Raw genomic sequence first — 72,089 nt, forward strand, 5'->3', positions numbered from 1 at the left:
CTCCCTATCTGTCTTACTATCACATCATCTTATTTATTTCCTTCAGAGCGCTTAAAATCTATACGTGTTGGCACAGTGATTTACTTAGATTTTTTTTAATAAAGGAAAAATTCACATAACATAAAATTAACCATTTTAAAGTGTTCAATTCGGTGGCATTTAGTACATTCGCAATATTCTGCAACCACCACCTCTGTCTAGTTCCAAAACATTTTCATCACCCCAAAAGGAAAGCCATTAGGCACTCACCCTTTTCCCCACTTCCCCCAGCCCCTGGCAACCACTAATCTGCTTTCTGTCTCTATGGATTTACTTATTTTAAATACTTCATATCCACGGAATCATACAATATGTGGCTTTTTGTGTCTGGCTTCTTTCACTTAGCGTAATGTTTTCAAGGTTCATCCACGTTGTTGCATAATATTCCATTGTATGTATATACCCCATTTTGTTTAGCTATTCATCACCTGATGGACAACTGGGTTGTTTCCACCCTTTTGGCTATTGTAAATAGTGTCGCTATGAACATTCATGTCCAAATTTTTATGTGAATACTTGTTTTCAATTATTTGGGGTACACACCTAGAAGTGGAATTATTTTGTTTGTTGGTTTTTCGTGCCTACTTATCTTTTTTTTTTTTTTGATGTGGACCATTTTTAAAGTCTCTTTTGTATTTGTTACAATATTGCTTCTCTTTTATGTTTTGGTTTTTTGGCCCCGGGCATGTGGGATCTTAGCTCCCTGACCAGGGATCGAACCCGCACCCCCTGCATGGAAGGCAAAGTCTTAACCACTGGACCTGCAGGGAAGTCCCCATGCTTACTTATCTTTAATCCGGCTCTTCTTCTAGACTTTAAGCCCCATGAAATCAGGGCTGTCATGTGCTTCAATTACCATTTCATCCGCAGCCACTAGCACAAGGCTTACTCATAGTGGGCACACAAATATCTGTTCAAAAATGAATGAGCCAGTCAAGTAAGCAAACCGGCACACGACACCACACAGATCTACCACATTCATTCTAAAGCTGCATAACGAGCCCCACTGCGTAGACTCACCATCATTTCTTTCAAAGTGTACCTGATCAAATCTCTCCTCTGCCCCCCAATTCACCCCTAGCTCCCACCTGCCTCAGAGGAGGGGTCAAAATTGTGACAACGTCCGGCAAGGTGTCAGGTGGTCCGGTCCTCCACACCCACTGTGGTGCTTCTCATCTGCACCTCCTGCTATCCGCACCCCAGCCCTACTTTCTCCACTCCGCCCACACTGTCTCTTTACTGGTCTTCGGTCTCTCCAACCCCACCTCAGGGTCTCTTCACTCGCCGTTCCCTCTGCCTGGGGAGCTCATCCACCAAATATCCAGGTGGTTCCCTCCCTGACCTCCTTCAAGCCTTTGCTCATGCCTTACCTTCTCAGAGAGGCCTTCCTTGATCACATGGATTAAAGCTGTACACACAGACACCCACCCAGACACTCGGCACAACCTACCCCTTCCCGCGCCCTCCCATTTCCATAGCACTTAGCCTCAGATAAACACATCAGCCCACTTGAATAGAAGCTTCATGAGGGCAGGGATTTTCATTTGTTTCTATCATTTCTGTAGCCCTCGTCCTGCATGTAGTAGGTCCTCAGTAAGTATCTGTTGTGTGAATGAAGGAACAAGTGAACTAAGATCCTTCTGACAGTCATGTCCCACTGCTGCTCAGCTAACTGACCTGGCATCAGACTTATGGACAGTTTGCTGGTGAATGCCAGGAAAGGCTGTCCACCAGCAGGGAACCCAAAAGACGAGCTTCCCCCACCCCTTGTCTCTGGGATGCTGAATTTAACTTGGGACCTTTTTTTTTTTTTTTTTTTGCGGTACGCTGGCCTCTCACTGCTGTGGCCTCTCCCGTTGCGGAGCACAGGCTCCGGACGCACAGGCTCAGCGGCCATGGCTCACAGGCCCAGCCGCTCCATGGCATGTGGGATCTTCCCGGACCGGGGCATGAACCCGTTTCCCCTGCATCGGCAGGCGGACTCTCAACCACTGCGCCACCAGGGAAGCCCAACTTGGGACCTTTGACAGGGCGCTGGCTTGTCTACACTGGCCTACGTAGCATCAGCCATGGTCAGTAGAGGCAATTTCCAAAACGCTCCTCCTGGGCAGGGTCCCAGGCAGGGCACCCATGGGCCTGCAAGGAAGTCAGGAGCGGCTGCGGCTGGAGTGCTGCACTCACGCACACACATTCATAAATGTAGACAGCAGCATCATAAAATATGTAAGAAATGCCTTTATTACAACATTAACCACGCGGCTTTTTGTTAAGCGTCCTTCAGGCTCTGGAGTCAGAAGTGCATGGTTCAAATCCAGGGTCTACCAGTTTCCCACTGGGTGGCCATAAAAGCATCATTAACTTCACTAAGCCTCACCTCCCACATCTGCAATATGGGGATGATGACAATATCTATCCCATAGGGATGAAATGGGATTAAAATAATTTATGTAACGTATACAGCATTGCATCCAGCTCACAACAGGGGCCCATTCACTGTACTTGTACTAATTGAGCACCAAGCATGTACTAAGCACTGTGCCGCTGTATTTGCTCACTGTTATGGACCGTTCAGACTGTCCCAATCCTCCTGGAGCTCTCCCTTGTCAGAGAAGACACAGCTTAATTTTACAAGTTAGTTGTGTGACCATGAGATGAAAAACTCAAATAAATGCTTTGGAGGAAAACAATAGCGTTCTGATAGGCTGCATATTCCAATCTAGCCCAAGTAGTCAGGAAAGGCTTCCTGGAGGAAGTGACACTTGAGCTGGGAGCTCAAAGAAGAGCAGGAGTTAACTGGAGTGAAGAGAGATGGGAACACAGAAGAAAGAGTTCTCCTTGCGGGTAGGGAGGTCAACGTATCCTGCTTTGTCCAGACTTCCCTGGTTTTAACACTGGAAATCCCACAGCATGGGAAGCCCTTCAGTCCTGGCAAGCTGAGACAGTTGGTCACCCTAAGTGAGGGGAATTGTATGTGCAAAGGCCCTGAGGCAGACGGGAGCATGTCCCATTTTAGGACCAAAAAGAGGGCAAGTGTGGCTAGGACACAGCGATTAGTGTAAGATGACGCAGGAAAGCTGTCTTCAGGAGGCTGTTGTGCCATATTAAAGAATTTATTCTTGGCCCCAAGAGCAATAGGGCGCCATTGAAGAGTTTTAAGCGGGGAGATCATGGAAATAAAGGTGGGTTGTTGTCAAGTTTACCCCATACTAAGTGGAGAATGGATTAGAAGAGACTGGAAGCAAAGAGCAGGTTATCGACTCAATAAATGCTAGTTTTTGTTAATACCATTATTGTTATTTCAAAGTGGGGAGAATCACCAATTACTAACTGACTATTCCAGTTTGGAGTTGGGGTGTTTGGGAGCTCATGGGGGCATATCTTTGGAGTATCTACAGAAGCTGCAGAAGCAGGCTCTGCATTTCTATCACATCAACTTGCAGAGAACAAGGGACCAAAGACTGAATTATGCTTTGACTCAGGTCAGCAATAATAGAGTTCCCCATTGTGAAGGACTGAATTCAGTCAAAAATTTAATTTTTTTTAAATAAATAGAAGAGAAAGGTCAAAATAATGCTAGGAGAAATGGGGATCTGAAATCGGAACTTGCTCAGTGATGCCTTTTACTTCCTCTCTGTTATATTAATGACTTTTCCAAACTCTCTCCCAAAGGAATTTCTCTCAGATATGCTAATGTCACTCCGTTTCTCTAAAACCTCACGTCAAATAGTGCCACTGAAAAGGCCCTAATAGAAGAAACACTTGGAAATCACCTGTGATTAGCAGTTTTATTTAAAGTGAAACTAAAAAGAAACATCCCTACAGGTTCAAGTGGCAAAAACCAACAACGACTGTTTCATGGATTCTCATCACAGCCTCTCCCCTCTGCCTGGACCATTCCCTCCTCCCATCTTTCTCCCCCCATCCCCCTTCTCCTGGCTGAGACCTTAAGAATCCGATTAAACATGAAACTGTCCCCAACTCCCCAGGCTTGATGGGAGATCCCATCTTATACCACCTGGACATTAGTATTTCCCCTTACAGGACACTTAATCACCTCTATTCTTGCTAGTTTAATCCCCCTTCTCCCCCCACCAGACGGTGGGCAGCTCCAGGGCGGGGACTGGATGCACACTTGCATCAATTGTGATTCTAGAGCGTAGAGCAAAGCCTGCCATGTGTGGATTCACAGCAAATACATGTTGCGTCGAAAGACTGTTTATTGGTACTTTGTGTTCAGGGGACTGTATTACCTGCCATGCTCTGTGAACGTCACCGAATTCAATTTGACCCCCTCGACAACTCTATGAAGTGAATATAGCCAGTCGGACCGAGAAACCGACAGTCAGGTGGTTCAATTAATTTGTCAAAGTCATGTTGCCAGTAACTGGCTGGGCTGGGATTCCAATCAAGCATGTGACTCCAAATCCTATGTCTTCGACCATTTCAACAGTGACTTGCAACGCAAGTACAGGAGGATATAAATGCACATGTTTTGATTTAAAGAAAATTTTTATGTTTTTAACCGCAGTGAAGAATTTTAGCCCACAGTGCTTTCCTTCTCCGGGACAGAATGAAAACTGAAGGGAAGAGACATATCAGACTAGGGTATTTTCTATTTATTGTTAATGATTAGAAGTCCAGGTTTAATGGGTAGTCAAAGCCCTTCCTGATGGGCTCTGCAGTGCCATTATGAGGGGAAAGAAAGACACAGGGTCTGGGAGCTGAGGCGAGAGAGGTGCGCAGGGTGCGAATTGAAAGAGGAGCTCCCTCTCGTGCCGTGCAAGCCCCGTGGCAGCTCTGGGAACGAGAGCCTCCTTACGCATGTGCCCTAAGCACCTGGCCACTTGCCTCTAGTCCTGAGAGGCGGGGCTCTTTCATGTGGAGGGATAAAGGGGGTGATGCAAGCAGACAGAGGCCAAAAGAAGATGCCGAGGAAGCCAGAATGCCAGGTCCAAGGGTGGAGCCACCACCCAGGAAATGCTGAAGAAGCTGATGGAGAGAAGCTAAGGGATCTGGCCAGCCACCAGCCCACGAGAGGCGGCTCTCATCACACCGCCAGCGGGGACCAGCTGACTGTCCAATCAGGAGACACTGTGCCCTGGCTGCTGAAAACACTGTAGCCAGAGCACATGTCAAATGAGTGTCAGGACTCCACGGGGCCATGTCCCCCAAATGCCCTCAGGACAACTGTAAGAGCAAATAAATCCCTTGATATCTAGCAGGATGGGGGAATCATACTTGGGGAAGAGGAAGCCATGTTTGAATGGTGCCCTCTCTGGAGCCTGACATGGGGCCACCAACAGACACTGGTCCAGACAACACAAGTCCCTAGGATGCTGAAGAGGTGCAGTGAGGCCAGGGAGGCATCTGTGGTTTAGAATGTTTAAGCAATGCAAAGTTACATCAAATCGAAGCTGTGTTTATTCAGGACACCTCAAATCATTGCAGTTGCTAGTGCATTTTATAAACCTGCAAGGGTAGGTGCAGCACCTATGGTGTCCCTAATTTATGTGGTTACAGAACTCTATCTTTAAGAAGTTTCTGGTCCAGAAATCTCAAGATGGCAGCCTCACAGGTAGGTTTCATTTGTCCCACAAGAGTTTTGAAATTTTTTGAATTAGATACCAACATTTACAAATCAAGGGGTTTCATCAAAAAATAAATCCATATTTTTAATATTTCTCAAAAAAAAAATCAGATGCTCTGACAATAGAAATCTCACCTTCCTACATGGTAGCTGCTCCAATGAGACGGCATGAAGGCCAAGTTTGCCCCAGTCTACAGCACTCCTTAATATCTCTCCATCACTAGCCAAAGTTAAAGGTCCACTTCCATTTATCATGGTGCTTGTTCTGCTGTTTTTATTACAGTGAGAAATATTTCTCTGTGGCCATGCCTCTAGTGGTGGAGCGGGTGGGGGGAGAAAATGATAGAGGCTAAGAGATCCCTGCTTTTCTGGTGTCCAGCCTCTTCCTCCCATCTACATGTCACCTGCCTGGCCTATGCTGCCTTGGTCTTCTCTGTGGGGATCAGTGTCCCACACTTTGGAAGGGATGACATATCACTCAGTGCTGTAATATTGAGGCCACATAATGTGACCCCAACATAAAAATAGTACAGGGTGGTGGTTGGGGTAGTTGGAATCCCAGACTATTACTTACCAGCTGGGTAAATTTGTACAAGTAACTCACACTCTGTGTACCTCAGCTTCCTCATCTGAGAAATGGGCACAGTAATAGTGCCCACTCCATAGGACTATGTGGTAATTAAAACTAATACACACCATGTGCTTAGCACAAGGTCTGATATGCAGCAGGCACATCAGTGTTCTTAACTGCATGACTATTGGGACTTCCCTGGAGGTCCAGTGGTTAAGACTCCACACTTCCAGCGCAGGGCACGCAGGTCCGATCCTTGGTCAGGAACTGAGATCTCGCATGCCACGCAGTACGGCCAGAAAAAAAATTACATGTTCATTATTTCCTTTCCAAGAGGCAAAGTTTAAGTCATTCTTTTCTCCCTTCCTCTCTTCCACCTGTGCCTAGTATTGGGCTCAGCCCAAAGGGGTGAAAGTGTGGGTATAACAAGTATTCACTAAACATGTATGCAGTTATAAAATCACTGAGGGAATGTCAGTTTCTGAAATAGTCTGTTGTATTTCTGGTACAAATATGGGAACTGATATATGGAAAGCCTTCAAATAGTTATTAAATAAACGAAGAAAGAGAAATAGCAAAGAAAAGGTGGAAAGTGGCAAAAGAAGGGGACAGATGAAGTTAAGTTCTCAGAACTCATCTCAGCCACCGAAGTTGATCTCTATTGCTTTCATCTCCTTTTTGGGGTAATCACACCCCATTTTCCTTGGGCAGCCCCCCTCCCTCACTCTCAGTCCATGAAGTTAGGCAGGGCTGACTCCCCCCTATAACTGGGATGAGGGAAACTGTGCCAGCCAACATCATCCCATCCCACTAGCCATAACGATTTGTTCAAGCTGTGGTCATAAGCACAGCTAATCCAACTAAAGTGAATCCCTAAACTTTGTGGGTGCTCCTTAAAGGAAAAGCTCTCTTTCCCTGCAGGGGATGAACCAGTGAAGGTGCAAAAATGGATGCCCCCAAATTGAAATTTGGGGCCACCACAAGAGAGAGGCCTACTAGAATCAAGCTAATAATACTCAATTAGAGCCAAGAGATGGAGAAAGAATCCCATTACTACTATTTAAGAACCTGGATCCAGACATACCTGATGCCATTACCCTATGAACTTTTCAGTTCTTGAGCCAACTTTTTTTTTTAATTAGACCAGTTTGATTTGGGGTTTCTATCATTTGCAGTTGAAATGATCCTGACCAACAGGGCAGAGACTTAAATTACCTTTGGTTCAAGGCAAGGCACAAAACAAAACAAAGTCAAAACCATGGATGCAAAAAAAAAAAAAAAACATGGATGCAAATCCTTAATTACACAAAAGCTACCATTTTGAACACCTACTATGTGACAGCCTCCAGCCAGACACTTGATATACATCGCAATGCCCAAACCATATACACTTCTGGTTCTCCAATAAACCCTATAATTCTTCTTTTTTAAAGAAAGAAAAATAAAACGTCCAAATGCCCAATACCCAACTCTTTCTCTTGGTCTTTTAAAATGAATCTTGTGTCTCGGTTACCATTCTTTGTGTCAGGGGAAAGAAAAACATACAAGAGAACCTCCACATAAATCAATCTTTATTCCATTTCAAAGCCTGCAAGATTTTCCAGATATTCCAAAGGTCTCCTTCCCTGAGTGAAATACTACATTTATTTAATAAAGCAGGTAGGATTTACTATCTGGACACGGGTAAGCACTTTTTACTTTTCACAAGATAGATGACAGCTGCTGGCAGGCTTTTTTCCTCCCTCCTTTTTGCTTTTTTTTAAAAATTCTCTCTCTTTTGCTATGACTGCACAACTTTACCTATCACAATTGAATTACCAAACTGAAGCAAATAAAGATTGTCCCTATGGGGGTATTGTAGAGGTTGCCAACTATGGTTTTAAATGACGCTTATTGCTTTGGGGGAGCCTTAACACTCCCCAACACACACACACACACAGACACACACACACATACACACACACACAGAATAAGAACAACAGACTTTTAAGCTGAATTTGCCGGGAAAGGAGCTGGGAAGTAGGGGAGAGGAAAACAGGAAGTTCTACCCGCAGTCCCAGCCTAAATTGACAGAGAAAGACAAAGGCTATGCCAGACTATTCCTACCCCTTGTCTTCAAATCTGGGAAGGAGTCAGTGCTTTAAATAGAGTCGGCCCGTGGAGGAGAGAAAGCAGCTGAGAGAGGGAGAAAAGAGGTTTGTTTGCATTTGCTGCCAGCAGGACAGAAGGTGAAGGTTTCTCTCTCGACATCTTCACCCATAAGTTGGGCAGCAAGCCAGTTTGTTCTCTGGCTGAAAAACTCCAATTAAAAATGTATGACTTCGGTCTTCTGGAGAAGGGGGGCGAAAAGTCAATGCTGGGTTGTACAAACACTTGAGGCAGCAGCAGTGGACTGACGCATCTCATTACCTCACTTGCCAGCTGAGGTCCAGGAAACAACACCCACGAATCCTGGGCAGAGGACGGAGTACATCCGAAGGCACCTTCCACAGCCCTCACCCATTTGTATGGGTTCATCTTGGGCCCCCAAACTACGGCTTCAGAATAGGCCATTCAGGTGCTTGATCAAGCATTTTCCAGCACAAATAACTCTTCCAGTTACTTATATGCACACAGGTATACACACAGATACACACACACATACACACACACACAGGGACCCTTAATGATATCTTCCCCAGTGATACGCATCTTCCTCTGCTCATGACTTATCAGAGAATCCGGAGACGTTTTCTTCATGTCCTTTAGTCTATTCGTACTTTTGTTAACTCAACGATATTGGTCTTGTCCATCTCTGCACCCCCAGCACTCAGCGGGTTGGTGAATAACATTATATATTTGTTGAATGAAAGGGCAGATGAAAACATAGGAGGCAAAACACTCAATTTCCCCTACTTTCCATCTTATGAACATCCAACATTGCTCAGAAGCTTCCCTCTCATCCTCTTCTTTACATCCCCCATAGGATTCCTTTTCCACAAAGCACTGGTGAATAATTGAGAATTTTCCTGATGATTTTATAAAGCAGAGACATTTGGAATGACTCTTCTCCCCAATCCCCCTTCTCCACAGCAAAGCCCCTCTTCAGGTGGTTCTCCCTGCCAGCAAGCAACTGCACTCACTTCCCTCCACAGTGTGACACTGAGCAATTCCTCTCTGCACCCAAACCTGCATTCTAGCCTTCATCAAAACAAAATAACCTGCAGAAGCAAGGACCCAACGGCAGGTTACAAGCCACTGACTACCCTGAGTTTAACCCCTGGTGCCAATGCCTTATCAAAATATTTCTTCCAAACATCCCGAGTTCCGTCCTTGAGTGAGGTTCTGGTAAATTAAATGACATGTTATCAAAAGGAAACCTTTAAGTTTTAATGTTCAAACTCAGCATCCCCAAAGGGTAAGGATGCCTTTGTTGTTGACCTGGAGTCTCAGAACTGGTTAACCCTCAGGACCACTTTTATTATGTCAGTTACCAACATCCTTGAATTCATCAGAATTCTCTTTTGATGGTTCACCTTGAATGTAGACAGTTTCCTAAAATCTCTCCTTTTATTAGCTTCTTTTCTGCATGAATCAATTATCTTTTTCTTTGTTAATATCCTCCAATAATCCCCACCCACTGGTATTCTCTTGTGTAATCTCATCTGTTAAGGGCAGACTGGATCTACAGATCTTGCTTTTAATGAGCAGAATGTGTCGTTTCAGACTGTAACACACTGTCACTCTCATCTTGCTGGCCTGTCTCTCCACTGCCATCTCAGCCTGCACCTGGATGAAGCAAGCTTCCTTGTTGGCAAGGCCCACATGGCAGAGAACTAAAGCCAACTGCCAGTAATGAACCGAGGCTTTTAGTCCACCAGCCCGCAAGGAAATGAATCCTTCCAACAACCACATGAGTGAGCTTAGAAGCGGGTTCTTCTCTGGTGGAGTCTTCATATGAGACCTCGGACTTAGCTGACATATGATTGCGCCCTTGGGAGACTCCGAGCCAGGTGGGCTGCACTCAGATTCCTGACCTGCAGAAACCGTCAGATAAAAAAACATGTGTTGTTTTAAGCCACTAAATTTTGGGGTAATTTGTTATGTGGCAATAGGTGACTAATACACCTGGAAATTAAGATCCTTCTGAAGTGTTCATCACCCCCATGTCAGTTGATAAGTAGCCTAACGTGAGGTGCTTGACCTCCACTCTGTGGACAGCTCTATCAACCAGCATTAAAAGTCCAAAGGAGGGGGGCTTCCTGGTGGCGCAGTGGTTGACAGTCCGCCTGCCGATGCAGGGGACACGGGTTCGTGCCCCGGTCCGGGAAGATCCCACATGCCGCGGAGCGGCTGGGCCCATGAGCCATGGCCACTGAGGCTGCGCGTCCGGAGCCTGTGCTCTGCAACGGGAGAGACCACAACAGTGAGAGGCGCGCGTACCGCAAAAAAAAAAAAAGTCCAAAGGAGGGACTTCCCTGGCAATCCAGTGGTTAAGACTCCATGCTTCCAATGCAGGGGGCGTGGGTTCAATCCCTGGTTGGGGAACTGAGATCCCAAATGTCACACAGAACGGCCAAAAAAAAAAAAACTTCCAAAGGAAACCCTTTCTCTTCTCATCTCACTGAGCAATTCTGAACAACAGACCCACGGAAGCTGAATCGCACAAAATGAATCACTGGTTACCACTAACTAGGTCTATGCTATCTGACTAAAGTTCTAAGAAACTCCAGAAAACCAAGATCAATAACTCTGAATTATCTTTCTGTGAAGACGTTATATACACCCTTATTTTTCTGGATTTTATTTAAGCCACTAGTCTTCCCTAGCTAAGATGCTACAGCCATAATGACGGCCGCTGCCTCTTCAGCCAGATTAATCCCCCAGAGGCGGAGGCCTCATTCTCCAAGTGGTCTGTCTGCCTGGGTCCCTCCTCTACTCACTACCAATAAATGGAAGCCTTCATCCCCCCCAAAGTCTACACGACTGAGGAGCCATGTCTTGTGGGAAAATCCCACTTTGGAAACTGATTTATCAATCCCTATATTCGTCAGCTGTAAGCAGCCACACAAGGCTACCCACCAGATATTTCGGTTTCTAATCACGGGGGAAGACTCCTGCCTGAACTCTTCCAGTTCTAACGTGGTGGATATAGAAATGCACCATGCAGACCCTCCCTTCAGGAAGTGTTTGCCGTTCAGCTGCAGGGATGTGTCAGCATCGGAGTCCAGCTGCCAATGCCTTCGGGGCCTGCCTGGCCTTGCTGGAGGCCACACCCTTCCTCGCAGCTGGGCAAGGTAGCATGAATGCGTAGAGGGCCTAGCCACTTGGCCCAGTGCTGGGCACTCTGAGGGTAATATTAGCTCCACAGCCCCTCACTGGGGTAACAACCCAAGCTTCAATGGCCCGCATCTCAGTTTCTTTTCCTTCAGCCCATTCCTGCTTCCCCTCCCTTCCTTTCTGTATGTTGATCTCTCATAAATACTTTATACCCCAAACTGTCCCAGCATCCGCTTCCTGAGAACCCAAGCTGGGATGTCACTGTTAGAGAAGCCCTACTTAAAATGTGATTCCTAGGAGAGTGTGTAAAAATGCCTAGAACAGCGTTTACTTCCATTTCTGTTTCCACGTATGCAGTTCTATTTCCAATCTTCCGGCTCTTCTTTGTCTCCTCTGCAAGATGGTGGCCTCCATCAGAGCAGGGACTATCTCCTCTGATTTCTTCTATACTCAAAGTGTGGTCCAAGAATCAGCAACATCTATATCAGTTAGTGGACCATATTAGTGATGTGGAATCTCAGGCCCAACCCTAGACCGAATGGGTAAGAGTCTGAATGTTAACAAGACCACATCAAAGTCGATAATCAGGCTTCTGCTATTTGGTGCCTACCCACAGCCCCTCATACATGCCTGAGCCTATGGGAAGGGTGAAGACCCAGCCCTGCTGACTGAGTTTGCCTGAGATGTCGGATGAAAAAGCTTGAGGAAAATCATTGATTAGAAAATGGGAATCTTTCATTTTGGAGAAAAGGTATGATACTCAAAGACAGAACATTACGGCACTGTCCAGCTGCCCAGAGAGCAGTCCTGGGGCAGTTTCTCATCCAGCCACAACTTTCCTGCCCCACCCCTACTAAAGCAGGCATCCCTACCATCAGACAGGCCTGGTCATGTCCACCTGTCCCCTACAGGTCCTTTAAATGTCTGGCACATAAAAAGTAAATACATTAAAGAACTCTGAGAAGACGAGATTCACAGCCAGAGGGCTGGCCAAATAAGCCCCCAGCGTGAGGTGTGATGGTTTGCCCTCTGAGCTAGGCCTTGTGAAGGATGATTTAGGCATTTATCACTCAGACACAGAGAGAGACACAGACATGTGAGGAGCCTTGTGTCAGCCTTCAAAGAGAGATTTTAATGAACTGGCCGTACTTCATCATTTTGATAATCACAGAAATTAGAGGAGGAAACGAGAGGCTTGGCAGGTCATTCAGTCCATTACCTGTCTTCACTGAGCAGGTCTCTAGTGTATATTTTGTAGGGTTTTATGACATCGCCTAGTTAAAATGACTTTCGTGCCTGGAGAAAATTGGGGGTCAGTTCACACTTGCTCTTTTGCTTCTCTCTCCTACAAAAGTCACAATCCAAATTCTGCTCTTCTCGTCTGCAAACTATTTCTTGCAAAAGCCGAAGTGAAGTGTTAATACGAAGTAAGATGTCATAATCTATTTTGTTCCATCTAAGCAATGTTTCGTCGGGATAGTCTGGGGCATGGAACAGTGACAACAAAACTTAATTTACAAGGTGTTTATTTTGTTCTCTCACTACATGCCCAGGTCAGCAGGGAGACTCTGTTTATCATGACTGAGATCTCAGAATAATGAAGGTATTTCAGTCTGTTCTTCCACGTTCACCAAAGGAAAGAGATGGGAAGAAAGCAGTTTGCACATGGGTTTTGAAAGTGTCTTCATGGAAGTGACACACATCACTTCTGCTCTCAGTTTACTGGCGTGTCATTTAGCCACAGACTTCTCATACGGCCCGCCCATGTGCCTGGAAGGGGGAAGAACCAGAAATATGTTGTGGGCAGCAAGAATGACTGCCACAAGAAAGAAATCTACGGCAAATGCTAAATGGTCAACCTCATGCTCAATGGCCACCTGATGACAGGAGCATGACTGTGGAGGCGGGCAAATGGCTTTCACGTATGTCAATCAATGGATATTTCTTGAGTCCCTAGTTGCAGTGACAAGAGAAAGTCACTCAGTGATGGTAGTTACCTTCAAAAGAGAAAGGCAAGAGAAAATGTAAGTCAGTAGATAAATAAAACATGCGATGAAAAATGTTGTGAAGCATATATATAAGATAGATGTGTGTGTGTGTGTGTGTGTGTGTGTGTGTAATGGGCCAGTGCACTATTGATGCCCAAGCAGGGTGAGGAAGGCATCCATATGGGTGGGTAACCTGCCTTGAGTTGTTGAAGCCCAAGTGGGTGAGGAGAGAGTTCAAATGGGGAAGTGACCCCATGCCAGGTATGGCGTCCAGGTGGGGTGAGGAAGGCTTCCACAGTGGTGTGGGGAGGTGGGGAGGGAAGCACAGCATGAGATGTTGGATCCCCAGTGAGGTAAGGAGGGCATCCACGCAGGGGGAGAGGCAAAATGGTAGAAACCAAAATCAGTTCTGTACAGGGGGACTGATTGGTAAGTAAATTAAGAACGATGTGAGCCTGGTTTTTCACTTTCCGAGAAGTAAGGTACAAATATGGATATGTTGAAAATCAAAGTGAACTTGTGTTGTTGGACTGGAATTAGAGGTTATTGGAATAAACTCATAGATTTTGATAGATAAATGAATGGACAGATGGATAGATTCGTGTGTGTGTTGTACCTACATACATTCCCCAATTTGTCCACTGAGAATGTTTAGGAACAGAAACACCAGCAATGAGCAAACCTAGCTCCCAGATTGTGGCTTCTAAGTACCAATACCCACTAAAAGAAACCAGAGCTTTGGAGAAAGGGCTGTTTCCTGTGCTGGGGAAGAAAAAGTACAAGACGCTGAAACATCTTTTTATGTAAGCATGTGCTCAAAGAGTGACAGAAATATGTTTTTTAAAAAAAATGAAGCCAAACAGAAAGGGCTCCCTCTGACCACACTGAGGACAGTTTGAGCATTTAAGTTAACAATGATAGTGGTGGATTAAAACCCAATGACTAAAGTAGGAAACCAGGAGTCCATACAGGTACAAACAAACAGACAGGCAGACAAACAGTCCAGTGATAAATGGGATATTTACACAGTCTCAAAATTCCTCCCTATAAAACACCTCTCAATTCCAATGGGGAAAAGAGTAACTACAGTGGACAAACCTGGTAGACCCCACCATAATCTAACAATCAGAGGGAACATTATCAGTGATGGGACAAAGTTAAATCATGTGTTAACTGCTAGGATGCAACGCAACTTCACTTCTGGGATATCGCTAGTGAAGATGCTTATCCTGATCCAATCATGACGAGACATCAGACAAAGCCAAAGTGAGGGACATGCTACAAAACAAAACACTGACTGTCGTTCTCAAAAGTGTGCAGGTCACGAGAGTCAGCCACAGACTGAGGCAATGTCCTGAACTAAAGGAGTCTGAAGGAACATGACAACAGAATGCAACATATAACTTTGACCTAGATACGTTCACTATAAGGGACACTGTTGGGGCAACTGGTGAAACTTCAACAGAATCTGAGAATTATTAGCTGATTTCCTGATTTTTATGGTTGTACCACAGCTATGTAGAAGAATTTCCTCTTTTGTAAGAAATATGTACTAAAGTATCTGTGGGTAAGGGGACACACTTACCCTCAAATAGTTCAGGAAAAAAGAATTCAGTCCTGTATGTGCAAATTTTGTAAGTTTTTATTGCCTCAAAATAACAAAAAAATGCAAAGTTACACTAAGAAGAATGGAAATATGTTAATACACTAAGAAAGAGAAAGTTACAGACCAAAAAGATACAGTTTTTAAATTTTTTAAAATGTATTCTTATTGAGTTTCCAACGTGGTTTGTAACATTACATAAGCTTCACATGTACATTATATTTCTACTTCTGTGAGCCCTATAGCAGGCTCACCACCAAAAATTTAGTTTCCATCACCATACAGTCGATCTCCTTTACCCATTTTACACAATCCCTCCCTTTGGTAACCACTACTCTGTTCTCTTTACCTACCCATTTGTTTCTGTTTGGTTTGGTATGTTCCTGTATTTGTTTGTTTGTTTTGTTTTTTTCTATTTCATACACGAGTGAAATCATATAGCATTTAGAAGATATTTGCAAATCACATATCCGATAAGGGTTAATGTCCAAAATACATAAAGAACTCGTACAACTCAACAACAAAAAAAACAAACACCCCAATTAAAAAATGGGCAGAGGAGATGAATAGATTTTCCCGAAGAAGACAATGACCAATTTTGTTTGTAAAAAAAAGGAATGCATTGTAAATCAACTATACTTCAATAAAAAAAAGTAAAATTTAAAAAGTAAAATTTTTAAAATGCACACACAGGGCTCCCCTGGTGGCGCAGTGGTTGAGAGTCTGCCTGCCGATGCAGGGGACACGGGTTCGTGCCCTGGTCCGGGAGGATCCCACGTGCCGCGGAGCGTCTGGGCCCATGAGCCATGGCCGCTGAGTCTGTGTGTCCAGAGCCCGTGCTCCGCAACGGGAGAGGCCACAACAATGAGAGGCCCGCGTACCGCAAAAAAAAATGCACACACACACACACACACACACGTCTACAGTGTTAATGGTGACTATCTCTGGGTGGCAAGATTGGGTCTAGAATTTTTGTTGCTGTTGCTTCTCTGAATCCTCTAAACTTCACTACTAGGAGCGGGCATTCCTTTTGTGATGAGAAAGTGTTGCAAAAAGAGTCGATCGGCTTGGCTGTTCTCAATGCCTTTTTGGGTTCTCCGAGCATCTCGATTCTTCAGCCACAGCTTTGCAGAGCTCAAGGCTTCACACAGGCAGCAAAGTAGGACAGAGTAACCCGCAGGAGAGAGCAGGACTCTGCCTGTCAAGAGGTTTGCCTAATTTTGTCTGTTGCACAGAAGGTATCTCCAGAATCATGACAGGAGAAGCCCCTGTGACACTCACCCTCACAGTCAGCATTGCTGTATCTTGCCAGCATTAACCACTGGCACCCCAGAGCAGCCTTCTTGGCTACCCTCAGAGCAGTTTAAGGCCTGTACGTATTCAACACGAGTTTCCACTGTGTAGGAAGCCGAGAGGTTGGGCGCTCTCTCTCAGGATCTCCATTCAGTCTGTTCTCCGGGGCTGAAGGCTGGGAACTGTTAACAAGATGCCCCTCTTTCCTGTCACTCACACCCAGAGAGGTGCTGGGGAGAAAGGCGTCTGGCTGCTCTCCCGAAGCTGCAGAAGCAAGCAGCCCTCCCGGGTCCCCGCACATCAGGAACTACATCAGCACCAAGAGGCTTCTGTTGACAGCACTGTGACGAGTTTTTAATGAATCCTATCTGGAATTGGGGGCAGATATTTTCATGAATTTTAAATAGAAAGATGGGTTAAAGTCAACTTCTTGTTTGGGACTGAATAATGGCAATATTTGAAAAGTCACTCCAGAGCATCTCTAATATCTAGCTGATTATTCGAGTCACCGGGAGAAACTGAAAAACAGAACAGATGTGTGGGCTCCAATGCCCATCATATGGGCCCCTGTAAGTCAGAGATGCTTGTGGAGTTGGCAGGGAGAATGAGAATGATCCTTCTTTCTTCACCCTACACATGGCAGCATCCTTTGCAATTTTTTTAGGCAAACGTGCGTTGATTTGATAATTCAGAAAACAGAAGGAGGAAAAAATAAACCATCAGGAAAATTATTCCAACAGATTTGACTTTTCACGTGGGGAATTTAAAGAGCAACCTCACACTTTGAGACTCATCTATTTGGCTCAAACTTAGTGGCTGCATGGAAAAGACAACAGACAATGCAAGGATGGTCATTCCTAATCATAGTATCAGGAACAATCTTCTTCACATTAGCGCAGCACTTAATTGTTTGTAAAGCCTCAGGGTGCGTTTTTATTTAAATAATAAATAACAGGCAGTACAGAAACAACCAGCATCAGAATCCCCTGTGATGCTGGTCAACAATGCAGATTTCCTGGGTTCTCCGCAAGGCTTACAGCACCAGAAATCCTGGGGATGGGGGACGATATTATAACATCTTAAACACGTATCCCAGGGGGTTCTTGTGCACAGGGAAGTTCAAGAACAACTGAAGAGCGTGCTGAAACCCCCTTTGTAGGCAAGGCAGATAGGACCACCCACTTGCCCAAGGTCACATGGGGGTGAAGCGGGGGATCCTTCACTCCACCCCACTTTCCGAGAACCTTAAAGCCACAGGGCAGCACAACTGCTCATGAATATGCTGGAAGCAGGTCCTGGAAAGTCTCTCTAGCCCTCCCGGCAGCTTCATCCAAGTGACAGAGACCGAACATCCGCTAGGGAAGACAAAGCTAATTCTCCCCAGCCTAGCACGAGCCAGATTCTTCCAGAAATTAGGTTCCCTTTGGATTATGAGGAAGTCCTTTGGGATGCACCGTAGGAACTGGTTTTGGAAAGGCAGCTTCTCCAAGGTGACTTAACCCCTCATCAGGTCACTTCTGGGAGCCCAGACTCAGCAGAAAGACTAGATGGGCGTGCACATGGCAGGAAGCATGGCCGTGAGTCTCAAAGCTTAGCAATGGGTCAGGAAGTCAGGGACACAGATGCACAGTCACCTGAAACACGGCTGGGACCGCCTGCACCGGCACGCAGCTGCTTGGGTGGTGATGAGCCCGTGAAGCGGGAGACTATTTGGACAAAGTGAAATGTTCCTGCTCAGCCCTTCCCCTCCCCCGCCTTTCAAGCAGGTAGCTTGCTTTGTACTCATTTCCTCGAGAGAAATGTGCGGCAGAAAGCAGATCGCCTGTAAGACTTTCAGCACCTCAGCCATAATCGACGTGAACCCGTGACCGAGGAGGCTATCACCACCTACAAGTCATCAGATCTCAGAACTACTATCCGGATCCGTGGCAGGGGGGCTGGCGAAAAGAAAAACCGAGGAGAAATTTCCTACCAGCCAGTCCAAATGTGTGTGTGTGTGTGTGTGTGTGTGTGTGTGTGTGTGTCAGGGGGGGCGGGGGGGGTCTTAGAGGCAGAAATACAGTTGAGTTACAGAAGATTTTTAAAGAATTGTCTTCCTTGAAAACATAAATGTATAGATTTATGTTCAACCTGTGAAGCTTTTCAGGAAGCCGTATTTACTGGTTCACAAGAAGTGGGCTGACTCTTAGGGAGAAAGTTTCCTTCACCTTCCAGCTCCAGGGTCAGTGGGGACGTTTCACAGACTGAATCGGACCAGACACCTGAGCTCTAAACAGGTGAGTGTTGAAGGGCGCTGAACCATCTAACACAGACCCAGTAGTATGCAGGCCTCATGCCCCATCTTCTCATAACCAAAGATATTCTTTAGAAACAAGACATGATAGGCAGGACTTAGGAACGCAAGCCTCTCTCTTCTCTTCAGGCTACCACTAACCTTTGAGGCACTTTTGTGCAAAGCAGGAAAAGGAATTTTTTACTAAAGATACTTCCATCAGAAGGTTGTCATAATATGCTTGTCAGAATACTGTTTACTGCTTTCTGCTAGAAAATTACAGAAATAAACAAATAATTCTATGATGTCTGACAGACATGGCACACCCCTGGGATAGTGCAGTGTACAACCTTCACAACTGGACGTGGCAGCCCTGTATCATTCATCATTTTAACAAGGCTTGACCTTGAAAGAACATTATGGTGAAGGCAACGAGGAGGTCACTTACAGCAGGCTACCGTTTCAAAACTCCCAGACTGTTGGGCTCAGTAAACACTAACACCACACTCTGCTTTCCAGATTGCAGGATTTCCACCCAGAAAGTGAAGCAGCATTCACAAAGAGGTTTGCAATTTGTAGGAATGGTAAAGTTTACAGAACATGGGGCACGCAGTAGGTGCACAGTGTGTGATGGTTTATTCAGTAAAAAATGGATGTGCCCAAACCCCAAGAGAAGGCTCCTGACTTATTTCCTTCCTAACAAACTTGGCCTCTAACTCTCAGAAAATCATAGATGACTTGGTGATTCTTGCCAACCTCAACCATGGCATTGTGCCAACTTCTGGTAGTAAAGGAGGACTTGGTATTTTTTCTTTAGTTTTTAAACAACCAATTCAATCAGAGAAAAGGCAATCTTGCAAACTAGGACTTTTTAATGGCTCTTATAGATTCCATAGTCCCCTTTATGGATCCTTATAAAATATTGCAAAGACCCAGCTCCCCAGAGACCAGCCCCAGGTGCTTCTGAAGTTGTTCCTAAATCTTGAAGCCTCCAGAGGCCTCCTGTCCTGAGGAGAGAGAGCTGGACGTGGCTTCCTTCCAAGCCTGGAAATGGCTTCCTTCCAGGCCCGGAAACAGCTTCCTTGAATTACTGAAACGTGGGCTGTTCCTCTCCCCCGAGAGAAGTTACCAGACTATTCCAGCAGCATTACTCCTCCAATCAGGCTAGCCAAGAAACGGAAGGGCAGAACCTAGCACACTTTCCGACACTGCTCGTGGTTCAAAAAGTCACACTAATGAAGGGGAGTTGAAATCTTTGCTTATGAAACAGCATCATTTTACCTGCAGAGAACTGGGCTCAACACTGAGAGAGAGAGAGAGAGAGACAGAGAGGGAGACAGAGAGAGAGAGAGAGAGAGAGACAGAGAGAGAGAGAGAGAGACAGAGAGAGAGAGAGAGAGACAGAGAGAGAGAGAGAGAGAGAGAGAAGGAAAAACACAACACTTGAAACAGAAACCAGGATCGATTTTACTCCTTTCCATTTGACTGTCATGTCAGAGAGCAGTGAAATTTTATCATTTGCTTTTTCTCAGGTTTTGGTTGAATTTGTTTTTATCCTTGTACATTACCTCTTTGACCAAATGCTTCTTATGCCTGGAGTTGCTCCGGTTTTTTTTATGTGGGGGGCAAAAAGCATGACACCTTTTCACTGAGTGTTAAAAAAATGTTCACACTCAAAGTGAATGCCAAGCTATTTTAAATGAAGCACTCATGAATGCGTATGTGTTTCCAAATAGCAAAGGAACTGAGAAGAAAACAGCCGTACACAACTGACAAAGGAAGCTGGGTCCATTTGTGTAAAACACGGAACATGATCCAATCCCCCTAACCCCATCCTAAGAGTGGAATCACGCGGATTGCTGTTGGCTAAACAGGATAACTGTCAGTCAAAACAGTGGGCTACAGAGTATAAAATACAGAAAAACTTTTGTTGTAGCACTTGGGGGGCTAGAGGTATTTTCTGACCTGAGTGTTCAGTGGAGACGCATTCCTTAAATTCCTTGGCCAGTGGTAACAGCCCTCTTTCCTGGGTGGTGACGCCCTAACCAGGATGATAAAGCCTTATCCTCACTGGTGGGACAGCCATTTCCACACCCACCAGGACCTGTTTCCAACTTAATGATCTTCAGCCTCACTGAATGCTTGGTCAGTGTACTCCCCCGCCCCCCGGAAATGGGCCCCAGGCCTGCTCTTGCTTGTTTAACTCCCTTCTCTCTGGAAGGCTAGGAAAGAAAACCACTGAATGGACAGGTCATTTTAAACCATGTTTTCCTCCTGTCCTGAAGAAAAAAAAGTAAAAATGTGAAAATAGCGACTCAGCCTGTATTAATTTCCCTGCACCTTCTTCCCTTTATTGACTGTACCTTGACATCCAAGCTGAAACACGCCAACACAACAAACCAAAACAAGCAAACAACAAAAAAACCCCACAACAACAGAAAAAAACCAACAGGAGAGACACAAAGTCCATTTCTCTACCCTTCACTCTCAGCCACAACAGTTATTTGTCAGACAGAGTTCCTCATCCTCCCAGGGAACTAGCAGACTGATGCCCTCTGAGGTTCTGTCAGAATTTCCAGTTCCTGGAAAGTCAGAGGGTCAAAATTTATGTTCTCAAGGTAACTCCATGGGAAATAAAGGCTTCCTTAGTTCAGTACCTATGACAATATATTTTCTCATTATAAATATCACCAATTGGACCTAAAAATTGTTGAGAAAGGCTTCTGCCCTTGAATGAATTTTAAACGTACTTTCTAGTTTACTGGAAATTGCTGGCATCATGGATCCTTCCAAATATATTCTCCCATTCTCATTCCCTCCCTCTCTCTCTCTCTCTCTCTCTCTCTCTCTCTCTCTCTCTCACACACACACACACACACACACACACTTTATTAAGTTGAACAATGTCTTCTGAAGCCAAATGCCAAGTATACTTAGAGACCCTATAATCCCTGGAGAAGGATCACTTCAGTCACAAAGAAAAGCAAGATGTAACTACATCTTTATTTCAGAACAAATGCTGACAAAATAAGGACTGTCACTACGGGTTTTCTTTCTTCACAAGGCGCCGCTTTCTGCGGGTGACCTACCTTCATCTTCACACCAGGTCTCTCACGTCTTTCCTGGAGGTGAGGTCTTCCTGTAGCCCTTCCTCTGCACAAAACGGCAACACTCCTTCCAGCCTTTTCTCATCACAGAGTGAGAGTCTCGTGCTTACCCGCATGAAGGCCTCGTGCTCACTGCCTTGGGCTCCCCCGAGTTTAAAATAGGGAGGATAATGAGAGTACTTGGACTCCGGGGTCACTGCAAAGAAAACGCCCTGCCCCGGGATGTACTGAGGTAGTAAGAATCACCTGGGGGATCCGTTACACCTGTCGGAAGCCTAGCAGGTGATTCTGATGCAGCTGGTCTGTGGGTTTGACTTGAAGACAGAGCTTCGTAAACTGTACCGTGCCTGAGAACCATGGGGACGGGAGGGGCAGAAGATCTTGTTAAAGATACAGATTCTGACTCGGCAGGTCTGGGGTGAGTCTAAACCCCACCTGGGTTTCTAACGAGCCCCCATGATATGGACACTACTGGTCCACAGGCCACACTGTGTGATGGTAGGTCTCTCCACTCAAAGTGTGATACCCAGGCCAGCAACACTGACACCATCTGGGGACTTGTTAAAAATGCACACGGGGCTTCCCTGGTGGCTCAGTGGTTGAGAGTCCGCCTGCCGATGCAGGAGATGCGGGTTCGTGCCCCGGTCCAGGAAGATCCCACATGCCGCGGAGCGGCTGGGCCCATGAGCCATGGCCGCTGAGCCTGCGCGTCCGGAGCCTGTGCTCCGCAACGGGAGAGGCCACAACAGTGATTGGCCCGCGTACCACAAAAAAAAAAAAAAAAAGTGCACACGCTCGGGTCCCATTCCAGACCTACTGCACCAGAATCTACATTTTATCAAGATTCCTCTGGTCATTCTTACACATCTTCTTAGTTTGAGAAGATGACACAGAACTTCAGGATCAAATTCACAGAGAATTTGTTTTCCGAGAAAGGTCAGAGAAGACCAAAAGCCACAAAAAAAGAATTTTTTTTTTTTGATTCTATGCCATTTGAAACCCAGATTAAAGGTAGGCCTGTATTAGAGGGGACGGAATAACCTATTTAGAAACCAACTTCTGAAACCCCACCTCCCTCCCTACCAAAGAAAACCACAAGAATTCAACTTGAGCTCCACAGCTCTGAATGTGAACAGCTATCACATGCTGTCACCTCTCCTTGTTTTCATTACTTCTCTCTGGCCATTAGGTCAACCAGTTGGGGGACCAATGGATTACCATCGTTCTGGAGACAGATGGTCTAGATGGTAAAGGTAGATTGGTAAAGCCCAGTACCCTTAGTCAGAAGGCGAAGTAGAACCATACTTTCCGACCTCTGTTGCTCCTTATGAAGATTCTGGCTGTGTTTGCTGTCTAGGGAGGTCTAAAAAGGGCAGATGTAACCACTTCTGTAAACTCATTACGTAGCAAAGCATGTAACACATTATAAGATAATTTAAGCAATGTTGGTTGAAGCTGTTTATTCTAAGAATCAAAACAGTAACTTGCTAAAAAAGTAAAAACCAAAAGAAGACATTCAGCTATCCAGGTTTCTAGAAACCAAAAAGAATGGGGAAAACAGCCTTAAGTCCAAAAAAAAAAACAAAGAAAAGAAAGAATTAAAACAAAATTTTAACTAGATAATCAGGCTGTTATAACAGAATCCGGGATCACCAGGAACCCCCAAAAGCACTTGGAATCGGGGAGGTCCTATGTTTAAGCTCCTTATTTCCTTCAGTTTCATTTTCTTGGAGCAGAGAGTTTTCCTGTGATGAATGAATGTTTCAACTTGGTGATTAATCACAGCTATACTGGAAGACCTGCCTGCATGTTTCCTCCCACAGAATCCTGCAACAGCTTCCTCGATGCCACAAACTGCAAAAGGGGGGCTCCCAAAATTGTTTTAACTGACAACCAACCAGGAAGTTGAGCATGGAAATCTCCACATGAGACATCTATAATTATAGTTCCTTCTAAAAAGAAATGGGCCATCTTCTGTTTGTCCTTTAATGTTGAGAAAAGGGCAGAACTTTTCCCCAAAGTCTTTAGTTTGAAAATTTTGGTCTTTATACGCATCACCACTCATTCTTTCCCTGAGTCCTTCATGATGCTTTAGGGGAGCTTTTAAAACTTAACTTCCTAACAGTAAGTCCTTCTGAAAGGAGAGTTTCCGAAATTCATTGATCCTCTTTTGCCAAGCTCACTGGATCTGGACAAATTTAAACATAGTAAAGATTTCCTATGCCAATTCAGAGTACATTCTCTAAAAATTCGGAAAGCTTTTCTTAAACTCCAAGACAAAAAAACGAGAGAAAGGTAGGAAGAACAGGAGCGAGGAAGGGTTGGTGAGAGAGAGAGAATAAATCATGTAAAACATATATTTCCAAATCCGAAAGGACAAAACAATTCAACTAACATATATTAACCTTTATTCTGTAACAGAGACATAAATAATTTTATGAATTCATATGACCTATACAAAAGACAAAATAAGATATTGCACTAAGTTTAGCTTGGGCTATTTGGATTTCGTATTAACTAAACAGATAAATCTATACAATTTAAGGAGTTAAGGCAAAACCAGATGATACTTCAAACACAACAGGAGGTTTGAAAAATAGGTATAATTAAAAACAAGGGCATCCCATCTCCAGTTAATAAAGTGGTCATGTCTAAGGGAAAAAAAATCCCTTAGGTTCTTAAAAAGGGGTTATTATCAATCACGTTAATTAAAGTGAGAAATAAAGTGTAAGATTTCCCGTGGAGGAGAGCTGTTTTGCGGAGGTTTGAGGATTGAGCACTTAGAATTCGGGTAAGCAACTTTTTCCTTGTTAGATTTATGATCTACTCTTCCTATTAGAAAATATAATTTGGAAAATATGACTCTTTCACATATAGAATTAAAATACAACTATGAAGTGTTTTTTTTTAAAGGGAAGTCCTGATGCTGGCCTCATAGAGTAAATTTGCAGACAAGCCATTACCCTATTTGTAGAGAAGACACAAAGCCAGCAGTTACCCTAAGAAAACCAAAAAAACTAATTCCAAAGCAATAAAAACAAGTGAAACCAGTATATCAACACAGCACACAATTCTTTGGCAGTATCACACAAATCGTTGATTGAAGTCAGAACTTTTATACAGTTCTCTAATTCTCAGACCCAGTTGCCGGTCTTTGAAAACTAACTAAATAAAATGCCACATCTGCAATGAATTCAGTAATTCCAGGAAATTAAATTCAGAATGAACCTTGCAGACAGCTTTGAACTGTTACGCTTAAGCATAGATGGGTATCAACTGCTGTGAGTCCCGATCCAAGTACACTGAAACACACACGCACAAAAATAACCTGTGGAGCTCAGTACTGCTTCAGACAGGCCTAGCATCCTTACAGGGAATCCATATTCACCCATGAGAAACCAAGGAAAGACATCAATCCAATGACGAGGAAATGATCTTCCAAGAAGTCAGGGGTGGGCCGCCCCTCACCCGGATGAACATCGCGAAGAAATCAAATTCTATAGGGGGAACACCAGAAAGCCAGAGAACGTGGAATACTGCCAGCCTCCAACCAAGTTACCTTTCTCCAGTTTTAGGTAAACCTTATCCTCTTTATCCAGGTAGAGCAGGACCCCATTCGTGGCAGCCTCACGTGTAACGTCTTTATCCCCAGCGAAGGCAGATATTACTGGTTTTCCATTTAACATCAGGTTAACCTACAAGGAAAAAAAAAAAAAAAAAAAAAAAAACCACTAAAAATCTCTCTCTAAAGTCAAAACAAATGAATGAATAAAACAAAACAGAAACAGACTCACAGTTACAGAGAACAAACTAGGGTTACCAGTGAGGGGAGGGCAGTGGGAGAGGAAGATAGGGGTAGGGAATTAAGAAGTAAAAACCACTATGTATCAAATAAATAGGCTACAAGGATATATTACACAGCACAGGGAAATACAGACATTATTTTATAACAGCTTTAAATGGAATATAATCTATAAAAATCTTGACTCACTATGTTGTACACCTGAAACTAATATTGTAGATGAAAGAAAAGAAAAAGAAAGAGAGAAAGAGAGAAAGAAAGAAAGAAAGAAAGAAAGAAAGAAAGAAAGAAAGAAAGAAAAGAAAAGAAAAGAAAAGAAAAGAAAAGAAAAGAAAAGAAAGGAAGGAGAAAAGAAGGAAAGAGAGAAAGAAAAAAAAGAAAGGAAGTCAAAGCATCTATGAGGGGCAGGGGGTAAAAAATAATGTCTAAAATGACCAACTTGGTAAAATAACTGATGTTCAGTAAATATATCCCTTTCCTTTCAAATTAGCAGATAGTGGTGGCTAGGCTTAGTATGATCTTACCAAGCTGATCTTTCTTAATTAAAAAAAATTTTTTTTTATTTCTCCCATAGAAATTTCCTTAAATGCTCACAAAAGAATACCATCCATGGAGAGCAACCTAGCCATGTGAAAACTGGCTTCCCTTCAGCACACAACTTAAGCCTACTATTGAATACTTTATTTACCTCCCGTATTCAGTAGCAAGTTTTTGGCAATGACGCGAGCCTGTGGCTTCCCAGTACATTAGCAAAAAGAGCCCCAGTGCCCTTTGCTCTGAGAAACCCAGGTACCGCAAGGTTCTACTAACGTCCTTGCAGGTTTACTGTACCGCTGAGACATGCAGAGTGCTAAAAATCAGTTGAAATTATGGAATATGTGTGTTGTGATTTCTTCATTTTCCCTGATAAGAAATGTGTATTAAAAATAATAATCACCACTACCACTGAAGATTCTAATGATGGATAATTAGCAAAGAATAAAATCAAATTTATTCCCTTCTCTCCTTACTACAATTTTGATTATACTGTGTTAAACATTACAAAAATTTCTAAATGTTGGGGCTTGGGAAAAGCTTTTCCATGGAAGGAAATTTGTTTACTAGATATTCATTCCTTTTATGTTAAAAATAATATTGAATAAATTAAATGTGAGACCTATCAATTTATCCATTCACTAGGATATGTAAAAGTAGTAGATGAGTGTGTAATCTATCATTCACATGGACATAGTATACAATACAAACATTGAACATATGATAAAAAGTTATCCTAGAATTCCATAGACATGTATTGTTGTTACTGCGTGCTGGCATGTTAGATACTATAGGAACTAGCTTCATCATTGTCCGTGAGTGTAAATTCAAGCCCGTTCCTTAGAAAGCACAACACAAAATATATTAACTGTGAAACTGCAATTGGTAAGAATTCACCAACATCAGAGTAACTGAGGATAAACTACTTAGAGGATAAGCACAGCACATCGTTTCTTTAAAAGTATATTGAATAATTGTTCCTTCATAGATTTATTCTCAGTCATTAACTGTAGCTCATAATTTTAACGATGACAGCAAATTTGTTTTATCTGTTTAGTAGTTACTTGTAAAGTTCTGATAATCTTACTAGTTTTTTTCTTACAAATTCAGGTAATTTTTGCACATGCATTAAAAGCAATCAAGATCTTATAAAGAGATTTGTGTCACCGAATTTTTACTAAGTAATTTTTTTTTTTTTTCGCGGTACGTGGGCCTCTCACTGTCGTGGCCTCTCCCGTTGCGGAGCACAGGCTCCGGACGCGCAGGCTCAGCGGCCATGGCTCACGGGCCCAGCCGCTCCACGGCATGTGGGATCTTCCCACACCGGGGCACGAACCCGTGTCCCCTGCATCGGCAGGCGGACTCTCAACCACTGCGCCACCAGGGAAGCCCACGAAGCAATATTTTTTAAGTGACGTTGTTATTAAGGCCGTAAGTTCAATTGCTTATTCTTCTATATGCTTCTTGTCACATGCCTTAATAGATGTTATTGGAAATTAAGTGTTTTAAAAATAAACTGCTATAAAGATGGTTGTTTATTTTTACAATGAAACACATCTTTGGATAAATACTTAAAAATACATAACCCACTGCTGATAAACACTGTCACCTGAGGGTACAGAGGGAACAGGTCGAAAGACATACCTGGATTGTTTGGCTCTGGTAGACTTTAATTACGTGAAAACTGAAACTGTAAATTCCTTTCCTTGGTGCTACAAAGACAGACTCCAGGGTGAAAAAATTACCCACATTTACTAGGATCTACAAATAAAAAGAATAAACAGCAGTCAATTATTACAATATTCTCTTCTGTAAGTAAAATAAGTTTTCCTCCTTCCTTTTTCTTTTCCTTTCTTTTTTCTTTCTTTCTTAAGAAAGAAAACTAACTTTTAAAAACATAGAAAATAAAACATTGAGTTCTATCCCTTTTTCTTTAGTGACTTGGAAAACGGATTTGTATGTTGGAAGGTTCTTCTGTCTTTTAAATGGTATAAGAAAAAATAAAGTAACAGCTTTGTAGTCATGCCTCAATTCCAGCAAGGCCCAATGGCTCTGGAAACATCTAGAAACACGTGAAGGCTTATAAATATTAGCTTTACCTTGAGAGTCAAATAAAAGGCTTCTGCCACATATTTACGCACCCACCCTCTACGAGCCTTCACAGTGTCCAGAGGTGACGTGTCCAAGCCAGCCAACTGGCACCCGTGGGCTCTCTGCAGTCATTCCCGGACACTCCACACAGAGGTCTGGACACTCCCTCCACCGTGTGACATAATCCATGACACCGAACAGTTGGTACACAGAGTGAACTGAATGCCCAGCCCTCCTCTGAGGCTCCGCCAAACCTCTGCTAAGCCCCACGGCCGTTTGTTCCATTCCTATGCCATCCAGGCCTTAATTATAATATTTTGGCAATGACTCAGCCTTTGCAGGCTGCCAAAGAGTAAAGACTGTGAAGCAGGTGGCCTTCTTGTGCTGCTCCCAGTGTTATCCGTCATCCATTCCCTTATCAATCACCTGCTCTTTATTTAAAGTTCAAGGGACAAAAACGAAGAGTGAAATAAAGCACTGGTTCCCAAGAAAACAACAGTGCACTCTGTATTCCGAAATGTTCGGCCTGATTCTACTGGTTATGAAATTAGCTCTGAATTTCAATAAGTGACCTCATAAGCTAAATGTCACATAGGTATGACCCTTCCTATGAAAAACAGCAGGAGAATGTATGTGTGTGTGTGTATTGCAGGGGCGGAGGGCAGAAGATAACTAGGGTTTCTTCCATTTCTCTCCAAGAAATAAATCTGTAAGTGGCATTCAAAATAATCAGATGTTCGTCTAAAGATACATTTCCCCTATATCAATGGCAATCTGCTACTATCTCTTTTAAACACTACATTCATGCTAATATTAAGCCCTTTGCATAATTCCCTAAAGACATACTATTGCCTGTGAGCAATGCACCAGAATTACAGTGACGGTCAGGTAGATGTATGTTGGTGTACCATTTTATTCTGAGATTACACCTTTTTCCAAGTAAGCATCAGCTTTCTTTCTCTGACCCGATGATCAATGGTCTTTCAACAACAAATCACAAGCTATGCAATAATTCCTAACAGAGATTTTACAAAGATTTGTTTAAGCACATTTAAAATAATTTGAGGTACTTAGCAGGGACTTCCTGAATCAGACACAAGTAGCATAATTCATTAGCAATAATGGAACTGGTTGATTAGTGTTGACTACACATAAGGCTGGAGGTTGACTCTACATTGTAATTAGAGCATCCAAGCGCATCGAGATTTATAACTAAATGTGTCTTGTTGTCTCTAAGATGCATGGGCACCCGGAACAGAAGAACAAACCCTTCTTCTCTTCTAACTGACAGAAAGGTCACTGAAAAGAATGCACTGTACAGACGATAGTGCAATGTCCACAGTATTTAATTAATGCATTGACACACAAACCAGGGGTCATGCTAGACTTCATTTACATCAAGACGGAAAATACTGCACCAAAACCCCCAAGGGGCTGCTTAATTCTTTTAAAATGATGGCTATTCAATAGGAAGCCCCAGAGAGGCATTCTCTGTCTTTGGCCAGCTGGAGAGTCTATTACTTAGGAACAATTAAGTAAGGAATAGAAATGTCACCTCATCCCTTCCCTGGCATGTCCTGCAGCACCACTTAACCTGTGCTCTTACCCATGCGGCACACAACTGTGAATTACACATACGACTCTGGAATTTAAAAGACTCTGGGTGCTGCTGACGTTGAAATGATACCCCTGGAGTCTGATTTCAGTTTTAAGACTCCTTGCTAAGCTGATATCCTGGGGTTTCTCATCAGCCAAACCCCAGAGCTCCAGATCGCTAAAAAAAACAAGCCACAGCTTTCATCAGTTCCTCCCCCACCCCCTATCCTCAGCCCCCAAGTCTGTCTTTCCCCACTAATTTGCGTGTCTCTGGAAGGACCGGAGCAGGGGAAGGGAGAAAGGCTCCCCAGCGCTTCCCTATGGGAGCTCAGTGCAGCTGCCCGATACCTTTTCCTCTCCTTCTCTCAACTTTTCTCCAAGTAGCAGAGAAGGGCTTTCCGCTGCAGCGGTACCTGCAGTGTATATGGGGATCCTGGCGGGGGAAAGGTGGGCGAGATGAGACCGGGGCCACAGCTTCCCACACTCCCCAGCCACCCGCGAGATCTCTGCAGAGATCTCTTTGGGGAGACGCTTCTCCACCTGGGAGAAACAAATCATTTATCCAGCATCAGAGAGAGTACTGTGCCCGAGAATGGCCTCGGCAGCACCCGCAGAGGAGTCTGAGCCAGGGGCCCAAGCTCTGGCCAAGAGATTTCGAGGTCCAGGGACCAGGATCCTGCCAGGTCCTATGGACCTGTTGCTGTTAAACTTGTGCTGAGCTCTCGACGCCTGGCTCTACACCCCCGGCCTCTTTCCCACCACCCCAGCAGGTCTTCCGGAGGCCAAGAGGGAATGGGGGGCGCGGTGGTGGCGGGAGAGACATCAGAAGTTTCAGACCAAAACCTTTGCGGAGGCGAGTGCCGAAACGATCCCCCAAATCGCAATCAGAGCAGCTCAACCCGGGTCTGAGCTGCCTGGACATCGCCCCTCCCACCGACCCCACTCCTGACACCCCGCATCCCTCGGGGTCTGACCTGATCGAAGTAAATGATGCGCGTCTTGTTGCTCATCTCTGACGGCTCGTGGTTGGTGCTCCGCACCGCCGAGAAGGCGACCTTGGAGTTAGCCGCCCGGACCGAGATCCCCAGAGGGGAGGAAGAGGAGCCCTTGGAGTCCGTGGCCGGGTTCGAGTCGCACACCACGAGGCACTTGCCTTCCAGCACGATGGGCTCCGTGTCGTTCTGCGCCCAGACGGGCAGCCCGGGCAGAGTGAGGGCCAGCAGCACAGCCGGCACCACGGACAGCGCCCGGCCCCCAGCGCCCATGGTGAGGCCTCGTGGGCAGCCGGCTGGCGCTTCTGCTAGCCCGCGTCGCCTCCTACCCCGGGACCCCGGAGCTCGGGAAGATGCCCGTGGCTAGATCGACAGCGCTGCGGGAACGGCGGCGGCGGCGCGCACACTTCCAATCCTGTGGTTTGAAGTCAAAGTCTCCCCTCGCGCTCTCTCGCTGGTTCTGCTACCTTTGTCCTTTAAGGAGCTCATGCAGAACCCCCTATACTCCACCCTCCTCCGCCCAAGAATCAGCCCTGCCTGGGGCCCCTGCACCCACCCGTGTTCCTAGACATCTAAAAGTCACCAAACCCTCACATTCACACCTCAAAGAGGAAAATGATAAATTCCCCAAACCCAGTCACCCCCGGGTGAACCACGAAGCAGGAAAAACGAAGGAGACTCAGAGAAGCCTCGGGGACGGTGGATGCCGAGTGGTGCCCGTGTCGGTCCAGTACGTGTCTGGCTCGCGGCAGGGACGAATTACAGAAGCAGAAGGTGTTTCCCGGACTGGGAAGGACGCGAGGCTGTGTTCACGGCCAGGTCTCTAGCGACTCTCAATTTCGCTTAGCCAGAAATTCCCCAAAGCTTGGTGTCTCTCGGAAGTCGGCAGCTACGCATTGGCTAGCCGGGTCCCCAGCACGGAAAGCACGAATTCGCGGGATCAGTTCTCAGGTGCGGGGCGGCTCGGCCGGTGGGGTCCTCTCCTGCCTCGGCCGCACGCCCGGAGTCCCTGCGCACAACTTTCTCTGTCCTCGCGCAGCCGGGAGAGCGCGAGGCGGGCACACGCGCGCTATTTATAGGAGCGCACGTCCGGCTGGGGTTGGCTTCTAGCTCAACCCGCCGGCTCCCGGGAAAGGGGAAGAAGGAGTCCGGTGACCCCCGCTGAGCAGCTCCTGCCTGGCGCTTAACGCACCCCGGGGCAAGCGGGGCGCACAGCACTGCTGGCTGCCAAGGTCTGCGGCCACCCAGCCCCGGGGAGCGCGCAGCAGGGATACTGTACGCAGGGAGAGGCGCCCACCGCCCTGCGCCTGGCCCAGCTCCGCGCCTGCTCGCTCCCTCCTCGGTCTGGGCAGGCGGAGGGGGCTGAGGCTCCCCTCGCCCCTCCCGAGCACCGGACTCCGCCGCCGAGCGCCCTCCGAGCGGAGCGCGGCGCTGCCAGCCCCGGCTGCGGAGCTGGATGGGCGGCAGCGGCCTCGCGCGGCGCGCTGCTTGGCACCTGGGGACCCACGCCACCGTCCCGACCGTGCCTTACCCAGAGACTGCCTCCCCAAGCCCTGGGGCCTGGCGAGCTCCGGGAAACCTTGGGACGGACCAAAGCCGCTGGGGGCCGCTGGGAGAAGGTACCTCAGGCCTTCCGCTCCGCTCCGGGAAGAGGAGCCTCAAAAGCTTCAGGGCGCGCCTTCCCACCCACACCGCGAATCCACCCAGGCAAAGCCAGAAAAAGAGAGAGGGAGTTAACGCAGCAAGAATCAGCCCTCCGGAACCTTCCCCCTAAAAAATGACAACCCCCTCCTGAGAATACCGCACCTTTCTCCCTCTTGATGTACCCCGCCCTCCCCCCCGCCCCGTGCCACCCCATTGCCACCTTGGCCTCTGATTGGCAAGGTTTATCTTCCTCTTCCGCAGCCATCACTGGGAGGAAAAGGCTTGTCTCTCTGATGGGCTGCATTAACTTGGCCAAGTCACTTACCCTTTCCGAGAGGGAGGGACTCCACTAATTAAGGTCCCATCAGCCCACTGGTTCTATGATGCTTTGGAGTCATGTCACTCCCTTCCCAAATTCCTTTTAGTGTCCCAGCTGCCAGAGGACAGGCCCCGCATCTTTAGTCAAAACAGCATCCGCATCAGCCATTCGGAGCTCCTAGAAATGTACTAATTATTCATTGAAGGGGTGTTTACTGAGAATTGTCTCCGGCATAGATGGCTTTCTAGTCCTTCCTGAAAGAAGAACAGCCTCCTTAGCATGGATTCAAGTCCCTCCACAACAGAAGCCAGACCAGCATCTCCAGGCTTGTCCCCTCATAAGGCCCTTCCAAAGGGCTGGGTGTTGAGCCATAAGCATTGCACTGCAGCTCCAATTGTTAAAAGAGTAAATACTACTGGCTGGTATTTCCCTAGCCCTTAGCTCCCTATAATCTTGCAACTAAAGAGTTGGTGCCTGGAGCCAAAGGGGCCTCCAGATTCTCCTCCAGTGGGGCCAGTATCAGTTCTGATTTCCAGGTGCTCCTGCTGTGCTATTTGTAACAATGTTGAATGTCACTAATCTAAGCTACAACCAAAAAGAGTGAACTGGTGCCTTCTGAAAACGGCCACCATTTCCCCCACCCCAAGCCTAGGGTAGCCTTTCATCTGAACCCTTGCTGCACTTTGTAACTCTCTCCCGGCTTCTACCACAGTCTGCCTGGACAGCAGCTGAGATTTCTTCTCGTTTGATGCTGCCGTTGGAGGACAGGGGCTGGGTCTAGTTTGGTTCCCAGTTTGCATAAGTAATTTGCCTTCCTTGTCCAAAACAGCTGTTTTAGTAACTAAGACCTGGGCTATTCAATTTCAGGCTGGAAGGAGTTTGAGAAAAAAGCTCTGTTGACTACAGAATTGTTAAATTGTCAATAAGTTGTCTTCCCTACCAACCCCAATATATTCTCTCTGTGTCCTTTTCTTCTCTAGGCATTTTTCTTCCTGCAAGAACTCAGATTTAAAGAAACTTCTTCCCTCCCTCCTCTTTTCCTCTCCAAAAGTACTCATTTCCTAGCCCCCTAATCCAGCAGAGTGACCATATCAGGGACTCAATAATTGATTGTGAAATGACTGGCTCTCCAGATAGAATGTCAGTATCAGTCATTCACCTTATAGTATAAACTGGTTTAAATAAATCTCTCTCAGTAAAGTTTACATTCAGTCCTCCTGAGTAACTGGAGATGAAGGTCCTGGCTTCTTAACTAAAAGATGTTCCCCTATTCAGGGTGTTCTAAAGATGTGGAACACCACTTTTTCTTTTGACTCCTACCGAGAGAACTTATCTGACATTGTAAAGCACAGGGTCCTGTCTCCCTTTCCCACCATGGGTGATTGAACAAGGATAGCCCCTGTATTCTAGGGCTGTCAATCCACTTGATGCCAGAGATCCGTGACTTATATGTCCTGACTCAGCCAGATAAGGTGGGGCTGCTAGATTTTCTCTCTCTAGGATCTGAATGGGACACTGATATGGCTTCCAGTAAGCACTGGGTCCTGCAGAGGAGAGGTCTATAGTCTCCTGAACTGGCCGTCTAAGGGCCATGTGCAAGTTTAAGCAGAGGAGCATGCCGGAAGAAATAGGAGGACTGACCACACTTGTAGACTGGGGCCGATTCTCTGCACTTCTGAGAAATGGAAGGGGTGAGGGAGTGAATAGTAAATCTCCAGCTTGTTAACTCCTACTCACAAGACATCCAGCAACCCTGAGTTTCTTGAGAGCCTCTTGCATCCTTGTAATAAAACTGATGTCACTTGAGCTAGCTTTAGGGACCTACTACTGTTCCTTGCCACCCAGAATCCTCATTAGAACAATGTCCCAGAAATCATACCACATAAGCCCATGCATCTCCTGCCAAAAGACATTAACAAATCCAATCCCCTGCCTGTGGGAAATGTTTTCCTAACATTTTGGGAACGGAAGCATCACCTGCTCCCCAGCCCTACTCCAGCCCCAGCATCCCCAGGAGGAAAGAAACAGGATCAAGTCCAAGTTTCATACCAGCCACAATACAGATCTCTCTCCCTCCCTCCCTTCCTTCCTTCCTCCTCCTTCCCTCTCTCTTTCTTTCTTTCCTTCTTCCTTTCTTTCTTTCTCTCTCTCTCTTTCTTTCTTTTTGAAGATGTACTATTTTAAAAACCTAGCTGTGATTGTGACCCAAATGTTTCACTTTCCTGAGATTCCCAGATTGCATTTGATGCTAGGAGTTTTGTTGCTAGACCTTTAGCAATTTCATTTCTCTGTGCTTGTGCTCAATGTAAAGTAAATTAGTAGAAGTAAATTAAAATCTGAGCTGGTCTTGCATACGAAAGCCATACTCCTGTGGTCAGTAACATTCCATTGTATTTACATACCTCATCTTTACCCATTCATCCATCCGTTCACGGACATTTAGGCTGCTTCCATGTCTTGGCTATTGTAAACAGTAGCACTATGAACATTGGGGTGCATGTATCTTTTCGAATTAGAGTTTTCATCTTTTCCAGATATATGTCCAGAAGTGAGATTGCTGGATCATATGGTAACTTTATTTTTAGTTTTTTAAGGAACCTCCATACCACTTCCCATAGTGGATGCACCAATTTACATTCCCACCAACAGTGTAGGAGGGTTCCCTTTTCTCCATATCCTCGCCAGCATTTATTATTTGTAGACTTTTTGACGATGGCCTTTCTGACTGGTGTGCAGTGGTACCTCACTGGAGTTTTGATTTGCTTTTCTCTAATGATTAGCAATGTGGAGCATCTATTCATGTGCCCATTGCCCATCTGCTTGTCTTCTTTGTAGAAATATCTATTTAGGTCTTCTGCCCATCTTTTGATTAAGTTGTTTGTTATTTTTGATAGGAGGCGTGAAATGTTTCATCCATGCTTAGGTCCAAGAAAGGGAGGCCAATGAGGCAATGGGGATTTACTGGAAGGACCGTATCTCACAGAGTCCAAGGGCAAAACTGACCCTTGGGAATGTAATGAAGCCTTGTGGATAACTCAAAATGTTGCCTTTCCTCTATCTATCTATCTATCTATCTCCATCTCTCTATCTTTCTCTCTCTTTGGCATATCTGCATTATTCTTTTGCTCACTGCAATCTAGCCTTCTCTGAAGCCTACATGATAGACGGTGGCAACTGACACTCCCAAATTTTACACATAACAGATCCATCCACCCAGAGGATGCCCCCAAATCCCAGGGAAGAGACTCACTGCCCCATCTGGGATCACATGTCCGCCCCTTGCAGTGCACCCACAGTGATTCCCACAACTAGATATGTGGAAAATTGGAGCAGGGTCCAGAGGAGAGTACAATTCCTAAAAAATGCTACAAGTAACGTGTGGTGAAGTGAAAAGGAACAAGATACAGATTAATCTGTAATGTGTGATTCCGTGTTAACAGACTGTAATTGTATAGAGATATGGATATGTTTGAAAAAGCAAAGGAAAACTATGAAAAGCTAGACAGCAAATTGTTAAGAGTAGAGAAACAGAATAAAAGGAAAAGAAACTGTTAATTTTACTTCAGCTGTTTATGATTTGGATGGCCACAGTAATGATATATTACCTTGTGATTCACATTTAATACCGTTTTTTAAAGGAAGAGGGTGCCGGGAAGACCATCCAATAGAAATCTACTACATTGACTTTTTTTTCATAATTTAAACTTAAAGTTTGGAGAGAAAAGGAACTAACATTCCTTCTCACAAGCAGCACTGGTTGAAGAGCAATTTCCTTCCTTTTGTTACGTTGATCCAACTCTAAAAAATCACTCACTCAACGTCTAGGAAGAGGCCCAGACATATAAAGCCTCCCAGGCTACATTTAAGAAAAAAAATTACATTGCAACTGGTTGAGCTCATGAGTCATATCAAAATAGCGGATTACATTTTAGATTCAACTCAGCATGGTATGTGCCTGGCCATGTTAGTTTCAGTTGCACACATAAGGAGGATCTGAATGTAGAGTCCAAACCAATAGCTTCTACTCTTAAGAATCTGCTGGGAGGGCTTCCCTGGTGGCACAGTGGTTGAGAATCCACCTGCCGATGCAGGGGACACGGGTTCGAGCCCTGGTCCGGGAAGATCCCACATGCCTCGGAGCAACTAACCTGTGTACCACAACTACTGAAGCCCGTACGCCTAGAGCCTGTGCTCCGCAACACGAGAAGCCACCGCAATGAGAGGCCCGCGCACCGCAATGAAGAGTAGCCCCTGCTCGCCGCCAACTAGAGAAAGCCCGCACGCAGCAACGAAGACCCAACGCAGCCAAAAATAAAATAAATAAATAAAATAATTTTTTAAAAAATCTGCCGGGAGGCTTATTATCAATGCAGATTCTCTGGCCCTCGTCTGAGAGGACGGCTCTGCCCACGAACTGGGAATCTGTTTCTTAACTAGCACCTGGGTGAATCTGAAGCAGACGGTGCTTTGACTTTGTAGATGCCACTGGTGGGGTGCATCCCCCAAGGGTCCATCTGCGGTCAGGTTCATTATCCCTTTGGCTGAAAATAGGGCATTTAGAATCAGCTTCACCTCCTACTAGCTTTACGACCATGGAAGAAGTTACAGACCTTCCTTCAGCGGGAAAATTGCAATCATAAAAATAATGCTCAGCCCAGAGTCATGGTGGGGATTGAACAGGGAAACATAAACAGGGCGCTTAGCACAGTATCAGGTGCCCAGGAGGCGATTAATTAAAGGTAGCGACTATTATCATTAATTTTTGGAATCTGTCCATGACTAAAGGCGAGAGGGCACCACAGCACCCTGGACCAAGGCCCATCAATTGTTTGCGAGCACCAGCCACAACTTAACCTCACAGACGTCATAATGGGGGAGAAAGCAGCTTCCCCAAGTGTGGGAGAGACTGAAGGTCCAGAAACCCAGTGCAGAGACAATAACCAAGGCCAAGTTTGTGGGCAAGCCATCGCCGTCAGGTGAGTGCCTGAGTTCTAGAGTGAGGAGGCTGAAGTGAGCTTATCTGCGATCATTCTGCCTGGTTAAAGGCCCTTACATGAAGCTAGCGCACCAGGCAGGTTTGTGAGCTTCCTGCAAGAATGGATAGAGAGGCTGGTTTTCATTTTCTTTCTTTCTTCCCCATTCCCTTAATCACTGGATCTCATCACTGAGGATCTGAAAGACACATTTAGCAGAAATCAATTCTCCCAACTGAAGAGTAACAGAAAGTGAAGAACGGGTGGCCAGAAACAGTCATTACAGCAACAGAGCAACCAGAAAGCCCTGTGGGGATGGGGGGAAGACACTTGAGCCAGACAGAGGTATCTTGAGGAGCTGGTAGTCCAACTATTTATGTGGCAGTTGGCGGGTCCCAGACACTTTTAATTTCCCTGAGTTTAACCGCGCATTTGCAGAAGAGAGAGAGAAACAGCTTTAATCCACAAGGTAACCCTTCTCTCCACCACCCTCCACGGCACCTGCCCGGAGTGAGTGTGGGATGGGAGGCGTGAATCAGCTGAGGCAACTGACAGTCTCGGCTCCCACTGTCTCTCTCAGACGAGCATGTTGCATGGCTGAGTGTGAGTCTAGTGTTTAAAGAGAAGTATTTTCCTACAACATGGCCACTAAAAGCAAGCCAACCACTTCATCTGGCTCTCAGCTGAAGAAAAGGCAATCTGTTTTGACTCTAAAGGAAAAGCTACCTATGGTGGCTCCCTGAAAGCTGCTGTGTCAGCCACCACGGTGAGAATTCCAAGAGGATTTTCAAGGGTATGTTTGACCCTAAGCAATGTTTCCCTTGTGCACTAACTTTAGAATCTAACCCTGGAATACAATGCAACTCCATTGGTTTTTTCCTTTGTTTAGGGAAAAACCTCAATTGCTGGTAACTTCTCCCATTTAATTGCCACCGCTCATCTGAGAGATGGATCTTAGTACCCCCATTTCACAGATGAGGAAAGAGAGGGTCTGAGAAGCTGCTGCCAAAGGGATGGATTTGATTGCAGGACACCTCTCTTCTCGTCCAAAGGTCTTTCCCCCCTAAGACCACACAAGAAGTTTGAAACAAAAACGTAAAGGGCTTCTGGTACGCTCAGAACTATTTTTTGTCAGTTGAACCAAATTCAGAAGAGAAACTGACAGTATTCCTAGAATTATTAATATCAGTAGAGAGCAAGCAGGAGTGAAACTTATGGCATAAGAAGACAGATTTCAAATCACAGAATTTTTTATAAAAGCTATTGACCACAAACTCAAGGTAGAGTAATATATGTGGTATATATATATACACACATATATACATATGTGTATATATATTAAAATATATAATAAATTAAATAATATATGTGGTTTATATATATGCAATTAGATAAGTGATTAGACCATCTTATGACCGTCTCATAGCTGTATGTGCTTTTCACTTACAGCGCTCACCAGAGTTGCAATTTTACATTCATTGTCTTGTCATGTGACTCAAACTGTCTTCCCTACTGTGCTGTAAGTTCCATGAGGGCAGAAGTGGGCTGCTATTTGCGCATCATAACTGATTCCCCACAACAGTTCCCGGCACACAGTCCAGGAGTGTTGGATGTTTGCTGAAGTTAATGAATAAAGCGGTGTGGCATAAATTCTAACTCTGGCTACCTTCTCTGAGTGTACTTCCAACTACAACACTAGACAGTTTCAAAAATTAACTCACGTTTTCTCTAAGAAGCTCATGCATTCTTCGTGCTGTGTAATAAGCCATCCTTCTGTACCTGGGAATTTGGTATGTTTCTGGAGAAAGTGTTGTTAAGTAGCTCTTCTGTTCCCTGGACACCCAACAGCTGTGCCTTGTTTTCTATTCCTCATGCTGGGTTGTATCTTCACTTTTGGCCATGCTACCAGCTCGGCCACTTTCTTATCCACCACTGGGGCTATGATGATGCCTCTTCTTTGCTAGGTTGTGGGCTCAGTGAAGCAAAAGCTGCCCTTTGCCTGCTAATTGGGTACCTGCAGGATTCTAGGAACAAATCCAAAGTGAGAGGCTATGGCTTCTGAATCCGTTGGCTTCCGGCTATTTCGGCTGGCTGTGAGCATCCCGAATGACAAACAATACACCGACTAACTTGACTTTCTTGGCCATCTGTCTGTTGGCTAAATAACTACCTCTTGGATAGACCAACTCATCAATTAGGCAGCTGGTGTTTTGGCGATTGACTGAGCTGAACAACTTCTGGGCTGGGTCCAATATTTCCTGACCACACATAAAAAATGAATTTCACAGGGCTTCGAATGAGCTTTGGAGAGTCTTTATAAAGCAAAAGAGATAAGAACAGCAAAGTGAATGAGGAAATAGATGGGCTGTACTTTAGAGTGCAGCTTTGTAAGGCATGAGTCACTCTGAATTTTCCCCTTGTGGCTGTATCTCATTCTCTCTCCTTCTCGCCTTTCCATGCATCCTCTGCTTTTCTTCTTTTCTAACCCTCTTCCTATATTTTTTTGTCTCAAGTTCTTAGTCTTATACTCCCTTCAACCAATATATAATTAGCGCTTAGAGTGGACTAGGTGATGGTAGCAAACTCAAGTGCTTTTTGGGGGCTGGGGGGTGACACTAGCTGTTCTCTCTGGTTACTCAACATCAGAAACCTCTTCCTCTGTCTGGGCACCCTTCCTCCTTATGAAGCAGAGCCCGTCTCCCACCACAGAAGCTGAAAGCACCAAATACTCATGTTTAGCTTCCCTTGCAGCTAGGGTGCAAGCATGTGACCCAAACTCTGCAAATCAGACACACCCACCCCAGACGCTGAATTTGAAGTCTGTGAGAGGGAGCAGGGAGCTGGCAGAACCCCTTCTGGGAAGGTGGCTGCTGGTGCCGCAGTTCTGGGACAGAGCCAGCATCACGTACCTAGAGCAGGGGATACGGGCGCAGCATGCCTCAGGGTCTGTGCTCAGGGGCCATGGCTATCCTGTCTCAGTGGCCTCAGTTCAGTAGCAGAAGTTATGAGCCAGGGTGTCACTCCTGGCTGCATCAGATCCAACCCAGTTCTCCAATTCTCTAAGATATTCTGTGAACCACTAAATGCACTTTAATAAATTCCTTTTCTACTGAAATTAGCCAGTCAGCTTTGGTTGCTTGCAACCGTGAGTCCAGATGGACACCGGGGCTAATCAGGGACCATAAATGGGTGACATCAGCAGGAGGTAACTCTGAAAAGGTAGATCATCTACACCTCATCTCCAGCAGGCAGCTGCTAGTAAACCTGGTACAATGCCAGATATTTGATTTTTCAGTAGAAAGATAAATTCAGATTTTCTGGTAAAACTCCCACTTTTAGATATTAGCAACTAGTTCAAAAATGTTTGAACTGACTGTAAGCTACAAATAGCTCCAGAACTGCCAGCCTGCATCCTCTTTACTTTTTAATTTTTGTTGTTTGTGTGTGTGGTGTTTTTTTGTTTTTGTATTATGTCTGGTTTTGTTCTGTTTTTACTTTTAAGAAGCATTTCAGGATACCTGTGACAGAGAGGCTTCTTTATAGTAACGTTTTGTGTGTGTTTTTTTTTTGAAGTGTGGTGCTTTTCTTTTCTTAATTATTATTTTTGGCCACGCCACATGGCTTGCAGGATCTTAGTTCCCCGACCAGGGACTGAACCCGCGCCCTTGGCAGTGAAAGTGTGGAGTCCTAACCACTGGACCACCAGGGAAGTCCCATAACGTTTTTATTTCCCATTTGAACTCTACATTTTACAGGAAATCAGCTAACTCATAGATTTAGACAGAAAATTGTTGGGGACTAGGGTGGTCTGAATGGGAAATAACACATACTAATTCCAAACTACCACAGCTGCCCATACGGCCCTGATCAAACCCACCCAGCCAATCAAAATGTCTGAATCATGCAACATCTCCAGCCTCAGATATTGCCTCTGTCATGGAGAAGCATCCAATCATCTCCTGATGTTCCTGCACCAACTAGGATGCCTTGCTCTCACCTTGACCACAGGCCTTGCTGTTTATTGTCACAACCTCACAAGACAAAGTCTCAGGATGGCATAGCTCATTGGTAGGACCTACATCTAAGCTGCAAGGGAGGCTGGACAATATGCTCCTGGCATTTTTAGCTACTAAAGCACAAGGTAATCCTCTCACCAAGACTCAAAAGGATATAAAATTCCCCAGACACTGAAAGGGGTTTAGGTGCTGGTGGCCAAAAAGTATTGTCCATGTTCACTAACCCCCCATGCCTTGCACTTCTGGGCTCTTCCTCACAGTACCCTCCTTCAGCCAGGGTTCTGGTCTTCATCCTCAAGCCTGATTCCCCTCCCGCCTCCCCATCAGCGTAGAAAGAATCAGATGATGTCTACCAATATAGACTGTGATTTCTAGAGAATTTAAGTGCAATCAAATACGGCCTTCTGCAAGTACACTTGGTTCAATTTAACCTTTCATTGAAGCGTCTACACTTTGTCATCTTACTACAATTGTACTCACCAGTGTTTGCCAAAGCAGGATCTTTATCAGGATAACCAAGAAAGCATTAAAAATGTTATCAATTCAGAGGGCAAGCCCAGACCCATTGAATTAAATACCGTAAGGATGGGGTCCTGGGAATCTGTATTTTAATGCTTCCTCGGCGGTTTAATGTTCAGCCTGGTATGGATATCTTTTGATTTTGAAGGTGGCGGAATTAATCCTCACTCGGATTAAAGTGAGGTTGCCTAGCGTGGTGGGCATCTTGTTTTGACATGCAAGCACGTGCCTCTCCACTGGAAAGCTGCTACTCCTCCACTTCAGTGTCACGACTGACAGGGCGAATGCTGATCATAATACCATTCTCCTTCTCCAGGAATGGGCCTGGGACCCTGGCCCAGCGAATCATAATGCCCCATGCCCTTGGCCATGCTGGTTGATCCAGAGATGAGCACGTCACCCAAACAGAACCAATCAGAGTTGTTCCATGAGGATTTTATATCTGGAAGCAGAAGAGAAAGGACCCTGCCCTCGCCTTCTGAGTCAGGAACCTGGGTGGGCAGGAATCAAGGCCAGCCGATGGCTGTTTTCTTTAACAGCAGTGTTAGAGAATGATGCCAAAATAAGGAAGCTTAGGCAAGAAGCAGAGATGATGGAGATGAAAATGTTCTTACAATGTCTGCCCACTCATACTTAAGCCTCCCCCTCGCCCATATCAGGACTTGGCCCAAGTGGAGTCCACTGGGAAAGGCAATCTCTTGTGCACAGCCTTTGAACCCTCTCTTGGCCACATGACGATGGGCCTGGAACACTTCCTTCCCAAGAGATAAGGAGTCCTCCCAGCCTGTGCTGGGCTTATCGTCTTGGGTGGGAATATCGTTTCCTGTTTCAGACTCATGTGCTCTTTTGTTCTGCTTTAAGGCTGTGGCATACGGCACCAGACCAACTGCACTGCTACCTCTGTTCCCTGCAGGGAGGGGACAGAGTCCTTCTGCTGCAGGACAACAAGGGTACATATAAGCCAATGACCCTGCATCCACTGCCGTGGGGGACCCGATGGCCTTTACAGAAGCTGATCTTTCTCTTTCTCTCTCTCATGAAGAAAGTGTTGCTCCAGCCAGTACCAAGATGCAGCGGGCAGAAGTGCTCAGACTTCTGCTCCTGGTGACAGGCCACAGATGCCACTCACTCGACAGAGCCAATACATCCTTCTTATATTTAAAGTAGATGAGGGTGAACTTCTGCCTCTTCCAACCAAAACCTCCAAAGTAACACAGTTGTCTTTTGCTTTCAATAGAAAACAGTAAAAGGATACGGGGGCAAATGAATTTTCTACACTTTCTGGTAATCAACATGAAATGAACATTTCCCTGCTAACGTTTTACTATTCTCAGCTCTATGCAGGAAGATGCTTCACTTAAGTTTACAAGAAAAGTATTAACAGAGAAACCAATCTGACTCAGTGCAGTGACAAGAAAGAGCTGTGTGGGTCCAAGACCTTTTGAGGACAACCAAGTGAGGACTTTAGCCCATGGGAAAAAACCATCCTTAACAAAGACAATTAAAATGATGAGATGGAATCAATAGCAAGCCCTGAAAGAACCCTTATTTCCCAAATCTTTGACCAAAGGAGAAAATTCTTGCTTCCCAAACCTCCGGTTGTTCTGTGGCCAGCACGGGCAGCAGAGAGAGGAAGGTGAGCCACAGATAGTGAAGGGAAGGAAGAACGCTGTTTCCAGATGTACGTGAGACACAAAGATGTCAACCCGGCCTCCCAAGAGCTTCCTTTACAACAAGCAGATGCCAAAGAAGACAGACTCGTGTGCAATTAGTGATTTTACATGGCTTGCCGAAGCCCCATCAAATAGCCTCTCAAAAACTCAAGTTCTCATTGTTCACATTGCTATGGAAACACTCTCACGTCAAACAGAAAAAAAAAAAAACCCACAGGAGTTATTCTCAAGTTCTACACAAACTGTTGAATCTGTACTGTGTGAGCACGTGTGCAAGCATGTGTGCAGGTGTGCATTTGTGTGCACGTGCACACACACACACACACACGCACACACACACACACACACCACGTCCTGGAAGAAACCTGCATACGCTCATCCTCCGGACTGCAGATTTACATGAAATAGCCTTTTCCAAAGGGAAATGGTTGAAAATATCTTCATAAAGAGGATCTACAGAAGTCAGTTGCTTTGGTCCAGGGGTAAGGGGTTCCTGTTTGATAGATGAAACACGGAGGAGAAAAGTGCCATAAAGCTTTCTTTGCTCTTTCAGGAAGGAACCCCCCCTCCGTCCCCTTCCTGGGTTTTCAATACTCGTTTCCCTACCTTGAACACCACTCCCTCTCAAGCGCTTGAAGTCCCCTTTTCTTTTTTCTCTTTTCGTCAGAAAGTTCTGAAATTGTACCTTTGTTGGGATTAGACAAGGCATCCGTATTACAGTTCCACAACAGAGTATCTAATTCTATGATGAAAAGTGGGCAGAAATGGAATATTCACCTTTTCTAGAAGTGGGAGTGGGACCCTTCTAAGGGTCCCCTAGAATTTCTTCTAGAAAATAGGCCTCCACCTTTGCTCCATCTTCACCACCATCACTCTGGTTAAGCTACCAGCATCTCCCACCTTGGTATTGAAAGGCTTTCTGACTGGTGACCCTGAATCCAGGGTGTTCCTCCTCTTCCATTCCCCCCAAATGATACCAGAGAGATTTTAAAAACTGAAGTTTGACCATATCATTCCCCTGATGAAAATGTTTCATTTGCTTCCCATTACCTGTAAGATAAAACCCAATGTCCTCACCTTTGCTATGATGTCCACTCACCGCCCCGCCAGACTCTCTACTTTCCAAGTCCAGCCACAGAAGCTGAGTGTAACCCTTCACATCCAACCATGACCCTTCCCATCTCGGGCCTATGTGCACACAGATCCCTCTGCCCACCTAGACCCCTACACTGGGGTCACTGCTACATTTCCTCAAGACTGCTTAAATGCCACTTCCTATGGAGACCCTCCCCTTGTCTGGTCCCGGAACGCCCTCACCTCCCAGACGTACTAGGTTTGGTTTTCTTGTTGATTGTCACAATTACCACTAATCATTTTACTTTCTGATAGTTTATAAACTCCCTAAGACCTATGATCAGATCTGTCTTGTTCAGAATGATAATTCCTATACCCTGCACAATGCCTAGCGCTCAGTAGGAATTCAATAATTTTGTGTTGAATGAATGAGTGAATTAACTAATAGAGTCTGGAAATTGACGCTCTAGCTGCAAACCCCTTAAGGGATAACTCCGTGGTGCTTCAGCCTGCTGTTGTTCAGTGTCCAAGTATAAATCTGCATGACAAAAAGTGGCCTGAGCCAGATCTCTGCTTCTCCAAAATGCAGGTGTCCATTAGGTCCCAACTTAATATTATCCAGACCTCTGCCCTCAAGATGGGGGCAGGGGAGAGCAGGGGCAGGGAATAAACAAGGAGGAAAAGTTTTCTTTGGAGATGGACTTAAGAACTGAGAGTGAAGTCAGACAGAGAAAGACAAATGTCATATGATATCACTTATATGTGGAATCTAAAAAATTGGTACAAATGAACTTATTTACAAAACAGAAATAGAGTCACAGATGTAGAAAACAATCTTATGGTTACCAAGGGGGAAAGGCAGGGGCAGGGATAAATTGTGAGATTGGGATTAACATATACACACTACTATCTATAAAATAGATAACTAATAAGAACCTACTGTATAGCACAAGGAACTCCACTCAATACTCTGTAATGACCTATATGGGAATAGAATCTTAAAAAGAGTGGATGTATGTATATGTATAACTGATTCACTTTGCAGTACAGCAGAAACTAATACAACATTGTCAAAAAGTCCAATACAATTTTTTTTTAAAAAAAAAGAACTGATAGTGTAAGGTTCCAGGGACCACCTCAGGACAGATGTGAGGCAAGTCAGCTCGAAGTAGACTCAACCTTGACAAAGGCAGTCAAGGTCACAGCAGAAGCATCCCAGGGCACAACCGCAATACAAGGTCAGGCATGATATGGGAAAAGGAGCAGCACATTTAGTCCCTCAGCAAGTGGAGAAGAGCTTTGTGACAAGAGGATCAGAACTAAATCCAGGAGCGGAAAATTCACACTGGGGCACAATATTCACTTACTTCCCAGAACATCCTTTAGGTGCCTGAGTGCTGGCTCAGAGGAGCCAAGTGGGGCTAGACTTTATTCCCTGTGGTTTCCTTGATTCCTTCGGCCAGAGCTCATCTCTCCTCCTCCAAAGACAGAGAGCAACCTGCATGCACCCCCCTTCACTGCACTCAGCACGTTCTGACTTGGGTTAGACTTGCCCTGGGGCTTCTTGGCTGGCCCAGGAATGCTTGAGGCCGTCTGATTCATGTCTGTATCCCCTCCCTGCCACAAGGAGAAGCACAGCGTTTGACACATGGAAAACAGAATCGTGATCTCTCCCACCTACTTCACTGAGTTGTTGTAAGGGCTGTATAAGATAAACTGTGTACAAATAATTTCATAAACTGTATACGCATTACCTGTATGTCCCAAGGCTGCATATTATTTAATATTCAAACTCCCACATTCTGAGATGAGAAAGAAGTCTAGTCTTTCTCTCTCTCCCTTGGAAGCTCCTTGATGGTATGTTCAAGAATCCCAGGAGGACTTGTCCAGTTCAAAGGGGCCATCTTAATAGCCCTCACTATCTTCCAGGGCTGGACAGTCTGAATAGTTGAAAGCCCAAGGCTGTGGCCTCTGTAACTAGAACCACTTCTGTGATGAAACGCTGCTCCATCCCTTGCTGCTGGTGCCACTGTGGTCGATCCTCATGGTGATTTTTCAGGTGTGAAGGAAGGGGTTCCTTTCTTATAGTTCTTTGTGTGGCCATGGATAATCCTTGCCGAAAATGGTTTAAGCCCCCAAATTTAACTTTTATTCATCCATTCCTTCTGTTTGGATACAAAGAGCTATTTCCTCCAAGACACAGGGAGAAAAAGAATTTCAGCATCGTCCACATACTGTCTTCAAACACCGCCCTCCTCTCCAATAGCTCAGGCTTTGGTTTGGTCAAGGTCACTGTTTCAAACTCCCTCCTCCCTAATGATGAGTTTATGAGGCTTTTCTTCCTCATCTGACACCCAGGCTCAAGACCACACGATTTTATGGGAAATGTTTCAATAATGTTGAACCACAAGGAAAGGGGTCAAATTCTTTACTAGCATCCTCTTAAGATGCCCCTGTGGTCTTATGCCCATTGCTGTAACACCTCCCCCATAAACCTCCACACTGTGGTACCAACATAATCGAAATCCGTGTGTTTCACAAAACCCTCATCTCAGAACAATGGCTCAGTGCTTGCTTTTCATTTGTGTAATGAAAGAATCAATTCTACTGTTTCTCAAAATACAAAGGGTGACCCAAGGTGAAGTGAGGCCTCCACCACTAGGAAAAGAGTACACCTCCCTTTTTAATAACTGGTTCTCCAACTTCATAAAGAAGTAAAATCTCACCTCCACCAGGTACTTGATTAGATATGATATTAATGTTCTGGAGGTATTCTCATTACGGTGGGCACATAATAAACACTGATGCTTGAACGATGATCAAATTGTAATGCTGATTAAAGTGGTGTGAGTGGTTTAGGGCCCACATAATTCACTCTAGAGCACTGTGATGGTTAATTTTATGTACCAACTTGACTGGGCTAAGGGATGCCCAGATAGCTTATAAAACACTCTGGGTGTGTCTGTGAGGACGTTTCTGGCAGAGATTAGCATGTGAATTGGTGGACTGAGCAAAGAGAATCTCCCTCACCAATGCAGTGGGCATCGGCCAATCTACTGGGAGCCTGAATAGAACAAAAAGGCTGAGGAAAGATGAATTTTCTCTCTGCTTGAGCTGGAACGTGGATCTTCAACTGCTTCGGACATTGGTGCTCCTGACTGTCGGGCCTTTGGAATCAGACCAGGACTTACACCATCTGCCCCACTGGTTCTCAGGCATCTGGACTCAGACTGAATTACACCATCTGCTTTCCTGGGGCTCCAGGTGCACACGGCAGATCACGGGACTTCTCGGCCTCCATAACCACATGAGCCAATTCTTACAGTAAATCAATCTCTCTCTATAGATAAACAGATAGATAGATAGATAGATAGATATTTTTTTTCTGATTCTCAGGAGAACCCTGGCTACTAGTAGAGATTTTGATACCAGGAGTGGTTCTAGAGGAACAGAATTTTAAAGATGAGTTTTCTTATCTATTTATTTACTGACGTAGAGTTGATTTACAGTGTTAATTACTGCTGTACAGGAAAGTGATTCAGTTATACATATATATATATATATATACATTCATTTTTTATATATATTCTTTTCCATTATGGTTTATCATAGGATATTGAATATATTCAATAGTTCTCTGTGCTATACAGTAGGACCTTGTTTATCCATTCCACGTTTAATAGCTTCCATCTGCTGACACCAACCTTCCACTCCATCCCTCGCCCACTCCCCTCCACCTTGGCAACCACCGGTCTGTTCTCTATGTCTGTGATTCTGTTTCTGTTTCATAGACAGGTTCATTTGTGTCATATTTTAGATTCCACATATAAGTGATATCATATGGTATTTGTCTTTCTCTTTCTGACTTACCTCACTTAGTATAATAACCTCTAGTTGCATCCATGTTGTTGCAAAAATTACTTCATTCTTTTTTATGGCTGAGTAATATTCCATTGTATACATGTACCACGTCTTCTTTATCCATTCATCTGTTGATGGACATTGAGGTTGTTTCCATGTCTTAGTTATTGTGAATAGTGCTGCTATGAACATAGGGGTGCATGTATAAAGATGAGTTTTCTGAGTTGGTTCTAGTGTTTCTGGAACTGGCTCTCTAATATGATTAAAGATTCTACTTCCACTAGTGAAAAGAGCACCTATTTTCCATGGTGTGAACTACTAATGGAGATATGCAAAATATCTGCTTTGGATAATCCTAATCAACCACTCATAAGAAGTAAGGAGCTAAGTGATTCTGTATGTGATACTTTCTAAAATTTTTGGAAAACTAAGGAAAATAATAACATTGGTTGGTTGCTCCTATGTTGCCGGACAATGTGGTGAATGAAAAGGATGAGCTCAGGGATTTGATAACTAAATCCAACTGATGATATTACTTATAATTAATACTGATCATAATTGAATCTGATTGATAATGCTGATTAAAACAGTGATGTGAATGGTTTGGAGCCCATATAATTCTTATCAGAGCATCTATTCTTTAAATGACATGTAGTCAACATCCATCCCATATTTATTAACAACTATCAGGTACCACATGTGCTCTGCACTCTTGCAGCCTCCAATCCATTCTCCTCACTACAAACAAAGTGATGTTTTATTGAGATACAGTTGATGTACAAAATTATATAAGTTACAGGTATAACAAAGTGATTGTTTTAAAAACCAAATACTCTCGTGCTTAGAACCATGCAACGGTTCCTATTGTTTGTAGAAGAAAGACTCCCCACCACTGAAAGGCTTTGCAGGTTCTGACACCCACCCCCTCCCCATCCTTGCGCGGAAATACACAGCCTTCCCGCAGGTCCCCGAGTGGACCACACTCGTTCTCACCATAGGAACTTCCCAGAAAATAGTCTCTAATCCTAGAACGACCACCTCCCTCATCACTTGGTTAAATCACGTTCATTTTCCAAGCACCACTGTCCAAGAGAACTTTCTACCATGATGGGGATGTTCTAGGTCTGCACTGTCCTGTAGGCAGCAGTGGCTGCTGAGTACCTGAAATGTGACTAACGCAACTGAGGAACTGAATTTTAAATTTCATTCCACTTTAATTAATTTAAATGTAAATAGCCACATGTGGCTAGTGGCTACCATACTGGATAGTGCAGCTCTAGAATTCAGTTGGGGGAAATTCAAGTGAAAATGTCTTGCATTACCCTCCAACTTTAGGTAGATATATATGTTAACCTTGTACTTTTTAATCATGGAATTTCCCACAGAAATTCCATGTGTTATTAGTATGATTATTTGTTTATCTTCAGTTTCCCCCACTTGTCAGCAATTTCAATGAAGTCAAATATGTTGGGTCTGTTTTATTCCATATTGATCCCTACAGCCTAGTACAAGTGCCTGGCATAGAGCAGACAATAATATTTGTGAATCAATCAATCAATGCGATTCTGTGACTACATGATTACAGGAACTGACTGCATATTTCTAAGCCTCAATTTATCTACAAAGTCTATGGGTCCCTTCAGGCTTAAGCACTTTGTAGATCACATCTAAATAGGAAATTACAGAAACGTGGCACTAGGTGAAAAATTCTAGATTATTACTTGAGACCATTTTGTCTCCACAATGACTTTTCCTAAAGCATTTCAGAAAATGACAGTAATTTATACTTCTAAGACCAAATACGCTCTGAAATTTTATCAGAGCACATTTCTGCCACTTCATTAAGGCACACAAAATCTATACAATTTGACTACTGAAACAATTCACTGGGGTGACCACTTATATTTTGCCAGGCTTGGAAAGCTTTTCAGATTGAAAGTCAAAATCTGGGACCTCAAAACATGAGAAACACTCTTGGTAATCACTGCACCTCTGATTCATGCAACCTAGCAACTAATAAAATATGGATCAGAGAGATTTAATATAAAGTTATAATTATCTTTTACTTCTTATTACTTTGGGTAATAACTTTCGTGGCTTTCTCATCACACACTCTTCTTTCAGAACAAAGTAAACCACACCAAAAGTACAGAAAGGTTCATTTGGCCAAATTGTAAAATAAATTGCATAAAAAGTGGAATGATGGGGGGTTTACATTGAGATTGAAAGTTTATAATGAATGTAAACTTGGCAAAGGTCTTGTATACAATACTAGGTTAATTGCCTCCTGTCAAGATTCAGAATATAGATACATCATAGTCATCCTCTGGACCTAGTTTAAAATTATCCTTCTTTCTATATTGCCCTAGCCATGCAAAGGCCCTCCCCTCCTCTTTGCCTGGGGTAAATGCTTAATAAATGATCCACGGTGATGAGTTCACAATGGTGACAACACAGACAGCATAGCACAGTGGTTACATGCACAGGCACCGGAGGAAGACTGCTTAGGTTTTAGATGTGACCTCAGTTTCCTCATCTGTAAAATGGGGATAATCATTGTACCTACCTCCAGAGTCAGCATGAGGATTAAATGAGATAATTACGTGAGAAGTGCTTGACACACTTTATATGTGTCAAAGAATATCAGCTATCTTGATGACGATGACAGAGGAACAGAGGCAGACACACTACAGATCTGTGTGTGAAGCTCCTTTACTCAGCAACTTTGTAAAACACACAATATTGCCAATAAGTTTAATGTGCCACCCTCTCTAGTGGCATCTATGTTTAATTGATAACTACCACTTATCAAGCACCCACTGAGTACCAAGTACACGTAACCTCATGAAATCCTCCTGGAAATAGAAGTAATTGTTGCAGTGGTAGAACAGTAACAATAAAAATAATTCCTGACAATGTCTGAGTACTTGTTTTGCCTGGCAATGTGATAAGTCCGTTACGTTTACTACCACACTGAACCTCCCTTAGCAAACCTGTGAGAGTAGCATGACAGCTATTTTCATTTTAGAGAAAATTAACTATGGTCTAGAGAGCTAAGTAACAAATCCAAGATCAGACAATCTGTACCTGGAAAAGCTCAGATGGGAACCCCGGTGTCTCACTCCTAACAGCTGCTACATTATACTCCCTCAATCCTACCACCTTGGGAATTTAGAATTGGAAAACAGAGTATGAATCAGTTGACAGTAAAAATATGAGCGGGGTGAATATGTGGAGGAGAGCTGGGGCTAGGATGGGGCAAATGAAGTGCCCAGGATGCCAAATTCAAGGAGGCACTCACTCTCAGGAAGAACCCAAAGTAGTTGGGATGGGGTGGGTCATTGGGAATGGTGGTAAGTGGGGCCACTCATCTTTCTACCCTTTGGTTCTAAAACCCATGTTTTCTACCTACTGGGAACACACATCATATAATGTACTTGACTTAGGGTATATGCCGAAACCTGGATGATGGCACCCCATCCTCTCAGGTTATCTCCAAGCTCAGTTGCTTCTTCAAAAGGCCATTCCTTACTCTATCAGGCAGCTCTGAGGGCTGCAGAAAGCAATGGGACCAGTGTGACCCTGGCCATGCCCTCCTTTACTGCAAAGTGGTCTACCATCATGTTATACAAGACTCTGTACTTGAATACAGTATTCAGATACTGTAAAACCTTGGGACGTGCTGCTGGCAGAGGCTCTGTGAGCAGGAGAGGAAAGGCCATACCTGGATTAGGTGTTGACACCAGTGAAAATGAAATGTTGTGCCTTCCATGAAGGAAAGGGACTGATGTAATCAGCTGACCAAATGGCTGGAGAGACTCGTCGTGGAAAGGCATTTTATCAGGGGCTCCCTCAGCACACACTTTGCTGCTGGCAGATTAGACACCCAGCAGCAGCGGCTGCTACTTCAGCCTTGATGATCCAAGCTTGCTGTTGGGCCCATGTATATTTTCCAACCCTGCCACCATAACCATCCCATCATGCACTGTGGCAGCACCAGGAGGTTGATGACAGATATTGGCTGACATCAACCAGCTGAGTTATTCTGTCTCCTTGATTATTCGGTGCTTCTTCTCTGGTGGTTGCTGTCTGGCGGACATTAACATGAAATGCAAGGGTCTTCACACTTTGCACCCACTCCAACGGTTCACCCACATGCCCCTTCCCCAAACCATATTGATCCCATTCTTCTAATCTTTCTGCTTCTGGGCTCCCAACCAACTATCTAAGCCATTATTCACCACCCAAGAGTCCATATTCTATCCTTAGGGCCCATCTCTTTCCCCACAGTGTACATCTGGATGCACTGTCCAAAGCTCTGCCATTGGGAGGATTTCACTGCTGTTTTCTGGGTCGTCCCTGAGTGTGCAACAGCCTACTCCGACATGCTGAGCTAACTCGTCCATGCAACAAATCTGGTCCCTTTTGTCCTTTATCAGCTAGTCACAGGAGAACCTTCATGTGGCCACAGGTCTGAACTGATGGATAACCAATGGCAACACTGGTGAATGATGTGGGGGACTGGGCCACCTGCTCATGGAGTTTACTTGTGTCCTTTGGCCCTGCTCCTTCCCGAGTCCAGATATGCCATGTGCACTGCACGATGCATTGCTGCTGGGCCTGACGGATCCTAGATCACCATGAGTAGCCTTGGCCACATGACCACCTGATATCCCATGGTCAGGGACTCTATCTCTACCGGGGGCAGTAGCATTCCAAGAGCTATATATTTTTAATTGTGTATAATTCTCTGCTGCAGATAGCATGGCTATGCTCCAGAAACCTAGGGCTCTGCATTATTATTTTCCTACTGGAGGTTACTATAAACTCCACTTTGCATCTTTCCCTACCACAGATGCTTCCAAAGCCATATGGGCTGTCAGGTCAAGTAGCCCAAGCAGCAGGAAAACTGTACTGCAGCCTGGACCTCTGCAGAGCCTTTTTCTGCTCTAGGCTTACTCACTGCTGGAAGCTGGGAAGTTATGATGCCCATTCAGTGTCCCACCTTGAGAAAAGGGAGCCAAATCTTTACACCTCGACAACAGGACAAACGAAAAACAAAAAGACAGGGCAAAGATGCTCTCTCTAGCTAAAGGAAATACAGAGAGCAACTCATCTGAGACCCATCAACCACAGACACTCCCAGTTGCTGAAGAAAGAATGCCTCAGTCCTGAAGCGGGGGTCTGGGTGATGCACCACCCTGTCCACAACAGGATCTGTTTAAAAGGCCTAAGGGGAGTTTGCAGGCACAGAAGAATTAAGCAGATCATGGTAAAGGTAGGAGCCCATGTATCTCAAGTGAGAGAGAAAAGCAAAGACAGAGAGACAGACATACTGCCTGTTTTCCCTGCTCTTCCCTAAAATTGGTTTCTGTAAGTATCCTCTGTGTCTTTAAAATAACTCATCTTTCCATAAACTTATCTGATTGGGCTTCTGTTCCTTGCAACTAAACATTCTCTGAGTGTCTGTAGGATTTTCTACCTATTGGTTGTAAGTAATTTAGAAGAAATAGTGGAAATTAAAACTTCCATGGTTTGAGAATGCAATTCAAAGATTAGAAAGTACATTCACTGTTCATTTAAAGAGTGCTTTTAGTTTTATTTCAATTTAACAAGTAGAAACTGAAAAAGGTATATAAAACCTAAGGGTCTGATTAAAATGAAAACAACTCTTAAAATTAAGTCAATCAACTTAAGGGCTTTATTTTACCAAAAGCATGGCTCTAGTAGCATTCACATAATTTATTTCCTAAAGACCATATAATGCAAGATTTAGGGATGGTAAAAAAATTTTAAAGCACAATCAGGGATATTGTCAATATAGAACCATCTATCTGTTGATGAGTTGTCAAAGTATCTTGAGAAATAAGATCTGTTTTACCTTTATTCCCCATTAATTAATAACATTATCTTAAGAAACCTGTTGTATCAGTTAGCTACTGCTGCATAACAAACCACCCCAAATCTCAGTGCCTTAAAATAAGCATTTACTATTGGTCAAAGTGTCAGCTGAGAAGTTTGTCTGGTCTCTGTCTGCCATGCTCACTCATACTTCTGAGATCAGCTGGACTTTAGGTAGATGGCACTGCTTTGCTGGGCTATCTCACCCATATCTAGTCTAGGATGACCTTAACTGGAACCACTGGACTCTTCTCCATATGGATATTTATCTTCCAGCAGGCTAACTTGGGCTTGTTCTCATGGCAGAGGCTGGGGTCCAAAAGCCTGATTTGGAAGTATTTAATTCCTCTTGAGGCCTAAGCTTAAACTGGCATGTAGCCAAATCCCTCACATTCTATTAGCCAAGGCAAGTCCCAGAGCAAACTCTGATTCAGAGAGCAGGGAGGAGCTTCCATGATGGGAGAAGCTTCAAAGTCACAATGCAAGGGTCATGGATACAGAAGGAGAATGTTTACAGTCATTTGTGTAATCTATCACAACTATGAAGACTAATAATCATTCTATTCAACAACTGGCTAGCTGTGTGACCATGACTAATTTAATTACCCTATCTGGTCCTCATTCTCTCAATTTATAAAATAGATAATAATATAAAACCTACCTCAACATTGTTGTAAGTATTAAATAAGGCAACATATAGTGCATGTCACAACACCTGAACATACTCAACAAGTACTATTATTTCTTATTGATATTATTTGTAAACTTCCTCATGTGTATATTAAAACTTTCTTTATAGATCCATGAGTGGGGTTGGGCATGGATGAACAGGAGATGACAGTGTACTCAGAAGTGAGGAACAGACGCCTTTATATTACATTTCACCAAGTCCAATTCTCTCTGGCCTAAGCTATCTTTTGATGAGTAGATAAGTTATTTTATGCCAAAATGAGAACTTCACAAATGGTTACCCAAGAAAGAAAAGACAAAAGTTCAAAGTGCAACTACAAAGATGTCAAAAACGAAAGCTAGATGATTTGAAAATAAAGGCACTGCTTTTACATTTGGCTTTATTTGCATTTTTCATTGGTATTCTGTATTAATACAGAACAGTAGCTAATCTAATCTATATTTACAGCTTGTCGAACAACTAGGTTATTAACAGAACACTTTTTCTATGGCCTTTTCTTTCAAAAATGTTCTAAATGAAGGGGAATTACTCTATCTTAACTGAGAACAACAAAGTCAGAGAAGATTATGGGCAAAAGCTAATTTCCAAATATAGGGTTTTATATTAATAGAGATTTTCTTTATCAAATTCATACCACTTTGGATTTTGAGTATCTTTGCTGCATAGTTTCTTCATCTTCTACTACTGTATCAGTGTTTATTCAAGTCATATTCTTTTTCAAGATGACTAGTTGAAGTAAAAATTCAAAAACAAAAGGTATGCATATAGACTAGAAAACACATTTGAACATTAACCTAAAATTAAATGTGGTAAAAATATGATTTCCTATCGTAAACAACTGTAAACTGCCCACAAATTTGCTAATTTAGATAAAATGGACCAAATCCTTAAAAGGTACAAGCTACCAATACTAACACAAGGAGAAATCAATAAACTGAATAACCCTACATCTATTAATTGAATAAAAAATTAATAACATTCTAAGAAAGAAAGCACCAGGCCCAGATGGTTTCACTGGTGAATTCTAGTAAACATTGAAGGGAGAAATGACACCAAGTCTTCACAATCTATCCAAGAAAACAGAAGCAGAGGGAACATTTCCTACCTCATTCTATGAGAACAGAATTACCTAATACAAAAACTAGATGAATAAATTATAAGAAAGGAAAACTCTAGACCAATACCTCTCGTGTACATAGACGCAATACCTCTCGTGTACATAGATGCAAAATCCTCAACAAATATTAGCAAATCATATTCAATAACGTATAAAAGGAATCCCACAACTGAGGTTTATTAAAGATATATAAGGCTGGTTAATATTTGAAAATCAATCAGTACAATCCACCACATCAATAGGCTAAAGAAGAAAACTCACAAAATCATATATATTGATACCATGAAAGCACTTGACAAAATCCAACAAACCACTCATGATAAAAACTCTCAGCAAACTAAGGATAGAGAAGAAATGTCTCAATTTCTCAATTCAAATTAAAGAACAGCTACAAAACACCTGATGCTAAAATCATACTTAATGGTGAAAAAGTGGACATGTCTCCTAAAATTGAGAACAAAGCAAATTTGGCCTCTCTTGCCACTTTTATTCAATATCATACTACAAGTCCTAGCTAGTGCAATAAGGCAAGAAAAGAAATAAAAGGTATACAGGTTGAAAATAAATAAATAAATTGTCTTTATTCATAAACTACACGTTTATCTATGTAGAAAATCTGAAAGGACTGACACACACACACAAAAATAAAACTGGAACTAATAAGCAAGTACAGAAATAGCAGGCTTCCTGTCACAAGGTTAATACACAGAGGTCAATTTCTTTTTTATATATCAACAATTAACAACTGAAATTTAAAATTACAAAAACAATGCTATTTACGGTGGCACCCAAAATAAATGAAATACTTAGGGATACATGTAACCAAATATAAACAGGATCTAAATGTAAAACATTACAAAATTCTGGTGAAAAGTCAAAGAAAAATGAAACAAATGGAGATACATGCCATGCTCATGGATTAGAAGATTCAATATTGTTAAGATGTTACTTCTCCACAACCTGATCTACAGACTTAATGTAATTCCAATAAGAATCCCAGCCAGCTATTTTATAGATAATAAAAAAACTGATTCTAAGGTTTATATGGAAAGACAAAAGTTTAGCCAATACAATGCTGAAGATGAAAAACAAATTTGGAAGAATCATACTAACTGATTTCAAGACTTACTACAAAGCTACAGTAATCAAGAGAGTGTCTTATTGGTGAAAAAACAGACACATAGATCAATGAAGCAGAACAGAGTACCCAGTAACAGACCCACATTAATACGATCAGCCAATTATAAAGGAGCAAAGGCAATTCTTAAAATGACTAAGAAGGTACCAATCAAAGTTAGGTTGGATGGCCAGTCTTACTACAGAAGTTATGGTATGTACTTAGCACAACCAGCCCATGGCCTTAAACACAATCTTTAGCCATGACCCTCAATAAAACAAACACAGAGACAATACTCTTGACAGAACCTCTTGAGGTGTTAATTGAACTGACATGACTTTTCTATACGCCAGACTATCGGGTTGAGGCTTCCTTGACACCTACTACAGTTGAACAAAAATAAAAAATTCATTCTCTTTTGATAAGGGAACTCTAACAATGGGAGTTCCAGAATAAAAAGGGATCTTTTGTTTTGTTGTCTTTTTTCTTGTTGCCATTTGAGTTTTTCAATTCAGAGAGCCAAATGAAAAATCAAGCTGTATCCAAATCACAAGGCTATCACTTATATAAAAAGAATCTTAGAAGAAACTCAAAATGCTTCAGAGCCCATGGACTTCTTGGATCAATGGCATGAATGCAGATGTGGCCACAGGGCGAATCTTAAGTTAAGATGACCCCTATTCCCTGACAAAGTTTATGAAGTTAATGTATACCTGGATATATCTGATTTAGTTTTAGCCTTTTGTGCTTTTTTTGGAAGCAATGACACAATCTGCTTATGTCATTACCATCACCATCAATGATGTGTCATTCCAAGAGCAGAAAAAAGAAAGTCTGAAAGAAAGAGAAAAATCAAAGAATGTTTATAACGAGAAAATTGTATGTTGAAGAGGAAGGCAGCAATTCTTGAAAATACTATAAGAAAATTCTTAAAATAGCAGCAATTTTTATTGTTAACCGCATTGGAAATAAGACAGCAGCAGTATTTTGGTGAGCATGATATTTTTATGTTAGTAATAAGTTGCCAAGAAGATAACTGGGAAATTGCAGACTTTAGAAATTAGGTTCATTGGCCACATGTTCCTATCCTCCCTGGGGAGAGAGATTTGTCTGAACTTCTCAAAAAATTGAAAGGAGCCAAAATAAACCATGCTTCTTATTTCTTGAGATTTTTTTAACTTAGCTGATGTAAATTTCTTTATAGGAAGTGAAGTATTTATGGGAAGTTACAGGTCAAATTCTGGCTCCATCTCTTACCAGGACCCATCATATCGTTAGCGTTCAAAAACACTACATATTATTCTTATTGCAACTGCAATTCAGCATGCCCCACAAACCCTCCCCTATTCCACCACACAGGCCCTGTCTCAGGTTTCTTGTTGTACATCCCTTTCCAAAACCCTTCAAATGATGAATCACCGGTGTCATTGTGGAGACGTGAAACTGACTTTTAACCCACACCAAAACCTGCCTACCCATCAGCATGTGTGTTGGGTTATTTCTTCTTCCATTCAGTTACATGTAGAAGGCTGCACACTTCCTCCAAATGGTGGGACCATTTGTCAAATCATTCTTGAAAGTTCGTCCAGTTCAATTCAGTTCAACCATTCTCCCAGGAAAATCTCTCATTTTTTTGTAGGCATCCCTTGGTTTTGACCAATATGGCCTGTTAAATCCCTTTAGTCAACTCATATTTAATTGAACACTTACTATGTGTGAAGAGCTATGCTCAATTGAGAATGTGTTCAAAGAAAACAGATACAGTCCCTGACATTTTGACACTTACAACATAGTAGAGAGACAAACAGTAAATAAGTAATCAAGCAAAAAAATAGATAAATACAGAATTATACATTGTGAGAAATGCTACAAAGAAAATGAACCTGACACAGCAATGTTGAGAGTAAGTGTTGGGGATGCTCCTACTTAGACTGCAGTGAAAGAAGATCTCTTAAATGCACAGAGAAATGACTAGTTTTATGCTGAGGAGTGACAAACTTGGATTCACATTTTCAAACAGGCACTCTGGCTGCTCTGTAGAAAAATAACCAAAGCACAACCATGTGCGTGAGGAAACCAGCGAGGAGCCTTTGATGGATATCCAGGCAAGAGATGATCCTAGCTTGGATGAGAAGAACCTTACTAGTAGCTACAGAGAGAAGTGTATGCCTTTGAGGGATATTTGTGAAATAGGAATGGCAGAATTGGATGTTGAGGGTTAGGAATAGAAAAGAGAGTGTCCAGGGTCACGGCCAGGCAGAGGTGGACTTGTCATGAAGCCATGGAGATGAAGCCTCAGTTCCCTCCTTACAGAGAGACACATCCAAGGCTTTGGGGCGGGGAGGGGGGCGGGGGCGGGGAGGTCTTAGCAATAAGTGCATGTGATCATTTTGCTGTTAACATTCTCAAAAGTAAAACATATGTATACTTTTTTAAATGGAGTGTCCTCAGATTACACAAGCCTCAGACCCCCCCAAAACTCTATTTACCTGTTTTCAACTTTGAGCTTTAACCACTGGGCTAAAGATGGGGCTCCCCCTTTATGGAGATGAGGAACAAGTGAGGCTGGGAGGGTCAGAATTCCATTGGGATGTGGGAGTTTGGGATACCTGCCAGGCACTCAGGTCATCAGACAAGATCCTAAGTGGCTTCCAGATCATTTCAAACATCAAATCCACAGGAAAAAAAAAAATTCCACCATTGGCAATAGTCAGCTTCTAAGTTAGTGGTTCTTCATATTTAAAAATTATCCTTGATAGGGCTTCCCTGGTGGCACAGTGGTTGAGAGTCCGCCTGCCAATGCAGGGGCACGGGTTCGTGCCCCGGTCCGGGAAGATCCCACATGCCACAGAGCGGCTGGGCCCGTGAGCCATGGCCGCTGAGCCTGCGCGTCTGCAGCCTGTGCTCCCCAACAGGAGAGGCCACAGCAGTGAGAGGCCCGCATACAGCAAAAAAAAAAAAAAAAAAAAAAAAAAATTATCCTTGATAATTTAGAAAACTTACAGACTTTTCCTTCAGAAAATGCACTTAAAAGTAATAGTTTCATTCACCCTGAGCCAGGAGCTCATCTCTTCTCCAAATGCAGTCACTACCCTACGGGAGAGGCAAAGAGTAGATGTTCCATTTTCCCAAAGATTACCCTGGTAGACACAACATTTTGTTTTCCTGTATGAATGTTGGGATGTTTGTTTAAAATCAGCCATACTGCTTTGTGGTCTCATCTTATCCCCACAATGGCTACACATTCAAGAACACTGGAGACGACATGGTTTCTATGATTACACCTTCTGAGAATGTTTATTTTCAAAGCACATTTTCATCTCTTGTGTGTTCCCAGGCAATGCTATTTTAAAGAACTGAATGTATTTCCTAGCCTCAGTAACACGTGCTGGTTTTTTTAAGAGCATCAACCAATCACTGGAGAAATTCATGAATACTAAATATTGCTTTGCAGAATGCCTTTTGCTCACTCCCTCCTCTGGTTTGAGGAGGGACACCTCCTCCGGTGTCACTCAAATGTCCTGTTTATTCACCGAGTTGTATTACAATGCCTCTCAATTTCCTACCTAATTCCATGATAGACCTGGGAAAAAGAAGTATGGGGAGATGCTCCTTCCCCACTTTGCTTGTAGGAAAATGAAAAGGTTATTTATCAAATCATCAAACAATCAATACAAATTGTATTCAGACCTGAATTCAGTTTCCTATGACAATGGCAACTTCTGCAAGACTGGCCTGTCCAGAAATTAAAGGGATCCCGTGAAACAAAGAGGACCCTCAGTAAGTTTGCAGTCCTCACATGGACCCCAAATCTTATTATCCCAGGCAAGCCCCTATCCATCTGTCACCTTCACTAGACAGAGAGCTCCTTGAGGACAAAGGCACTCATGAACTCACCTCTGTGACCACACACTGCACAGAGTAAATATGAAATACAAAGGAACTGAATGGTGAGACTGGTTTGGCTACTTGGCCTTGCTGAATCTGTGGCTTTTCAATTTTGTTTTGGTTTTCAGCTATAATTTTGGGGGTGCCTACTACCCTGCAGGAACTTTATCAGGCATGCTCCACAAACTGTCTCTTCATCACTCATAAGAATCATGCTAGTGACACTGCCCCCATTTTGCTAATGAAAAAGCAGCTTCCAATTTGTAATGAGATGGATAGACCTAGAATAGAACCTAGACCTAGACATTTATTTATTATTTTCTGTTTCTTCTTTTATTGCTATCAGCACCATGAAGTAAGTCAGAAAGAAAAAGACAAATACCGTATGCTAACACATATATATGGAATTTAAGGGGAAAAAATGTCATGAAGAACCTAGGGGTAAGATAGGAATAAAGACGCAGACCTACTGGAGAACGGACTTAAGGATATGGGGAGGGGGAAGGGTGAGTTTTGACAGGGCGAGAGAGAGTCATGGACATATACACACTAACAAACGTAGTAAGGTAGATAGCTGGGGGGAAGCAGCCGCAAGGCACAGGGATATTAGCTCCGTGCTTTGTGACAGCCTGGAAGGGTGGGATGGGGAGAGTGGGAGGGAGGGAGACGCAAGAGGGAAGACATATGGGAACATATGTATATGTATAGCTGATTCACTTTGTTGTAAAGCAGAAACTAACACACCATTGTAAAGCAATTATACCCCAATAAAGATGTTTAAAAAAAAAAAAAAAAAAAAAAAACAAAGCAAGAGAGCGAGGCATGGACATATATACACTACCAAATGTAAGGTAGATAGCTAGTGGAAAGCAACCGCATAGCACAGGGAGATAAGCTCAGTACTTTGTGACAGCCTGGAGGGGTGGGATAGGGAGGGTGGGAGGGAGGGAGACGCAAGAGGGAAGAGATATGGGACCATATGTATATGTATAACTGATTCACTTGTTATAAAGCAGAAACTAACACACCACTGTAAAGCAATTATACTCTAATAAAGATGTTAAAAAAAAAAAAAAAAAAAAAAGCAGCTTCCAAGAAAACTTGCCGGACTGTTCATGCTCTTTCCACTCTCCCACACTCACTCCATCACTCACTCTGTTGCTGCTACCCTGGCCTCCAGAATGTCCATCAGACACTTGAAGCATCAGCCTACCCCAGGACCTTTGTCCTTGCTCTTTTTTTTTTTTTCTTTTGGTCATGTCACAAGGCATGCGGGATCTTAGTTCCCCAACCAGGGATCGAAGCCGAGCTGCCTGCAGTGGAAGCGCCAAGTCTTAAGCACTGGACTGCCAAGGAAGTCCCTGCACTTGCTATTCCTTGTGCCTAGAAGGTCATCTTCCCCAGCTATCTATACCCTCACTTCTTCTTGTCATCTACCTTTCAATATCATTTTTTCAGAGAGGCTATTCCTGAGCACTCAATTCAAAACTCTTTCTTTCCCGACCACTTTCTATTCTTCTGCCCTGTTTTATGTTTTGTCATAGCACTTATCGCTACCTGTCAGTACGCTACATTATGCAATACATCTTGAGTTCAACTGTTTTCTAAAATTTTAGAATTCCAGACATGATGTTGACTGGCTTCACATGACTTAATTTTGTAGCTATTGGGTTTCCCTCCCATCGTTTTGTGTTTCTATGTGACGTTTTTCCAGGTACCAGTTGATATGGTTTAGGCAGGTAACAGAAGACGCCAATTTGAAGGTGTTGTGAGCACCGTCACCATCACCACCTTGTGGAACGTTTCATTGCATTCTTTTTGATTGGTAGACATTTATTTATTATTTTCTGTTTCTTCTTTTATTGCTATCAGCACCATTTTCCACCCCAAAGTTAACTAAAAATTAATCCACAAAAATATTAAAATGTGGATATGTTCCCTAAGCCTTGTTTTTCATTTATCATCTTTATGTCTTTGCCAGTAAACTTTTTTTGGTGTTTGTTTTAACTTTGCATTCAGTGAGAATTGATGGAGTGTAGGGGTATGAGTCTGGCTGTGATCAAAATTTCACAAAAGGATGTAATTAATAACAAAACCGGCAATGAGGATGATAGCTGACATTTAACGAGTAAAGACTACATGCACGGCAGCGTTATACGTGCTTCAGATGTGTTTTCAGATCATCCTTATAGCAACCCTATCACACAGCACTATTATTCTCACGTACAGATGAAGAGAACAGGCACGAGAGGCTGGAAAACATGCTGATAAGTGGTAGAGATCGGATTTGAACCCAGGCAGTCTGACCTAAAGTGCTCCTATCTGCTCTGTAACGTTGCTGGCACATTTGGGAGCTGCTACCGGTTTTCAGTCCCTGAGATTCAATACAGTCATCTTTGTAATGTTGCTCTGTAATGTTGCTGGCACATTTGGGAGCTGCTACCGGTTTTCAGTCCCTGAGATTCAATACAGTCATCTTTCAGGAATTTGTAAGTGCAGGAAGAGAAAGCAGACAGATCCAGAAAGCTGATGCACAGTGAGTCGATGTGAGATGAGCCGTGAGGTTGACTCTTTACGTAGTGCTTCTCTAAGTGCTTACACGTGTCATAAAGTTTCTGGTCTCCCATCAACCCTAAGAGGCAGGAGATATTATTAGGCTCTTTTTACTTTTAGGGAGACAGAGGTGTGGAAAGGAGAAGTCATCTGTCTAAGTTCACAGAGCTGGTAAGAAGAACTGGGGGTCATGCCCCGGCAGCTTGATACAAAATTCAGCCCCTTTACCAAGACTGCTTTGACCTTAACAGACTGAAGCTTTTGTTAAATGCAATACTTCACGGTGACTTTTTATTTATCGTTTTTCCTTTTTTCACCTAAAAAGCTCGAGGGGACAGACTGTGCAGTGCAAGGAGGCTTTAAGCCATGAATACTCTTTAAAACTTACAACAGTAAAAAATAATAGGAGAGTAGGAAGGAGCAACAGTTCCCATAAACCAAGGGGTTTTTTCCCCCGCTTCATCTGAGCATTTCCAATCGGCATGGAGTTTTCCAAACAACAAGCTTTTATGTATGTGGGGGATTTAAATTTCACATTATTAAAGTAATTCTGAACTTGTTAAGAATTCTCACCCATAAACCACGTGTCTATGTTGGAACTGGATCAGCCACGGAATGGGTCAAAAATCTCATTTTTCAATCCATTTCATCAACCAGACAGTACTTGACAAGTACCCCCCAGAGTAACTCAACTCATTTATGAAAACAATCAGAAGAGAAGCTTTGGGCGATCAAGAAATGTTGCCCACAGGAGATGAACCATCAAACCCATGCCTTTAAACACGTTTTTCAGCGTGGTCCCACTGCCATTTGAAAATAATCGGGAATTGTCAACAAACTCCCATGCCATGGTGAAAAGCAATACCGACATGCTCTACGTTTTGTTGGTATTTTGGCACAGGGTTGAAAGGTCGGGTAGCAAAGTGCTTCACAAAATTAGCATGCACAGGAATCCCCTGTGGGAAAGGGGAGGGAATTTGTTAAAATGCAAACTCTAATTCAGTAGGTCTGGGTTGGAGCCTAAAATTTTATTATCCATTCCTAACAATTTTGCAGGTGATGGGTTACATTTTGAATATAAAGTTTACATCGTGGAAAAGTCACAAGCTTTCAAATCAGACACACTTGGGATTGAACCCCACCTCTGCCACTGCTTGGCTGTACGACCTTGAGCAACCTTTAACTTCTCTGAGCCTCCGTTTTCTCAGTTGTCCAATTTGCCTGATAAGACAGAACCCATAAGATCGCCCTGCAGTGTCTGGCGAAGAGTAGGAACTCAATAAAGAGAAGCCATCCCCCAATCATAATGCATATTATGCTAATATTAATTATTATTATTATCTAAAAAGATTGAGACAAAATGGAAAAGATGCCAGAGGTGAAGTCAAAGATGTGGGTGAGATCCCAAAAGCCATCAAATAAGGTTCTTCTGTTCATTTACTGAGCATCCTCTGGGCAAGTCAGGGCTTGAGGACTTTACATGCATCACTCCTACAACTGAAGGAGTAAATCATCGCATTTAGTCATTGCCATGACCCAGGAAGAAGGTACTAATACCACCTGCATCTCACAGAGAAGGAAACTGAGGCTCCGATTTACTAACTTATCTAAGATTTCATGGCCCACAAGTGACAAAGGAGAGACTTGAACTCGGCTCTTATAGCTCTCAAGCTCTTGCTCTTAATCATTAGTAAATGGTCTTGAGAATACAGCTGGCAGGCAAAGTTGAGTGAGGTGTGGTCCCTACCTTAGACAAGCTCCCAGTCCCCTGGTGGAGGCTGTTTGAGGACAATTTGAGATATACCTCCAACAGACAAAATCACTCTAATTACTCTGAAAGAACTGGAAAGCCCCATCAATGAGGCATCCACTTACCTAGCTTTGCAATGAGAATCTGAGTGTTAGGGTGTCTTTGGGAAGAATCTGTGCATATGCGGAGGTCCGCAGTTATTCTTAGAATCCCAGCTGCTCTAGAAGCAAGCGATTCGAAGCACTCTGCCCGAATTGCCTTCCCTGTTGAATGGAGCCACCTTCATGGAATTATCCCACCCCTGTTGTGTTAAACTGCTTTGCACATTTCCTCTAGTTCCTGCTATGTAATCCTGAGTAATTCATTTGCTGACTTACTGATGCTGGACACAGGTGAGAGACCCTAGCAAATACAGCTTGGTTCTCTGATTGCTTGTATAACTCAGGGCTCTTTTTGCCACAAGTGACAGAAATCCAATTCAGACTAGTTTAAGGGAAAAAATGTTATTTATTGACTCACCTACCTGAGAAATCTAGGGTGATGATCTGACTTCAGGAACAGCTAGACCCAGGGAACAATGCCAGTAGGCCCTAGTCTCTCTCTCTCTCAGTTCTGCTTCCCTTTGCACTGGCTTAATTCTCAGGTGTCTTCTGATGGTAGCAAGACAGCCCACAGGAACTCTACGCCTACATTGCTATCAAAATGTAAATTCCCTTTCCAATGGTTTCAAGAGATGTCCTGGATTTACCTCCAGTGGACTGATTCTGGACATGTATCTATCCTTAAAACAATCACCATGGCCAGGGGGATCAAATATGCTGATTGGCCAGGACTTGATCATGTGACCACCCCTAAGGCGTAGTGGGACAGGGTCATCCAGGGACCACGTGGATGGGGTGTGGGAAAAGTGGTCTACTGAGATGCTGTTGCCAAAACAAGTGCTGGGCTGATGAAAACATGAGAAAGTTGCCACAGTGCTGATGGACAAGGTCTCACAAGATACCAAGAAACGACAAAAGGATCGGAGGGAACAGAGTTAGGAGTGTGAGATGCGCTGAAGAGGATTTATCCCATCTTGCCTGATCATCATTTCCAACCGCATAATATGGAGACTTAAAATGGAGGAGGAATGCAGGCTTGTGCTGGGACACAGCGTTTCGTACAACTGCTATAACTCCTGGTCTAAAATGGTACCGCTTTTGAGGCAGACTTAAGGCATAGTCCTACCCACCTTCCTTGTGGCTCTCTAGGTACTGGAACATGATACAATTTCCCAAGTCAGTACAAAAGCAATTCATCTTTATCATCTATCTTTTAGGTTCTGCCAAGACCCCCAACGGCAAAGACGTCTGTAAATGAGGGACCCTTCTGAGCAAACAAATGGAATAGCAATGCCGACTCTGGTGCTGACGACTGTGGCAAAACACTTTCTGATTGCCACCAAGTCAGTCTGGAAAGGAAAAAAGGGAAAACAAAATATGTGCATATCTGCATGCGCATACACACACAGTTTTACAGAAAGCATTTAGTTAAATGCAGTAGACCACCCAGTGCTAAAGAGTTAAGCCAAAGGTAGAAACAGAATAATTACTATGACCAGCACAAATTCTGCTCGAGGCCTCAGGGACCTGGAGACCACAGAAATAGCAATTGTATTCAAGGCTATTTTACATGATCCACATATCAGTGAAGAAGTTTCATATTTGGGGAATTTAATGATCCACAGAGAACTGCCAGCAAGTTAAAAAACTATCTAGTGTTGATTTTACTGGATTGGATTTCTACATCTTTTTCAGTTTGACCTCCTGACAAGGGACACCACAGGGCTGATGAACTTAACGAAAATACCTGGAAACTCAGCAAAGAGTGCAAATCTAAGATGAAGTGATACTGGAATTACTTTCCAAGATATGACTTTTACAAAGCTGTCCCTCTTTGCTTAGAGAATTCAGCATTGCTATTAATTGTAAGTGACAGAAACCCCAGTTCAAACTGGCTTAAGCAGAAAAGACAATTTATTATGTAACTGAACAATCCTGTGGCAGCTGCAGGCATGGCTGTGTCAAGGACTCCAATGATGTCAGCAGGATTTGGTTTCTCTCTCCCTGTCAGCTCTGCCTTCCACTGCACTGCTTTCATCCTCAAGTTCATTCTGTGGTTCCCAGTGGCTCCAGACTTAAATCATCCCAGATTAAAGATGACAGGAAACAGACTCTCTTACTTGTATTTCCATCAAAAGTCCTCTGATACTCTCTGAAGAGGCCAGCATGGATCCTGTGTCTCTCCTGAACCAGTCACCATGGCCAGAGGAGTTTTATTTAGTCCCCGATTGGCCAGTTCTGGCTCACTGGATCCACCCAAGGAGCAAATAACAAAGCTCCTTTTAGTGGAGGAGGGGCTAGTTCCTCAAAGGAAACGCAGGATAGTATTACTAGGAGAAAAGAAAATGCCTTCTTCATAGACACAGGAAATATCTATTAAAAAATCTAAGTGTGAAATGTAAATCTATAAAAAAAATTTAATATAGAAAATCTTCATGAACTTTGAGCAAAAAAGTTCTTAGATATAACGAAAGCAGTCTGTAATAGAAAAAAAATTGATAAATTAGAATTCATGAAAATTAAGAATTTTTGCTCTACAAAAAATTGGTCGGAAATTAAAAGTCAAGCTAGTGAGTGCAATATTTGTAAATCATATATCTGACAAACTTGTATCCAGAATAAAGGACTCTCAAACCTCAAAAAAAAAAAAAAAAAAAGAAAGGGTCTGGGGGAAATTAAAGCCTCCATCAAGGCTAAGAACAAATGGTTGTTCACAGGTGGACAAAGCAACTTTCTTAGTTTTCCTGACTCTCCCCTTTTCATGTCATTTTTCTGCTTGCAATACAATTCACTTCCAGCCTGTCTGAAAATCAAACCACAGACTCCACAATCCAGAGCCCACTGTTAGATGAACTTCTTTTCTTCAGAAAAAAAAAAATGATTCTGAATTTTGTAAATGATTTTTCCTCTCTGATCTAGGCAACTACACCAGCCCCTTGAGGGGGCTGGTTTAATATCAATTAACCAGAAATTATGCGGGTACTCAATGTCACGTCAAATAAGACGACTTTTGGAAGGCGCAGTGAAGAAAATATGAACGGAGAATCTCCAGCCACACAGAACTTTAGGTTCATGGGGAGTATAGGAAAGGGACATTGAAAGGATATGGTAAAACCCAAAGAAATAAGAGTTGCTGTCCTTTTAACGCACAAAATGGGGAAATTTATTTTTCTTCAGTAGGACATATGCTTCCATGTTTTTGTCATCAGACATTCCCTTTCCTTAATTAAACATTAATGAGTAAGTTCACCATTAGTAAAACTCACAGTAAAACTTCAAAGAGCTTTCGTTTCTTTTAGAAATCATGGCCCTCTCCCAACTTCTCACAGCACTCTTGCTGCTAAAAATAAATTAATTAAACAAAGAATACACAGTTGATTTTTAAATGAACAGAAAGTGTATTAAGGAAGTTCCTGTCTGTGGAATACAATCTTTCTCTAAAAAAGGATCATTTTGTAATGTGAATAACCACTCCCAAACCAGGGGTAAAGAATAGATATGTCCCAACTCTTCTTGATTCAGTGACCACCTAGAGCAAGGGCCAGCACACCTATCCTGTGAAAGGTTAGATAATAAATATTTTTGGCTTTGCAAGCCACACAGTCTCTGTCCCAACTATGCAACTCTAGCTTTGCAGTAGAAAAGCAGTCATAGACAATATGTAAACTAGTGAATGGGGCTATGTTCCAATAAAACTTCATTTATAAAAACATGCAGGGCTTCCCTGGTGGCGCAGTGGTTGAGAGTCCGCCTGCCGATGCTGGGGACACGGGTTCGTGCCCTGGTCCGGGAAGATTCCACATGCCGCGGAGCGGCTGGGCCCGTGAGCCATGGCCGCTGAGCCTGCGCGTCCGGAGCCTGTGCTCCGCAATGGGAGAGGCCACAGCAGTGAGAGCCCTGCGTACCGCAAAAAAAAAAAAAAAAAAAAAACACGCCGGGGGCCAGATTTAGCCCCATAGCCATAATTTGATGATCCCCGATCTCGATCACTGTGTGAGAAGGATTCTGAGGTTCTGTCTGAGCTCAGCATTAAAGATCGTGCAGTCAATCAGTGAGGTCTGCCAAAGGCTTGGGAAAGAAGGGTCACAGCGCATAAGCCACACATCTGCTACTCTTGCAAGCTGACCAGTTCGTCATTTCAGCCACACGCTCCCACATGTTCCCTGTGTCAGGAATTGTGACCTCGCTGCCTACGGTGGAAGGTGTAGCCTGCGTTTCCTTTTGAGGTTAACTGATTGCCCTAGACGGGATCAAGCTCACGACCTTGGCCTCATTAGCACCAGCCTTAACCATGTAGCTGAGACATCTTGCTACAGATCAGGCTGCTGGAAAAGTAGGAAAAAAAAAAAAAATGTCCTTGTTCTTTTGAAAATGGGAGCAACTCACACTGGGAAAATGATCATTAGAAGAACAAAGAGTTAGCGTCTGTCCCAATTTAACCTCTTTTCATTAGATATCCTTAGCTCCCCTACTTCAGGGCTTGTGGATTAACGAAACTTATAGTAGGCATGCTACACCTTGAATAAACACAGGCAAATGCTATCTCCTTTACAAGGCTGATAATGCACTATTTAGTAAGAAAACTGGAAATCATTTCCAAACTATGTAATATGGGAAAATGAAAAGAAAGTGTAGGTTGATATCACTTATATGTGGAATCTAAAAAAACGGTGCAAATGAACTTATCTACAAAACAGAAATAGAGTCACAGATGTAGAAAACAATCTTATGGTTACCAGGGGGGAAAGGAAGGGAGGGATAAACTGGGAGGTTGGGATTGGCATATACATGTTACCAAATATAAAACAGATAACTAATAAGGACCTACTGTATAGCACAGTGAACTCTACTCAATATTCTGTAATGACCTATATGGGAATAGAATCTAAAAGAGTGGATATACGTATATGTATAACTGATTCACTTGGGTGTACTGCAGAAAGTAACACATTGTAAATCAACTATATGCCAATAAAAATTTTTTAAAGAAAAAGAAAGCACAGGAATTCATAACACTGTGAATTCTTTTTCCCCTCCAACCACGTCATAAGTGTAGGTAAAAACAAACTGTTATTTTTCGAAAGAGATCTCCTAAAATGAAAGCAGAAAACCAGGTATTTCGAAGATTTTAATTACACCTGTTGTTTGGAGGTCTTTACACTGATTACAAAGGTGTTTAGGAAACACCTGTAAAGTGGATGTACCAATGAATGAAACTCCTCAACATATAAGCAGAGCTGGCTTCACTGGCATGTGACCCATACTGTCACCCATGACCCGGGGCTCAGAAGGGACCCCCACACGGAAGAGCCCTGCCCCGGGCTTAATGCTCAACTGTTGCCATCTTGAAATACTTAATAATTTTTTAACCTGGGGCTCCACATTTTCATTTGGTACTGGGCCCCCCAATTATGTAGCCAATCCTGAATGTACAAGTCACTGAATATAATTCATTTCTAGTATCCTCAATGCAATTTGGTGAAAGGTATCCAGGGACTGTTCCCTTCCTTCCTTCCTTTCTTTCTGCTTTCATCTTTTTCATTCAACCACTCAACAGTACATTTGTGAAGGCTTTCTCTGTGCCCCCCAGAGTTTTAAGTTCCTTCCTACTAATCTGATCATTACAACTACTCTGTACAAAGGAGAAACAAAGACTCAGGCCATGTACAAGGCCACGTGGCTGCAAATGTCAGATCCGACACATGGCCCTTGGCCTAGGGGATTCAGGAGTCTGATCTTTTCACCACTTCTCAAATCTTACTTTAGAAAAGTCTCAAATATAGTTATTTTTCTTCACATCCCATGTTACCCAGAACCCTCAAACAACTCCCCAAAGAGTGACCCTTGACCTCTGAGGGGCCGCCCCTCTGACTCAAGGCAGATGAGAGTGCTCATCTAGCACCACTTCAAAAGTTCACTTAAATAAAACGAGATTCCACAAATGTACAAGTGGACGGTAAGCTACAGCTAAATTACCAGGCAGCAAACTGCACTGCCAAGTTCCTGACTATGCCTACCTGTGCTTTCCTGAACTCACAGATAAAAGCTGAAACCCAGCCAAACAGCCCTTGGGAATCCTGGTCAGGCTGTTCCCCAAACTGTTCCTGACAATGGCAAAAAACAATAATAATAATAAAAATAAAAATCATTTTACAGTC

The 72,089-nt window shown here is 43.6% G+C and overlaps 1 protein-coding gene across 1 annotated transcript; it reads right to left on the reverse strand.

Moving 5' to 3' along the window:
• Positions 1 to 24,110: 24,110 nt before the first annotated feature.
• Positions 24,111 to 32,277, reverse strand: CBLN4 (cerebellin 4 precursor). The gene is made up of 3 exons (XM_065892444.1): positions 30,717 to 32,277; positions 27,700 to 27,816; positions 24,111 to 25,414 (listed from the first exon to the last, which is right to left on the reverse strand). Exons 1-3 carry the CDS (start codon positions 31,005 to 31,007, stop codon positions 25,217 to 25,219), a joined length of 606 nt encoding a protein of 201 aa, XP_065748516.1. The 5' UTR covers positions 31,008 to 32,277; the 3' UTR covers positions 24,111 to 25,216.
• Between the last annotated feature and the right edge of the window lie 39,812 nt (positions 32,278 to 72,089).

This window comes from Phocoena phocoena, chromosome 15 (assembly GCF_963924675.1).
Source record: "Phocoena phocoena chromosome 15, mPhoPho1.1, whole genome shotgun sequence".
In the NCBI taxonomy this organism is placed as follows: domain Eukaryota; kingdom Metazoa; phylum Chordata; class Mammalia; order Artiodactyla; family Phocoenidae; genus Phocoena; species Phocoena phocoena.

Coding starts and splice junctions, on each gene's coding strand:
- CBLN4 (XM_065892444.1), bottom strand. CDS start 31,007: ATGGGCGCTGGGGGCCGGGCGCTGTCCGTGGTGCCGGCTGTGCTGCTG. Junction 27,817..30,716: donor GCATCATTTACTTCGATCAG/GTCAGACCCCGA, acceptor TTTTATTTGTAG/ATCCTAGTAAATGTGGGTAA. Junction 25,415..27,699: donor ACCAGAGCCAAACAATCCAG/GTATGTCTTTCG, acceptor TTTTCCTTGTAG/GTTAACCTGATGTTAAATGG.